General features: G+C 39.4%; 5 protein-coding genes across 5 annotated transcripts; all 5 read left to right on the top strand.

The window, feature by feature from the left end:
• Positions 1-1,847: 1,847 nt before the first annotated feature.
• On the top strand, positions 1,848-9,065 carry eif3m (eukaryotic translation initiation factor 3, subunit M). Its single transcript, XM_042503918.1, has 11 exons — positions 1,848-1,956; positions 3,051-3,183; positions 3,509-3,647; positions 4,569-4,692; positions 4,828-4,922; positions 5,082-5,165; positions 5,261-5,360; positions 6,195-6,276; positions 7,067-7,210; positions 8,017-8,077; positions 8,825-9,065. The coding sequence occupies exons 1-11, from the start codon at positions 1,915-1,917 to the stop codon at positions 8,946-8,948; spliced, it is 1,128 nt and encodes a 375-aa protein (XP_042359852.1). The 5' UTR covers positions 1,848-1,914; the 3' UTR covers positions 8,949-9,065.
• A 4,175-nt stretch (positions 9,066-13,240) lies between these two features.
• Positions 13,241-19,688, top strand: prrg4 (proline rich Gla (G-carboxyglutamic acid) 4 (transmembrane)). Its single transcript, XM_042487717.1, has 7 exons — positions 13,241-13,561; positions 13,692-13,799; positions 15,041-15,204; positions 15,302-15,329; positions 16,797-16,929; positions 18,361-18,555; positions 18,686-19,688. Exons 2-7 carry the CDS (start codon positions 13,706-13,708, stop codon positions 18,711-18,713), a joined length of 642 nt encoding a protein of 213 aa, XP_042343651.1. The 5' UTR covers positions 13,241-13,561; positions 13,692-13,705; the 3' UTR covers positions 18,714-19,688.
• A 1,177-nt stretch (positions 19,689-20,865) lies between these two features.
• On the top strand, positions 20,866-37,372 carry qser1 (glutamine and serine rich 1). The gene is made up of 13 exons (XM_042503804.1): positions 20,866-21,247; positions 24,400-24,509; positions 25,003-25,140; positions 26,340-29,660; positions 30,678-30,988; positions 31,155-31,271; positions 31,392-31,525; positions 31,610-31,797; positions 31,916-32,053; positions 32,763-32,860; positions 33,054-33,200; positions 34,123-34,218; positions 35,998-37,372. The coding sequence occupies exons 1-13, from the start codon at positions 21,138-21,140 to the stop codon at positions 36,136-36,138; spliced, it is 5,049 nt and encodes a 1,682-aa protein (XP_042359738.1). The 5' UTR covers positions 20,866-21,137; the 3' UTR covers positions 36,139-37,372.
• A 6,777-nt stretch (positions 37,373-44,149) lies between these two features.
• depdc7a (DEP domain containing 7, paralog a) lies at positions 44,150-54,996 on the top strand. The gene is made up of 9 exons (XM_042503689.1): positions 44,150-44,233; positions 47,803-48,265; positions 49,772-49,902; positions 50,024-50,216; positions 51,217-51,437; positions 51,612-51,754; positions 51,820-51,945; positions 52,259-52,337; positions 53,912-54,996. Exons 1-9 carry the CDS (start codon positions 44,218-44,220, stop codon positions 54,133-54,135), a joined length of 1,596 nt encoding a protein of 531 aa, XP_042359623.1. The 5' UTR covers positions 44,150-44,217; the 3' UTR covers positions 54,136-54,996.
• Positions 54,997-56,913: 1,917 nt separating this feature from the next.
• cstf3 (cleavage stimulation factor, 3' pre-RNA, subunit 3) lies at positions 56,914-70,186 on the top strand. Its single transcript, XM_042503571.1, has 20 exons — positions 56,914-57,111; positions 58,379-58,483; positions 58,633-58,728; positions 64,268-64,300; positions 65,151-65,248; positions 65,336-65,402; positions 65,486-65,520; positions 65,605-65,731; positions 65,847-65,924; positions 66,008-66,170; positions 66,442-66,551; positions 66,650-66,766; positions 66,862-67,080; positions 67,815-67,917; positions 68,154-68,223; positions 68,322-68,517; positions 68,620-68,770; positions 69,392-69,486; positions 69,578-69,638; positions 69,796-70,186. The coding sequence occupies exons 1-20, from the start codon at positions 57,085-57,087 to the stop codon at positions 69,993-69,995; spliced, it is 2,151 nt and encodes a 716-aa protein (XP_042359505.1). The 5' UTR covers positions 56,914-57,084; the 3' UTR covers positions 69,996-70,186.
• The last annotated feature ends 950 nt before the right edge of the window (positions 70,187-71,136 follow it).

Genomic DNA, 71,136 nt, shown 5'->3' with positions numbered 1-71,136 from the left:
AGGCACTTGACACCAGCTGTTAATCAGATAATGAAAGCCTCGCAGTTACACAAGCACACTTGTGGAGAAGCGGCTATAAATTCTTTGCCATGACAGCATACGAGGGCAGGGAGAGAGTGAGGGTGGGATTTGGTACCAGGCACTTTCCTTCCCAACAGAATGACGCATCGCATCAGACCAGCACTATGGTGAAACACACATCAGCCAATTTCCCTTTGCACACTAAGGTTTTTTATCCTGCAGAACGTAACAGAGTTTAGGCCTTTTACTGTAACTGCTACAAGAAATATTAAATATTAGAGTTTTAAGAAACTACGACATTACATGATGTGTCTCTGTAGTCTATAATTGTCCTAAAATCCACATTTTTGTGTGACAGATGAGGTGTGAGCTCCAGTGAAATGTAAAACCGTCCACAGCGTCCTCACCCTAGGACACAGCTTGCTCAACACCTCAGATGTTGGTAACCTTACTACATAGTTTTAGGGTGACCTCCTGCTCCACTTACCCTCTTCACCTCACTCACTTCAATCACCAAGTGACCTGCCATGGTAACAATACACAGAATCCCACTTGGCACAGAGGCCCATCAAGCGCACCCATGGGTCAGGGGGTGTATGGTGCTAGAGTTGCCCTTTGACACTGACAGTGTTTCCGGGTTGGGAAACTCTGGGGCAGGGCTGCCACGGTGGTCCACACAGATGGACCGCAATCAGATAACCTCTCCTGGGGATCAGGTTCACCTCTGTAACTCTCATCCAAAACATCCAGGGTTAATCTCCCACAGCGGAGATTGATATCTGGATAGGGAAGAATGAAAGCTTAGGATGTGGTGTTAGACGTCTTGGTGACAAAATTGATTTTATTTTCATTTATTTCTTGAACTCAAGACTAGGAGTCGAGCGATATTGTTTTTTTTTTTATGGCCAATACTGATAACCGATACAATACCAATTATTAGTCGTTTATGATACTGATGACCAATATCCGGAACCGATATGTGTTTACAATAAAAATGAAAATCTTTGAAATATAACAAACTCCAAGACAAAACTTTGTTGTAATAGCAAATGTTTAATCAAAACTGAAATGTTCAACATTACACCATGTTCCCATCAACTTTTTTATAAAGTAATGTGAAAATTTAAATTAAAAATGAATAAATACAAATAGCTCCCTGACGTTTTACAAATTAAAAGTTCCTCCCCTGGTGACACTTTCTTTGCACTTTTTAATTAATTAATTTTATTAGTCAATCATTTAAATAAAATGCGGATACAGATTGTCTGCAAAATGCCAGATATTGGCCCGGATAATTGGCCAGGCTGATAATACCTACTCAAGACACTATCAGATGGTATAGTGTATAGTATAGTATTACATACAAAAATAACAGAACAATGGCACACAGCACTGGTTAAAGTACAACTTATGTTACTTAAAGAAAGGACATTCTTCAAAGAAATACCTAGTCTACAAATAACTTTTGGGTTATTTGACTGTAATAACGAAATTAACTTAAACAAAGAGGCCCAGTTTAAATAATTCTTCAGCATAAACCTTTCCCTATAGTTCATTAAGTTTATATTCTGACATTCAAACAAAATATACTCATCTCCCTCACGATTGGCATTACAGAGGTTGCAGATCCTCTTAGAAGTGGCAACAGGGATTTTTACAGATATTCATTTAAGTCCAACAATTCATGTGCATAATTGTGGTACACAGCCTATTTACGAAATTACCGATAGTTTTCATTGTCGCAACACAGAGATTTGTGGGTCACTGTCGCTTTAAGAGCTTGACCCGGAAGAAAAAGAGTGTCACCGGCACTGTGGCCTTTTCTTTTCCGCTCAGGTCTCAGCGGTGGTGGGAGCGTGGATTATATCTCCAAGGCTCACAAAATCACTAAAAATGAGCGTCCCGGCATTTATCGATATCACTGAAGAAGACCAGGTACTACTCACGTCTATAAAAAACGTATTTTGTGTCGTCCCGCGTGCGGATGAATCGATAATTGAAACTGTCGAAACACATAACTTAGCATGCTAGCAGGCTAAACAGCTAACCGTCAGCTAGCAAACGAAACATGCTGATTATGTGACATATGTGTGAACACGTTGTTCGTAATTATTATATTACACCTATCGTTTAGATGGGATATGATTTGAAATAGTTGAGCACCATTTTCGTTTGGTTTGTAGCTCAGTGTATGTATTGCTGACACTGTCACAAATGCCCCCATTGTTATTACGTTGGAAAAGCTAACAGTGCTAGTTTAGACAACTAAATAAACATAGACGCAAAAAATTCAAGCCACCCTAAGCGTCCTGCTTGTCAGCGTTAGAAGAGAACTTCAATCAGTTTTCACCTTCTCCTACAGCTGACAGGAAAAATATTCTTGTGATCAAGACAAAAACACATGACAGTGTGTAAAAGCAAACATACCTTATGCTATATGATAATGCTCAATGTAATCTCATTACATTACTAACATATGTAGTAGAGCTGCAGTGATTAATCAATTGGTTGTCAACTATTAAATTAATCGCTAATGAAATTAATAATTGATTGATCAGTCCAAATAATTTTTAGGGGAATAAAGTTCAGATTCTTTGATTGTAGCCTCTTATGCAGTCATTTTTTTGGCCTTTTTGTTTCTCTTTGATAATAACCCAAATATTTGGGTGTTTTAGGCAATATAACCATCCAGATGAAGAGTGGCTGTGCTTTAAACGTCACCACCTTGTTGTAATAAATGAATGGACATTGGAGTCCAGCAGAGTGCAAGCAATTTATTTAATGTAATGTCTACTTAATATTGTCTCAGCACCTGCACTGCTGGTATGGATGTGCGTGCATTTGTGGACAAAAGAGGACATTTGAGAATGTTTGTCAACATTTTATAGACAAACATTTGTTCAATTGAGAGCGTAATTGACAATGAAAATGATCTGGAGTTGCAGCCCCAATATGTATCTTGGTACTGTTTGTGATTTTAGGTGCTAAGCAACCACTAATACTCCTTATTTTACTCTCTCACATTGCAGGCATCAGAGCTGAGGTCCTACATCAAGGCCAAAGGAGCTGATATATCAGAGGAGAACTCTGAGGGTGGACTTCATGTAGATCTGGCTCAGATCATCGAGGCATGTGATGTGTGCCTCAAGGATGATGATAAAGGTAGGTGATGATGAAGAACACCTCAGCTCTTTACTCAGTGAGTTATTCATAAAACACTTTTCTCAGGCAGATATTTTGACTTGCATTACCAGGAAAAGCGCAGTTGTAGGTGCCCCAGATCCAGCATGCACAATACCACGACCCTGGAACTGGCTCACCTAAGTGCAATGTAGCGATTATAGATGTCATTAATTACACCTGTTGTGCCATGCCAAATATGCCATGAATACAGTCTGTTTATGCTCCAGCTGATGCTGATACTACTGCTGAATGTGAAAAAAAATTCTCATCACTTATGAGCCTCTCTTGCTGAATCTCTCTGCAGATGTAGAGAGTGTGATGAACAGCATCGTGTCTCTGCTGTTGATCCTGGAGACAGAGAAGCAGGAGGCTCTCATTGAAAGTCTATGTGAGAAACTGGTGAAGTTCCGTGAAGGAGAGAGACCGTCCCTCAGGATGCAGCTGTAAGTCCTTTCACTTTTTGCCCTTTAATCTATGCACAGCATCTCCTCTAATTATTGTTGTCTGACCAAGTATATATTCCTCCTGTATGGATGTGAAGCTCTCCATTGTTTTGATGTTGATTTATATGAAGTTTTTGTCTTGTAATCATAACTTAGAGATACTGGGCCTCTGTGCCAACAGCATCAATAGACAGAAAAGTAGCTATCCTCTTTTCAAAACAAAAAGCATGTGAAAAAAATAGGGACCAGATAAAAAATAGATTCTCTGTTCAGGGTTTCCCCCAGAAAAGATGCAATGCTGGTTGGCAAGTATCTTCTAAAATTGGGCATGTGTGTATGGTCCTAGATGCATATGGAATATAGTGTGAATTTGTAAATGTTTGAAATAGAAGGGGCAAAACAAGAAAAAAAACAAGAAAGGGCCCCAAAAAGCTAGATATGGCCCTGCTAGCTGGTTAGTCTCAAGGACAAGGTGCAGCTGTCATGGGGAGAGAAGCAGCATGTTGCCAAGGACAAAATGCAATGGAGAGATCTCAGTGCAGCTTTACAGTATGTTTGATAGGAAGTAAGTAAGCAAGCCGGTAAAATTAGTAACATGATTTGAGCTATTGCTGACTTTTTTTACTCCTCAGTTAATATACCATCAACGTTAATGTTGAAACTGTAAATGCAAATGCCAGCTGCTGACTTCTTAGCTAGCATTAATTGCAACATTACCATTAACATTATAATAGCAGGCTATCATCATTGCCTTGGGTTGAATCCCCCATTGCAGCTGCATGTGTGTGCGTGCGTGCGTGCGTGCGCTCAATTAAATCTTTATCACAGTTCATTATAACTTCAGCAAGGTGTTTTCCTGTCTGTCTTAGCTACTGTTGTTTAAAAACACTTGACTATCTCTGTCATGTTTTCCTGTAACAGGTTGAGTAACCTGTTCCACGGCATGGATGAGAACACTCCAGTGAGGTACACTGTCTTCTGCAGCCTCATCAAGGTGGCTGCAACTTGTAATGCCATTGCCTTCATCCCCACTGACCTTGATCAGGTATGTATTTCTTAACTTAGAGCTGCAGAGACAGTTAAAAGGAAAAGAAGATGTCTGTTACATTTCTCAAATCTCCACGGGTTGCATTTTTTCCTTTGCAGTTGATTTATGATACCTATTTGTGCTGCTGCTCAGGTACGCAAGTGGATTATCGACTGGAACCTGAACACAGAGAAGAAGCACACACTCTTGAGGCTGGTGTATGAAGCATTGGTTGACTGCAAAAAAAGGTAATTACATATTGGGTCAGATGTGTAAAATTCATATTTTGGTATGCACAGACACAAAAATATGAATACACAGAATTTAAGAAACTGTGTAGTATTGTGCATTATCCCTGCAGCAAATTATCTCATCTGGGTGTTTTTAACAATCTGCTCATTTCACAGTGACGCCGCAGCAAAAGTGATGGTTGAGCTGCTGGGGAGTTACACAGAAGACAATGCTTCACAAGCACGTGTTGATGCCCACAGGTAGACTTGAAGATACTCTTTTAACATTTGTCATTAAACCTCTATATTATGTGCATCCCTTCATCCATCTGTCCATCTGTTCCCCTTATCTTTAGATGTATTGTCCGTGCTCTCAAAGACCCCAACACCTTTCTGATTGACCACCTGCTCACCCTGAAACCTGTTCGCTTCCTGGAGGGAGAACTCATCCACGACGTGAGTGGTGCTGTAGGATGTGCAACACTCTCTGGTGTTGCAAATATAAAAGACATTACTGACATTGTCAGATTACTGCCAGAAATATTTTATCTGACAGTCCCATCGGTTTTATTAAAGGGTCAGTTCACCCCAAAATCAGGAAACTCATATCCAGCCTGTACTGGTTATTTATCTCCAACACTCAACAACTCAAACCAAAACTATTAAAATTGATTAAAAGCGCCAAAGGTGAAATGCTTTTTGATTTTAGGATGAACTTTCCCTGAAATGAGAGTTATTTCTTGAAAAGTGTGACATTCTTCAGTGCCTTTCAAAGCCCCACAAGAAACACATGTAAAACTTTTTTTTCAGACACTGCAACAAACCTGTAAATCTTGTAGGAGTAGATTGCCCATTGTGTCATGTGACTAGTAGAATTATAACACACAGTGATGTGAAAGCCTTTTGACTGGTTGGTTGATATATATTCTCAATGACAGCGAAGACAAACACAATCCAATATTTAACGATGACCAGTTATAAAGGTTGAATATTCAGCAGGAGGAATGTTTGGAAATTACCAGCTTAAGAGGTTGAGACAATGAAAAAATATTTCTTAATAGGGCGTGTGCCATTTCTTTGAGCCTTTTCATGAGTCAGCAAAGGGCTAAACTATTAAAAGAAGTGCCAGTGTTCATCAGGGACCAACTTCTGCATTGCAGCCAGTGATCTGTCACATGTTCCTAATCTGGACACAGTTATCAGTACAATGTTAATCAATGTTATCATTGACCTGACTGTGTTTCTAAAGCCTTATAAAATTGTGTCTCCCTCTTCTGCTTCTCTTTTCAGCTATTAACCATCTTTGTGAGTGGAAAACTGGCAGCATATGTAAAGTTTTACCAGAGTAACAAAGACTTCATTGACTCTCTTGGTGAGTAGCCATGGATTGAAATATTAGTTGCATCAGTTCCACACAAACTCACATACTCACCATGTTTATCATGTTGAAAAAATACAGTATACAGGTTAATAAATGAGGACAATAGTAATATTTTTCTAAAACCTTTGTGTACATGTAGTTGGTAAGTGATTATTTATATATCAGCACTGACATATTCTAAGTGAAATAAAACTTAATGTGCTTCATACAAAACAAGTAATGCTGCCTTCTTTAAAGTGGTTCAGAGTATTTCTTTTTCTTTAGGAATTTCTTAGAACAGTTTCAAACTTTTCCCACCGTAAGGACAGCTTTATCGTGATAAATGTTGCTGTTGCTGTGACGCTGAATAATGTCAAAACCTCTGAGTGAAAATGAGCTTGAGGTTCAAACATAATGATAAATTTGATTCCTAAGCAAGTTAAGTTCAGATACCTCTGTGCAGTGCAAAAGTACATTTAATGGCCACCTGAAGCACCTTTTCCTACTTGAGACTCTTATGAATATAGAGCCAGTGCTCGGCGCGCTGTTGACACAGTGTAGGAATGTGTGTGTGTCAGCAGTGTGTCTCGTTCTCACTACTCAAGGCTTCGGTGTAATTACAAGCATGTGTAGGATGGACTCTCAAAACAGACAATGTGTGAGTGGTGTTTGTGTTAATGAGTAGATTCCCTGACTGCATGCTCCTAAATGTAGAAACAATTATCACAGGGAAACTCCCAGAGTCGAGAGTAATCGACTGTGACTGCTTTGTGCTTAATGATCCCTGCGTGTTGCTCTCCAGGCCTGTCTCACGAGCAAAACATGTCCAAGATGCGTCTGCTGACATTCATGGGCATGGCTGTGGAATTCAAGGAGATCTCCTTCGATACCATGCAACAGGAGCTGCAGATCGGAGCTGATGACGTTGAGGCTTTTGTCATTGACGGTACAAGCACTTCACCTCAAATTAATCCTCGCTGTCTCCCTTTGTTAAATATGCTGTTATTTTCGCACAGGCGACTAAATGGAGGGGGGGATATTGATTGGACAAGGTTACAAACAGACAGACATCCTTTTGACTTTCCCTCTCGTACTGAAGAATAATGTCCCCCTCCTTTAAAAAATGCAGAGGTGATCATATCAGTTATCAGTGTTTTTCATTGAAAAAAATGGCATAGAACCAAGAATAGCACTTTTACCATTTTGTGAATCAAAGTTTTTATCAGTTGTGTTTTTTAGTGGTGGAAAAAGTACTCAGATCTTTTATTTAAAGCAATACTTCAACCACAAAACACAGTTAGTTATACCCTGTTACTTGAATTTGTAATGAAAACTTAATTTGTGATTGGGGACCACATTTAGAAAACTATATCAGAACATCCATTTACAAACTCACACACAACTCATGCATTACAATCCAAGTCTCATTCATCCAGCCCAAACACATGCATTTTTGTTAAAACCTTAGTATTGAAGTCTGGTTTGAAGAGAACATAGATAAATGTCACTTTCAGTTCAGTTATAAGGTTTTAGCAAAAGTTTAGTCTGTAATAATGCATTATAATTCACAAGTTGATTTTTATTTTGTATTGATAATCTGATCTGCAAAGTTACTTGTATTTAAAGCTTTTAAATAAAGTACAGTACTTGTGTAAATTTACTTAATTACATTCCACTCCTACTGTTTTTATTGCTTTCTGTCAGAGCTTTTTGCTGCCCCTTAATTCCTTTCTGTCTGCTTTTTATTTGTAGCTGTTCGGACCAAGATGGTGTACTGCAAAATTGACCAGACACAGAGAAAAGTTGTTGTGAGGTAAGTAGAAAGTGTTTTCCACAAATCTAGATTTGATGGCTGACTGATGGCAGGGCGGGGATGTGAAAGGGGTCATTGATGATCTAGCAGACCTCAGCTGGTGAATGGGCTGAGGGCTGCGGGTCCTAGTGACATGAGGAGAGCCCAACATTGTTCATGTGTTCTCAGTGTGATGACACAGAGCTAGTTCAAAATCAGCAGTTTCCCACAAACTTGAACTTCAGAGTGTGCAAGAGAGAAAGCAGAGCAAGTTTGGGGCTGAAGGAAATTAGTGCAGCGTGCAGTGCACTCGAATTTACTTGGGTGGCCATTAATAAACCTGGACAGCCTGCCCAAGTAAATTCTGTGTGTGGGGAAACACTGATTTGAAGAAGTATGTGGATGAGTTTATATTCCTGAGTCTGGCTCATGCTGTCTGGTCTCAATAGTCAAGGGTCAAGGACGCTTTGAGTTTATTTGGTTCTGGTCTGCAGAAAAAAATGTCATCTGTGTAGAAACAAGATAAAATGTTATTGTTCATAGATTTCCAATGAGAAAATAGTTTCTGTTCTTTAAAATTCTCATGATTCTGCCTCCACATGGCTGTGATTTAAGATCATAATACAGGCAATGTCATGTCTTTTGTCACAGCACCATTTACTATAGCTCTTATTTTCTCAGAGGTGCAATAAGTGCAATAAGTGACCTTTGCCTGCATTTTTTTTTGTCAATTTAACATTCCTGCTTTTCTGTTTTCCACTCAATCAGCCACAGCACACACCGCACCTTTGGCAAGCAGCAGTGGCAGCAGCTGCACGACAGCCTCAGCTCCTGGAAGGCCAACCTCGCAGCCGTCAAGACCAGTCTGCAAGCCCTGTCACCTACTGCTTAATTCCACCTTAACTCAACTGTCTAGACTGCCTGGCCCTCTATTCTTTTCTGCTCTCCAAATCCCCAGACTGAATTGATCAGCTTTTATATTCATCCAATAAAAGAACAGTGGAGATCACCTGTGAATGCTCCTGACTTTTTTAATAATTAAAGATTGCCATAGTTATTTTTGAAGTAAACGTGGCAAGTTGTATAACAAACACGCAGCTTGATTTTGTGAAACAGCCAAAAGCTTTTCTGTACCATTAATGGATAATAAAACAGTATGTTATTAGTCTTTTAGACATCTACCCCACAAACTGCCTTATGATCTTTTCAGAGAGCCATACAGTGACGTTAATGGGGGCTCGTCCTCTAGCGGCTCTCAGCATCTGGTTCTGGTTAAAGGACGGCATGCCAGTATTAGATGAGCTGTGACTCAGGGTGACATATAGCCTGCAACAAGAGGGTCACTTGTCTGGGAACACATGAAAGGTGACAATAGTAACGTGAACTTAAGATGACCCTGTCTGCTGGGGTCAGAACTGCATTACTGTAGCATCAACGCTTCAAGCTTGTGGCTGATTCACTGCCGTTACAGATATGAAGCTGTCCACCGGGGTAAAAGATACTGTTCAGCTGTAGTCAGCATGACTCACTGTCTTTTGATGCGTCTGAAAAGTGGAAAAACAAGGACTTCTTAAATTCCTGTTTTAAGTTTACCTTTTCTTTTCCCATTGATGTAAAGTTAAGTGCCATTTATCCTGCACAGATCTGTTCTCAGGCACCGGTCCAAAGCATTAGGATGTGAACTCTAATGATATATGGCCCAGGCATTAGGTGTAAAAGGGGTCTGTTGGAGTTCTCTCCCTCTGGGGTCGTGATGAAATCAGCACAAACTGACAAAGTGCAGACTACTGACATTGCACTCTTTAAATCCCCTCCCCAAATACACGTAGTCTTTTCTTTTACTAATAAAGCAACAGCTCAACCTGTTTATTTTGTTTTTTAGTTGTGTGCCACTCCTCATAATCTGAACATTTCAACCCTAACACTAAATTATTTTCCCTCTGATGCAATGGTTATTAGAGGTACACATTTATGGCTGCAGTGTGTTCTTTTTCCTATCATACCAGAGGTCTGCAGAGGCTCACCGCTCACTTCTGTCCAGTTGTCCACAGGGAGCAAGCATCTCCGACTCTTATCAGCAAGAGTAAATCACAGAACACATTCTCAGGAGCGTAACCTCATCACAGCCACCTGCAAGGTGAAGCGAAAAGCAGATAGAAACGAATGTGACCAAGGCTTAACGCAATGTTTGTAAAGCCTTCTATCTTGGTTTCTATCGCTCAGCATGTGCTCCTTTTCTCTGCAACATACAGCTTGTCAGCTACTTTTCTCATTCTATAAAAGTGATCTCTCTCTGTCCTCTTGGCGGTAATTTGTCCCACTGGCTTTAAGTAACTGTTTTGTTGATGGTCCGTCATGTGAGATGTCCCAGATGTAAATACTGGGTGCGGTGGTTGGTTTATCTTGTGCAAGCCTCGTGACCTCTCCTTATCACAGTCAGATAGAGGTTTTTCTGCATTGTTAAGTGATGGAACAGCAAAAAATTGATGTTCGAGTTGGAAACTGAGCTGTTTTACCTCTTTTGCGCATGCAGCTCAGCTTATAGGCAGATGTGGAAAGTAACTAAGTACATTTACTTCAGTACCATATTTAAATTTTGAGTAACTTATTTTTTCATGAGTATTCCTATTTTCTTCTAATTTACAGTTTCACTCCAATACCTCTCAGAGGGATATATTGTGCTTTTTAATTTCATTTGTTTTACAGCTATGGAAAATGGTCACTTTTATGATTTAACTGGGGCCCCTTTTCCAATTTTAGATGACTGAGATGTTAGCAGGGTTTACATACTATTCAATTTACTGTGCATGAGAACAAACCTCCTCATGTAAACTAATGTAGCACCACATGGATTCCCAAGCAGTGAGACACTGTTAGTCATTATAACGGTGATACGGCAGTACGTGTTGTAAGGTGGCAACATCATCTGACATCATACACTAGATAAAGTCTGGAATGTCTCATTTTCGTCATGCATTTTCTTCGTAAAAACATTTGTCTGGATAAATCTAAGACCCTGATGGTATCCAGAGATGTAGCCAAGTACAAGCGATGGGCTCTCACTGCCCTTCAGTTAGCACCATCCAGTAGTCAGTCAGATAATGTTCAATAGCATCCTATCTCTGCTCTACATAAACAGCGACCAAAAGGCCCTGAGGCTCAGAGACAGATATGTGTATTTACATGGAGAGTGTGAAACATAAACACTGTTGCCGGGCAGAATGGGAAACTTTATCTTCACTGTGTTGCTGCATGTTTTGCTGTCTGTTGTGTCTCTAAAGTTGCTATAGTCACCATTCTTTGTGGTGGAAAATGTCAGACTAAGTGTGTTTTTAATTTAGATGGCTTTTTCTGTCAAAATGACTCAGGAGCCCATGACACAACATTGTCCCACACATGGCCTGCACATAGCGATGTATTCACCAGCTCCCAAGCTACTGAGAGATCTTGAGAGGAGGTTTATTGTTTTTAAACATCTTGATGCAAAGTTCCCAAAAGCTAGCATTGTGTTACAACAGTAATTTGCCCCTACCCCTTCACCTCTAGTAGTAAAGATACAACACTGATACTGAGACTGAATGACCCTTTAAGTTTTAAGTGTCATGAAAGTAAGATGTCTCTTTTAAACCTAATAAATCTTAGTCGGGAAGATCACCCCAAGGTTACATTATAAAACACAAGCCATAAAACCATCAAGACAGCCTCTAAAATAATAATTTAAGAAAAATGTAAGTATGTCACCTACATTTAATAGGGTGAAGGCCTACTACTATTCTTTATCTACTGCATGGTAGCCCCTTTTAAAATGAGTGTTTAAGTGTGTTAATTGTTTAGCATTTAGTACTATGCAATATGGAAAGAGAGAAAGTGTGTTTAATAAGCATTCAGTATAAGCAAGATTTCATATTACTTGTGTTATTACTGTTTGTTTTGTTGTGTTAGGAAAAAAGAAATATGTCTACATTTACATTTTAGATATGTAGCTGCTTTCCAAGAGCTTTTTTTTATTTCAACAGCTCAAAGGAATACTTCACCCAAAAAGTGACCATTTGTTTATCAATTAGTCATGCATGTTACATTGAATTTGTGGGAAAAAAAACATTGTTTTTGTCTCGTATGCCTCCAGGGAAAATGGAGAATATATTGATTATTGATTGGTTAGGGACTATGTGTAACAACAACATTTTATCAAGACATATTTTGCAGATGCATATGTTTGTAAAAATGCGTGTGAATACTGAGCCTACAACAGGACAAATGCAGCTTTGATTATACTGCACCAGTTGTATAAGAGTTTGAGCACTGATGTTTTGATATAGTTTTGCTGTTGTTAAACGTGGTCCCAAATCAGTCAAAAAAAAAAAAAAATCAATATCCTGTGTTCACAATTGTCTGAAGGAATGCAAGAAAACTAAAGTAACGTGGCATGACAACTTTATTTAAAAATGGTCATTTTGTGGGTGAAGAAAGTTTAATTTAAAGTTTGTTCAAAGTCAGTATGGTCGCACTACATTGAAGCAAATGTGTGTTTCAGTATATGGAGTCAAACTGGAATTCTCTAGATATGGACTTCAAATGAAGCTCAAATATTCAATTTAAAAGAAGGTAAAATGAACAAATAATGTGACACTCTGATTAACAATAATATTAAGATGACTGTAATTGGTTATTTCTATTGTTATTGCTAAATATATGGGGTTTTTTTTAAAGAAAGGTGAATAAAGAAAGGTTGGCCTTTTGTATCTGTATCTACAATAGCTACTGTTATTAGTAAGACAGGGACAGGTACTATATGTTTTTCTTCATCCTGCTACTGTTTGTTCAAGGATCGTGAAGAAGTATTGTGAGAAGAAAAGTGCATCATGGGTTTTTGTCATTGTATTGGAAAATACACACTGAAATGAGCAAATAAACAAAATATGAATATAAAAATACACAGCAAGGCATTGCGTGCTGCTCCTGAGGGCCTCACAATGCTTAGTCATTGGGAGGAGTGCAGTTGTGGCATTTGACTCAGAGTGTGAAGTCAGATGATGCATGTGAAATCCTATTTTATACTTTGGTGTGAAATACTTGCTGAAAGTACTTTCACTCTCGTGGTTTCAGCCGCCATCTAGCGGCCACTTTTTATTCACACAACTTATTATCCAGGTAAACGTGATCGATTGGTTGAGTCTGCGCAGGTACTTGAGGAGACGCTGAGGCAACATCTGTTGGGAGTAAACTAAACTTTTCTTCTTTTTTTTTTTAACCTACCGGAAGTTTCCTGGGCTTTTCAAGCACCACCACAGCTATAGTTTACTTTATTCCGCACATGAAGGATGAGCCGAGTTAAACTCTTTGAAAGAAGGTTGTTAAATTCAGCTGTTGTTTGTGACCACCGCTGATCGTTTCCTGATTCATCTTATCAGCGCCGGGCTGGGACACGTACCTACCACTCCTCGCTGTCTTTCACTGTGTTGTTGTTGAACTCTGCCCGTCAGTATGTGCCTGTTTTCATCATAGGTAAAGTACAATACAAGTAGAATCTGTCGCTGGTTGGTTACAGAAAGGTGTACATGAAGCTGGGTGTGTTGTGGATGGTACTCTGCCCTCTGTTCTGCCTATTAATGCCCCACCTGCTATCCGCGCGCAGGTGCATGTGAGACCATGTTGTTTCATCTGTGTTTACTCCTGCAACTCCTGTCATATGGAGATCTGGCCTGTATGAGGAGGTTACTGTCGACAGTTGAAGACCAAGAAGGTGAGATTACATTATATTACAGGGGAATTGCAAATCAATCCACTTTACTCTTAAGTGGTTTCTGTGTCCTGGGACATACAGTCATGTGACAGACAAATTCAAAATAAGATTAGAGGAATAAAATCAGCAGTAATCACTTACAGATATACTTATGTTTTTAAGCCTATTTTTTTACAGATGATTGATAATACAAGTGTGTGAAATATTGATTGTACTCATTAGGGGTCGATCAATATTGGTTTTTCAGCTGCTACCGATTCACACTATTAGTAGTTAATGAGACAGATAACTGATATTTTGAATTGATATGTATTTACAATAAAAATGGAAATCTTTCTGACAATATTTAGAAGTTGTAATATAACAAACTCCAATACAAACATTTTGTTTAAATGCCTTTATCAAATGTTAAATCAGCACTGAAATGTTCAACATCATATGCAGCAAGTTCCCAGCAACTTTTTTTTAAAGTCAAGTGAAATTTTTTTTTAAAAAATGAATAAATAAAAATAGCTCTCTGATGTTTTACAAAGTAAAAGTTCCTCCTATGCTGACACTTTCTCTGCACTTTTTAATGAATTTATTTTATTGAAGAATATAAAAAAAAACTCAGATACAGATAGTTGACAAAATACCATATATCAGCCTTAATAATCGCCCAGGCCGACCCATGTCAACCCCTACTATTTATTTTTTATTCTTACTGTTTTGCTACTTGATGGTTCATCAGATTTTGAGGCTGCTACATCAATTTGGGCCACTGCACATGATAAATTCTCCACTTCACCACAGTGAGGATAAAAACAGGAGATAAATGTTTTGTTGCTAAATGTTAATGGTTATTTATTCAAAGATTAGATTTGTTTCGAGCTATCAAGACAAACTGTATGTAAATAACAATTTGTATGCAAAACATGACAGAGAGTAGCTAATTCATTGCTTATAAAATGTTTCAAAAGTTGGCAAATGAATTATTCAATAAAGGGGAAAGTGCTGAATTTATACCCTAAATGGGCAATGTATCTCGGGAAATAGAAACTGTAATTTTGAAACTAAAGGTCATATTTTGAAAAAAAAAAAAAAAATCCTGAAATTCTATTATTTTAGCCTAGATACATTAGAAAATAGCAATTAACTAATTTTCCAATATATTTATATGTGCCTGTCTATTTAAGGGTAAAAACATTTAGATCTGTCAGTTATGTTGTAAATCATTTCAACTGTTTGGACACACATACCAGTGTTTGTAGATGAGGGGAACGCCAATTTGTTCCTGGGTCGCCATCTGCTGTTCAACCGGTTTGACTTTGAGATTTTCGTCCCTGGAAATCTGGAGCGGGAGTGCTATGAAGAAGTCTGCAATTATGAAGAAGCAAGGGAGGTCTTTGAAAACGTCCCGGCTACAGTTAAGTGGTCATGTTCAGTGGGATGATGTTCTCACTGAGGTCATTTCATGAGCATAATGACAGCAGAGTTCAGACTAACAATGCTTTGTTTTGCAGGATGATTTTTGGAAGAAATACAAAGCAGGTAAGAAAAACAGACAGATGCATACACCCATTTGTTCATCACGTCATTTTAATTTTTTGATATCAAATATAACATGCAAAATGGTGTAGGCCAGGGAATTCCCAACTTTTATACAAACCCCCCTTTTCTATTATTTTATAAAATGACAACCTCTGACTTAGTGACATATTTTATGGATATTTCTTATTATATTCAATTCGTAACAATAATAGTACAAAACAACTGAAAAACTGTGCAAGTAACCCAAAAAGTAGGCACAATAATTGCAGAAAGTTAGTGTAAAAGGAGCAATTTGGATGAATTTAGCAGACCATTTCTTGTGAATTTTGCATCAGAGATAAGTTTTCATTGCAGTTTTAGGAACTGCTTACACAGTTCTCTGTACTGTACTGTATTATATTTTAATTTTTAACAATCATACATAATGGCATTACTGTAAGTACTGAAAAAAACTTTAAATCAAAAATCTAATTGAGCCTTGACCTTAAAATCAAAAGTCCAATTGAACCATGGATTTAGATAATCATGTCCCTCAGTAGTATATTAAAAAATATACATGTACTTATATAAATATAATATATTTTATGAACACCCTACAGTAGAATAAGTCACTATAAACCTATATAAACGGGGGAAAAAATACTACACATACTGTGAAACTGCCAGAATCTTAAATAATACATACAGAATACATGATACAGTGTTTTTGTTATATAGCCCTGCACCATACACACTTAATAGGCATATTCTATTTACAAATTCAGTGTTATCTAAACCCCGACTCTTGGCTAATGTTCTATATATTGTACCTTTTTAAAAGCAAGATAAGACTTTAGCAGAGTAAAGGCTCTGTGATTACAGCGGCTGTTCAGGTCTTCATGGCACCCTTATCCTGTGAGATTTTTTAGAAAGTTTATTTCTTGAATAATAATCTAAACATTCAAAAATGTAGTTTTCTTTGCAGAAATGAATGAGATGTAAGCCCCCTCACATCCCTTAAACTAAAAAAAAAAAAGCCTCAGGACCCCCAGTGAAACTTTGGGAGCCCCCTAATGGTGTTGGGACCCCCAGGTTGGGACCCAGTGGTTTAGGCAATGTGTTTTTAAGGAACACTTGTGTCTTGCCTTTAGCAAATACAGTAATGTTCTAGTACTTTCAAAACCAGTTTCACTACTTGTCTCACTGAGCACAGTAGCTTTGAAATTATTGTTAGGTATGCGACCTGTTGCTCAAATTCCAATTGTGAGTCAACTCTGGTTTGTTTTGCATCAGTGATGTGGACTGAATCCTGAAAAGACGTGATAACTTTATGTCTGCTGCTATAAAATCTAACAATTCAACACTTTTGCATTCAAACCACAGAATCAGTATCAGCTGAACCAGAGCAACCACCCTGTGATATGTAGCTTGTTACTTAGTAGGACTCCTGCTGTCCAGTTACTCACTGTGGTCTATGATGATCCGCAGATAGAGACAAGCGCTCTCGGGTCGATGTGACGTCTCTCTTGGTGGGACTGATAGCTGGTGGAGTGGCCATCGTTATCGTCGGTCTCCTGGTCTGGTATTTCTGTCAAGGAAAATGCAAGGACGGCCATGCAAAGTAAGTGAGAGGGTCTGTATTTCTAACAAAGGTAGCTACATTATTCCTGCACGATTTCATCTCAATATTTTAGCTCAGTATCCCCGAGGCTTTAGACACTGGTACAAACTGTTTCCCCTATAAGCTCAGCTTACATTTTCAAATGAGGTTTGGGCATTTTTATATGCTGACAACTGCAACTCATAGTTTTGAAGTATAATTGCTCTAGTTTAGTATCTATTGTTCTTACCTGTTGAGGGCTGCAACTGTAGACTGTATGTTTATAATTAGTCTATGGCTACAACTAAGTATTAATTTCCTTACCAATCAAGTATTATTATTTTCTTTATTACTTGTTTTTCAATTAATTTAGTGGAAAATGTTTGGTATAATCGAATTGCTTGTTTTGTCTGACAAAACTCAAAGATACTCAGATTACTATTACACAAAGAAAAGCATCAGTACTCACATTACTGAGTATGGAGCCAGTCAGTGTTTAGTATTTTTGCTTGAAAATAGACATGAAATTATATTTTTTTAATGAATCGATTCATTATTTAAAGGTCCAGTGTGTAGGATTTAGGGGGATATCTTGACATAAATGGAATCTATTTTATTTACTATTTGTTCTTTGGTGTTGTTGTCTTTTTGTTAACTAAGAATTGCCATTTTATTACGTTTAATAAACAGTTTATATCTATATAGGGTGTGGGCCTTGTCTCTACATGTCGCCATGTTTCCACAGTAGCCCAGAAAGGACAAACCAAACACTGTTCTAGATAGGGACAGTCACTTTTTGGCATTGGCCGTTGTAGTTTGCAGACCCTCCTGGACAAAAGTGTTGGAAAAAAAAAAACACTGATTTTTTTTTTTTAAACATGAAATTGCTTTATTTGGTGTTTTCAACTGTCTGAATCACTGGGTCTGTTTGTTTTGGAGAGGAGGAGACCTCTGCAGATAATTCAGCTCCAAGTAAAAACCTCCTTAATATCTGGGTCTTAAGTTATCAGAGACAAAAAGCTAGCACATATTAGCATGTGTGAGGCTGGCGGCCCGTCTCCGATGAGCCAAACAGCTTTGGAGAAACACTGATTTGTAACAGGAAACTGCTTCATTCAGTGTTTAATCAGTTTAAATCACCGGAACTGTATATTTTGGAGAGCAAGAGACCTCTGTGGATAATTTGGCTCTTAGTAAAAACTTCCTGAACAATGAACACTGAAGGCAATCTAAGCAGAAGTTTTAGCTTGTTACAGTCTGTAATCCTCACTGCTGGATGCCACTAAACCCCTCTAACTCTTACACACTGTTCCTTTAAGCTCTTTTGAAACTATGTTACTGCGTCTTCTCAAATGCAATTTATTATATAAGACGAGTAAAGTTCCACCTTAAACTTAAAGGCATTAAGTTGGCCACATATGAATGACATGTATGTGTACACTCCTCCTGTAGCTCCATCCGGGTGCGACCAAGGAGGAGTAATGCTTCTCTAATAATGCGACGGCTCGAGGAGGTGTCCTTACAACCTGTGCACCCACCTGTACCCCCACCTTCCATGGAGGAAATAGACCCCCCCGGGCTGCCTTCCTATGAGCAGGCAATCGCAAAAAGTGGGCCGCATGACGCCCCACCTCCACCCTATCCAGGGTATGCCTCATATGCATTCACAGCTATGTCATAACTCACTTTTCAAGTTTTTCTTGCACACAGTTCATAATGTTGTCACAGGAAGCACACTCAAACATATTTGTATAACATCTCTTATTTTTGGTTTTAGCTCACGACCTGGAAGTATTCGGCGGTAGTATCATCAGGACATCACCTCTGCATGTCTGTGAACATTAAGCAGACACTTTACATTTACATTGTGCTGCTCTGCTTAGCGTTCATCATCACAAGATTCAAAACACTTTCTTTTGTCTTCAGTTTATTGCTCTGATTATCTTTCTCCACTAATACTAAACAAGTGCCTAAATGCAGTTTTGCGTAGCTTCTACTACTGTAACTGTTTTTCCCCTATGTGATTTTATGCTTTGTAACATAACCTCAAGCCTGTGCTGAATAAGCCTTTACACAGTTTGCTGCTTTTTGTCTTAATGAAAATGAAGAATCAATAATGTGTTGGAGCTGAGAGATTTAAATTGCTTGCATTATTAGGCTCCTGAGGAGAGTTGCTTTAGACACAGCATGTGTAGAAGGGCTGAGAATAAAATTATGATTACGTTTCATTACACAACAAGTATTAATTGAGGAGAGACAGACTGATTGTGTAGTCATACAGCTTCCTGTCCCCCCCCGTCAGAAGGAAAAATAATAACAGCAGAACTGATATCAATGGCACGATGGTATTATATATTGCCATACAGGTTATGCTTTCAAGGATAGTACAAGTGTTTTTTGGTGTACTGGTCTACCAGCTTGCTTTGTTAAGATTCACTTTATATTTTCATCTGTATATCATCATCTTTACCACCTTAAAATGTACAGGTTTTCTTGCTTCTGTGTCAGGAACAGTATGGTTGAGTCATCAAAAATGAGAATGCTTTTCTAATATGAAGTCATGTTTACGTTCAGTGTATTCATTGTGGTTAATTATTATATGTACTACAAATGGGTGGAGGCGGAAGCTCTTCAAAGGTAGATTTTCAGTACTTCACATTAACACAGCAGAACATTTTGAACTTCTACAAAACAAATTATAGCGGTGATTAATATGACAGCTTTGACATATTTCAACTGATGAGATGTAACTCAACAGTTTGTCCAACATGTCCAAAACAAAGAAAGCGAGCATTATACGAGGTTGTTGGATGCTGATGTTCCAGTCTAATGAGATGATGCAGAAATACAAGGGTTAAAAAGTTTTTAAGTCCCTGTAAATTGCCATTATAGTGTCATTGTGACATTATGAGAATTTGAGGAGTTGCTGTGTTTAAGCTGATCTGAAACATAACTACTTGAAAATCTTTTGTAGATGTTTTGAATAAAATAGATATTTTAATTATTTTGTCTCATCTTTCTTTTGTGTTATATTGTGTGCACGTGTTCAAGATAGCTCTGTACTTATTCACACTTTGAAACTTTGTGTAGATACTATCAGCTTTGATAGTAATAATCATAATAATTAATCTATATTCTTTAGAAACACAAACAGGAAGACTGCAGTTGAGTACAGTAAAGCATAAAGACTTGAGAACAAATCTATCATTACTGAGTGTCACTGTCAATCAGATTTTAACACATCTGTTGTACTTAATGTAAAGTTCTCATTCAAAGACCATAGACTAAATGAATTGGCTGCAGGCTGTTGTATTAAGGGCTCATTATGAGATACCTTTTGACAGAATGTTTCATAATAAGATTAGAAATACTGGTCTAATTTTCAAAGCATTTGGATTTTTACAAAACAAATAAAGTGCACTGTTTTACATCCTTTGTGAATACATTGAAGTTGGGCCCTATTGCCTGTATCCAAAAGGAAAGTTCTCCAATTTCTTTCATTTCACTGTCTTTTTTATTGTTTAAGAGCAAAACAACAGAACAGCATTTACAGTCAAATTATTTAGACCCCTTGTTTTGCTGTCCCAACATGACCACAAATACAAAACACAGACACATAATCACAACAGACCAAACACATCAACGTGGCAAAGACACACAAAGGGGGAGAATTTTCCAATTTCTTTTAACTTGCCTCAATTTATAAATAGTATTTAATTTACTAAGAATTAATTGAGGCAATTTTAGGAATTTCCACACATCATCCGAGAAGTGCCAGGGCTATCGCTTTGTATATGAATTTGAAGGTTCTGTGACTCTGTAGGGGAAAAAATGGCACGTTAAGTGATTTTCAGAGAAAAACGCAGACGGGTGGCTTGCAAGCGACATGTAGCTGAACTTTTGGGTGGAAGGAAGGAAAACTACAAAACTTCCAGCCAAAGTCTGCGGTGCATCCTGGGAAATCCACCAACATGGGTACGTGAAAACCATGCAGGGCTTACCCTCTCTCCGTGACGGGAGATGAACAAAAATCAGCGAAATCACTCAGAAGGCCAAAGGTAGACTTTTATCCAGGGCATAGCGCGGCTCCACGGCGGTTTTCAGGACTGAGCGGTGCTCTGACTGGACTGCCTACGCTGGTCGGTCGGTCGGTGGGTTGGACCCCGGGCTGCTACGATGTGTGTCCGCTGCTCCACGAAGCTCCGTCGGGGAAGTGAATCTTTCACCGGATGATGGACAGGAACTACCCGACCTCCAGCTTCGCGGACGCGCTGGCCCCACCAGCACAGACCGTAGCTTCTTGGGCCTATGACCGCAGCACAGCTAGTGTCAAGCCGAGGTAAAAGATGAAGGAGAGGGCACCTAACGAAGGAAATTTCGGTGATGGAGGGCCTAGCTTTGCTTGTGGAGGAAAGTGCAGAGGTCCTTGTTGTTGTCGGGAACACTGGAGGGTTTGGAGAAATATCGGAATTTGGTCGGAGTTGTTGAGTTGTCAGTGGTTCATTAGCCGTTTGTTACTGTCGCCCACCTTGCTAGTTTTCGCTAGCACACCGCCTCCTCAAAGCATGGACATTTACAGAGTTTGTGCTAACTAGACTCAACTTAACACCTATAAGAAGTTTGACAAGCTAGACCGCTTAAACTAGCATTATGTCGACCTGTTTTCTTCACCCACAGGTGCTCGCCAAAGCTCAAACAAGATAGGTAACTAGCCACCAATGCTAGTCATGTCAGTTATGGCACCTCAAATTAACGTTACATAGCTGTTGGTGTTGTTACCTAAAAGCTAAGAGGCGACACGTCTGAGTCTTTACATGTTTATGCCATTATTTTAGTTTTTCTTACCAGTCCATTGCTATTATTGACAACATCTTGACTATTACAACGTGCATTTTATAGAAATAGAGCAAAGGTAGCCGCAAAAACTACTAAAGTTTTAAACTTAGTCAAACTCAGCATTGTTGTATTATGTTTTACTCCATAGCGTAATCATGATAACTCATCATGCTAACTGACAAAACTGTGCTACAAATAAGTCAGGTTGTGTAAACAAGCAGCACAAAAAAATATCACTTGCACGAAAATCTCTCTAAAGCACAACTACAAAGGCTGGAAAAAAAATAATTTGACCTACTTTATTAGACTATTGAAATGATTACCTAATCTTTTTGTTGAATGACAAATAAACTTTTATGTTCCCCTCAGCAGTACAGATGAGTTATTAGAGGAAGTACTTGTGATTGATTGAGACAATATGGAAACTTAACTGATCAGCTGAAAGTCAATACAACAGAGCTGCTATTAAGCCCACCTTAACAATGACACTAATATTATGTTACTGCATTATAGTATTTGTGACACATTATAATGAGAGTTGTTAAGGGGATATTAACACATTTTAAAGTGGAAACAAACAATCTTTCAACTTTCCCCACCCCCTTAGCTTTTCCAAACGTAGTATTGTTGGTGTCACTGTCACAAAGACACATGAATTACTTACTATTTTCTTTAGAGCCCTGCAACTACCAACAACAGAGGACATACAGCATTTTTATTTTCCATAGTTAATTTTGTTTTTCCACCGTCTGCCATTTCTGCTGCTGGGGATAGTACATCACTGCAAAAAACATACAATGATTCTTTTTAGTAACTGGGATAGCTACTTGGTAAAACAAAAGTGCTATCATCTTTAGGGCTGCACAACATTTATTTAAAAAACAAACATTTTTTAATCATCATTATGATGTCAACATGCTGATAAAAATATTGCAAAAGACTGCGATATTGCACTCAGAGATTTGTTTGACTGAAATACAGAATCGAAAGAAAACGGAACATTAAAATGTAGCATTTATAGCATATTTTAATGGTGCATTTTGTGTTTGGTTCAGTTTGTTCGATGAAAGACTGTCAGAAGTAATTTCCTTAATTTAAAAAAAAATTCTCAAAGCAATTTGTTGTATTTTAGCAGCATACAGAGAGCAGCAAAAATGCAGAAAGGAGTAACACTTTAATTTCATATCACAAGTAATATCATTGTCGCAGTTTTCAACAATGTTTGCGCATATCGCCTATTTTCCTTGTATCACGCAATCCTCTTCCTGTTCTGATTGTGCAATGTTTAACACACTTTGTTTGTGCACTAAATAGGACCTTCATTTTTCCAGATCACACCCAGGGGTCGACAGAATTGCAGAGTCAAAGTGAGACTTATAAGGAATCAGTCTAAACGCACATGGAGTCATTGTATTATAGCCATTACATTTTGCAATAAACACATTAAAAGTGTTTATTTCCACTTTAATCACTTACTCCAGTACAACAACACCACTACAGCCTCAGGAAGAAACATTTTTTCATTAACACCTCTCAGTCAGTGTGAACAAAAACAGAACGTTATAATCTTCAAAAATGTAAATATGTGGCAGATCTGTTATGTTGGATTCCATTAATTGGACGTAACTATATGTTCCTTTATAATCAAATAGCAGAGAATAGTTCAATAACAGAAGATCGCTGAAGGGTCCGCAGAAATAGGCTGATGACTCCCCTTCAGCTCTGTGTTCCTCCGCAGATGTTTACCTTCCGGCAAAAAGGGAACACTTCAGATCAGGCTGGCTGCATTTGATTATCTCTGATTTTACTTTAGTTTCCTATGAGTTTTCCCCCAAGAGAATATAAAGTCATGTGTCACACATTAAACTTTTTTTCCTAATTTCCTCATTATCAGATCAGAGTTTCTCATACCTATTCTGGCAATTGTTTTTTATCTTTTGACATCAACAACAGTGACAGGGGAATTCTACAATTCATCTTGAAAAGTGCTTTATAAATTAAATGTATTATCATTATTATTATTATTATTATTAGTAGTAGTAGTAGTAGTAGTAGTAGTAGTATTATAAACCACTTTTAAAGTCCTCAGTCATTCAGATTTATAGTAGGAGCTCTGAACTTTTCACGTAACTTCTATGAACTAATATGCCTGTGAGGCTGTTAGTTATTTTCAGTCAGAATAATATTGCAAAATGTGTTTCTAGATTATCTTTTTTCTGTTTATAGAATTTGTTTATAGATTTTTATCTTTTAGATTTTTTATCTTTTCTGCTTATAGAGTTTGTTTATATATTCTTAACTTTTTTCTCTAACATCAAGAGGGAAACTGGTTCTCTCCTGGAAAAAACAGTGTCCTGTTTTTATAGGTGTTTTAAAGGTGTGCTATGTTGTGTATAAATAATGTACCTTTCATGACTGACTTACTTCTGTTACCAATAGTAGCATGTATTTAGCACATTTTTTTAAAGCTTGCTTCACTGAGCTGTCTTTGCATTTTCTGCAAGTATGGTGTTTGTCCCTCAGTAAAGACTTCACAGAATGAATACTTGAAGATAAGCATGCTGTGTGTCAAGAGAAGTCATTTACTAATCTGGATGCCTCACTGCTGCTCGTGAAGATGAGAGCTTTCATGTGTGTGTTTGTGTGTTGATGCAGTTCCAGTTATGGTGCAGCACACCTTGATGCTGAGCTCCTCCAGAGGCAAAGCTACACTTCCACCCACCAGCTTCCCACCTACACTACATCACACCTTCCTGCTGCAGCAGGTGAGATATGAATGCTATTCACAATGTTTTTAAAAGGTTTGCTCACCCAAATTACAACGAACATACTCTGTCACTTACCCTTAGGGGCATCTAGTCATGCAAATGTCTTTGGTTTATATGCTCTGGTATATCTAGGTCTGACCTTGTGATGTGTGCCTCTAATCAAAGTGGCGGATGTAAATTTCATTTTCAAAACACTGAAAAATTACACTCATTGTTTCTGGATAATGCACAGGTCTTGCTGTGGACCGTTTTAACTGGGGTAATTCAATTTGTTCAGTTACAAACAACATTTTTAGATTGTTTCAAACCAATACATCAACCTGACCAGTTCATTGTTAAGAATCTTGTTGATATCACAAGGAGCAAGTGAGAAATGTTTTTTTTTTTGCAATTTGGGTTAACTAACCCTTTAAATAGCTCTTATTTACCTGGCACATTCAGTGTGATGTGTTACCTGTGGTCATTATTCTTTTTCTCATTTGACCGTTAGGAGCACTTGACTCGAGCAGTGTTACTTCTGAGACCTCAATCATGAGCTTCCTGTCAGCCATGGAATCTAGAAGCCTTCAGGCTGGTCCTGTTAGTGCCTCTCTGCTTCCTCCTTTTCGACCCCCATCGTGGCCTGCTGGTGAGAACACATCCAGTCACTCAGATAAATTAATGATTAAATATTAAGTAATAAATAACAGGAATCATGATTTAAAAAAAAAAAAAAGTTCCCCCTGCAAACTGTATTGAAAAAATTATTCAAATTGTTTAAATAATAAGTCAAACTTGATAGTTAAGGACACATTTCCAAATACCAAATTCATTTAAAATGTTAGCAGACCACCTCAGAGTGTCACTCGGATAAAATCAGGACACTCTGATGTGGAATTTTAAAATTAAAGCCCTATAAAAGAGATTTGCTCCCATTCAGTTGAGTTCAGTTCACCAGAATGATCACATTAGTATGACGACTTGAAAATATATTTTATTTTATTTTATTTATAAGGGCAACACTCATTAATCAATATCTCTGTAAATGCGCCAGTGTTAGCCATCAGGCTAGTCCTTTGGCAAGATGTTTTGAAACCTGTAAAATGATAAAATTCACATAACAACGGCAGCAGGACACCACAAAGATAGCAACAGCTACAGCAAACAGGAACTCCAAAAACAGAACACAAGCCATGTGAATCACCAAAAAAACAGCAGAACAACGGTACACAACTATAGCACAGCAACAACATATATAATTTTAGCACAAAATAGCAATGCATGCAACATGAAGCAACAGCATCCAACTTTATAGAGCAAATACTCGTGCGCACAGCATGAAGCAACTACTCACACTAAGCATAACATGCAGACATGCAGAGCAGCAATAGCAACGAAAACAGCAATAGACAGAAGCAGAGATAAAATACAAGAGTCATAACGTAGAGTCTAGACCCTCACTAAAATGTATACAGATGCAGTTACAGGTTAACAGTATGTACGTATGCAGTAAAACACAGGCATGCCATGCAACACAAAGTTAGGCAGGTTGTCAATAAAATAGATATTTCATACACAAAGTTTTTTTATTTTAGAGAAAGTACTCAAACATCGAGATAAATATCATTCAATGCAGCATAGCACCAAAATGTTGAGATAGTATCTACAAGCCACATCACCCAGCCCTAGCATTGCTCCCAAAAGTACTTAGAGAATCTCCGATGTCAGTATTTACAGATTTTTGGTGAACAAAAGTTTTATCTATATTGTACACATGCTTCATTTATTACGCTGGACTACAAACCATCATGTTTCCTGTGCTGATAATATCTGCTCTGTGTTGTGCAGGTACTAACTCCTCCACCACAGAGCTGTATTTGACTGGTGCCCTGCCTTCTACTGCCACTTTCCCCTCTCCTGCTGCTCTGTCGTCCTATCAGCACACCGGTGCCTACCCTCCCAGGAGTTATTCCACCAACCCATCCTTGGCTCTCCAGGATCCTGCCTTCAGCACTTCCACCAACGGCCTGTTTTCTCACCATGACCCCCTCCTCCATCTCAAATCAAGCCAGACTGTGCTTCCCACCGCACTGGCCTTCAATCATCTCTCTGCCCCCGCTTTGGGCTCGGCTCTGCCTGTCCAGTCCTCCACCTACCGATCAGCCCAGGAGTCGGCCCCCCACCTCCTACAACCCCAGTTCAGCCTGCTACCCTCTGCCCTGCCTGCCCCTCATGGTGCTCCACAACCCTACGGGGCCACAGTTTTCTCAGGCTCTATTGAAAGAGCTCTTCAGCGTGAATGTAGTGTGATCAAACACCACCAGAGGCCTTCCAGCAGCCACGCGGCCTCAGAGCAATTGCCCAATTCAGAGCACTCCTTACAGGGGTACTTTGGCTCCGGCAGTGACGCGGATGTGTCCTACCAGCAGGACCCATCCCGTCAGACCCCAGTGTCCTGCAGCCCTTCCACAGGAGCAGATTCTTCCCAAGGGGTCAATCGGGCTCCACAACCCAAAACAGCCTCAGTAACTCAAGCTTATTCGTCCACTTCCGTGCCCAAGGCTAAAGACTGCTCTTCCAAATTAGCTCCACACCCCTCTGGGGGTGAAGAGAGTCACGAACACTCTCAGAACCTGACAGGAGGGTCTCCTGACCGTTACTCCTCCCCGGGACAGAAGCAAAGCTCAGTGATTGCTAATCAGCAGTCAGTCCAGCTGTCCAGCCTTATGTCAAGTAGTCTGTCTCAAACCTACATCACCACCCACACCCAGTCTCAGCCCTCCCATTCCACCTCAGACAAACTCTCCCCCCTTTACAAGACTCTGCCTTCCCTCTCCAGCCAGTCTGACAGCGTGGCATCTGTTAGTCAGACTCTTGTTTACTCCTCCAGTCCTGGGCTGAGCCAGGAGCAGGAGATCCAGTACGGAGCCCAGGTCCAAGGCTTGTGTCAGGGAAATCTCTCTGAGAGCTACCCCACACCGCACTCTCAGGGTGCCCCGAATGTGACTTTTACATCTCAGTCACAGGGGCAAGCTTCAGTGACTCAGAGCTACGCCACAGGACAATCCCTCAATCTTAACTCCTCCTACCCAACCACATGTGTGCGGAGTCTGCCTTCATCAAATTCTTCACAGGACTACACTCTCATGCAGGCCTCAGTGGGAGTTAAAGCACATGACGCACTGTCCCAGCAGCAGACACAGCCCCATAAATATGTTTTGTCTGCACCGTTGCCTACCTACTCTTCGAATGCTCAAGCCTTACAGAATAATATCAGATCCTCAGTACAGGACATAAAGCCAACATACGGCAAACAGAAACTCGGAGAGCTTCCTATCCAGGACATAAATGCTCTACAGCAGGCATCGATGGAAGCCTCTGCTTCAGCGAGCAATATGTCTGCTCACAACAATGTCATCTATGTTGTTTCAAAAATGGATGATCACCACAAAACACAAAGCGTTATCCGAAGCAATTCACGGTCTGATGACCAGCTCATGGGGCTAAGTCATACAAACACAGCACAGGTAAAGGACGAAAGGATGGGTTCTCTGAGCCAACAGCACATTCATCTAAGCAGTGCCAATGGTCAGGAAACTGCCAAAACTACAAACTCCAGTATTATATCTTCACATGTACCCCTAAGCTCAGAGCAGGTCAAGCAGCACCCTCTCCAACTCAAGTCTCCACAGCCACATCACCAAAACCACCAGAATCATACTCAGTCTCAAAGCCAGACCCCGGCAGCCCACACCCAATATATCACCGTCCCCAGCACTCAGGTTCTCCTTGAGCCCAACCAGATGATTCTGCTCCAGCAGCCTTCAGTTCACCCTGGTCAAAACACATCAAAGTTGGTATCAGTTCAAGGTATCCAACCAGCCCAAGATTTGGGCCCAGTTCATGTCCAGTATCTTCAGATGGGCAGAGAACTGCTGGGTCCCAGTGTCCCCGAAACCCAGAGACAGCAGAGCACAGTTGTGTCAGAACAGAGCTCAGGATGCCCCGATTCCTCTAAACACCACTACAGCCAGTCGGCAAATCAGCAGCCAAATGATGCCAAGAACCACTTTGCTCTCAACTCCATTTGCTTCCCCGACTCCATGCTACTTGCAGATGACAGAAGCATTTTGTCAAATGTCGATGACATCCTAGCTGCCACAGTGGCAGCCTGTGGCGTCACACCACAAGACTTTGTCAAAGCTACATCCTCTGCTGAGGCTGAAATGGCAGTGATGGCGAGCCCTGTTGATTCTAAAGGTCACTTCCAGACTGTGGATATAAGGCACATGTCACCTAGTTTCTCTTCAGCACAGCAGCCAATCATGACCAACACTAACACACACAACATGACCATGACACTGAACGGAGCTCAGATGGCCTCAGACTGCCCGCCTGTTCAAAACAACGGGTCCGAGCTTGACACAAATGGAGATGGAGGGAGTTCAGAGAACGACTATCACTTAGCGGGGCAGGTGTATGACCCCACAGGTCTCCAGAACAGGGTCAGAGGGAATGCAAAGTGTGTTAAATCAGAGGATGGCCTCGTGGAAAGCCCAGGCGGGGAAGACTTTTCCAAAAAGAAAGTTCGCTCGAAGTCGTTGACCAAACCAGGTGGTCCCGAGGAAGATAATGGACAGGCCAGACAAGCCAAGCGCAGTGGGCAGGCCAAACGGCAAAACTCTCGGGGTAGTGACGTCGGCTCGCCATCTGCCCCACAAGCTGTATACGATGTTTGTCCACAGCAGGAGAGAATCAGACAGAAGATTCGTGAAGTAGAAGAGAAACAGCCAGAGGTCAAAACTGGCTTCATCGGCTCCTTCCTCGACTTCATCAAATCTGGGCCCAAACAGCAATACTCTCCGAGTCCTACACGAACTATCAGTCGCCCGAGAAAGCCCTGTACCTCATCCAAACCGCCACCGTGCACTCTGCCTTCTCTGCCTCCCAAACTGCAGACTCTGCCCGGGCCGTTGATTCCCCAGGAGAGCCAAGGAGTGAGCTCCCAGCAGAAACGTCTGGATGAAGATTTGCAAAAGAATTTGGAGACTCTGCCATCGTTCAGCTCAGACGAGGAGGAAAACACAGGGAAGAACCAGGCCTTGAGGAACAGCATCAGCTCAGCGCTGTCAGCTCTGGATGAGTCTTCAGATCGGAAAACCAGGGCAGGTAATAAAACCCTGCTTAAGCTTGTCAAGAGCTGCACATATTTTTATTACAACATCAACCTACAGTCTTTTATATTATTGTTCATCTACTACCTGTTTTTTCAAGTATAATGCGTTTGACAAATATAACAAATCCACACAAGGTACTGGAGTCCAGACTCTGTCCAAGAGTCATAACCCGAGATGTGTAAATAAAATAAATTTACAATAATATAAAAGATAATAATTTATATTTTTTGCATTGCAGTAACCAGCATAGGTCAGGTACTTTAACTGATAAATGGCCTAAATATTATTGGTTATCAAAAATATGGCTGGCACTAATCTTTGTTACATGTTGTCTCTCCCATCATTGATGTTCCCTCTGAGATTTCATGCAAATATGTAAAACAAAGTCAACAGTATTCTCTTTGCTGTGCTGTTTTTTAACCCTTTGAAACCTTGATCGACATCAGATTTCTTGTGCTGCTTTCAGACGCCCTTCTCAAGCTATTTGACCCTCTGAAACTGAGCAAATTGGTTTGATTTCTTTAAAAAAGAAAAAAGGCAATGTCCAAATTGGCAAGAAATGCTCCACAAATTGTAATACATAAATAAAAGATGCAAAGAAAATAAAAATAAAAAAAATAGTTTTAAAAATGACGGGAGTATTATCAGAAAATTCTTTTTTTTAAAAATTAGGTTCAAAATTATGTTACAGAAAAAAATCTAATATATAAAATAGATAAATAAAACTTTTCCAGTTCTTTTCTTAAGGTCGTTTTCCTAATTTTTTTCACTTTCAAAGTTTCTGTAAGAAATCCAACTAATTTGCTCAGGCATCAAAGAGCTCAACTTTATAATACATGAGACAACAATATTACCCTTAACTTGTTAGTTCTTTTGGTAATATCCTGTGATAAGCGCAGTATTTTACATATTGCACATATCAGGAGTCTTAGTAGAGTTGTCATTTCCATGTTTCTGAAAATGATTTTCCTCAACACGTTCATGTTGTATATTTGCAACTCTTCTCCAGATAATCAACTCACCAGTTCAATGATGAAGCAAGACCAAGTTCACACCATGCACCACACAGCTCAGGTCGCAGAGACCTGTCTGTCGCGGGTAGCCACTCCCACACAGACAACAAACGCCGCCTCATTAGTGACTGTGTTTGCAGCCAAAGAGGAGTCTAAAGAAAGCACACCAGGCCAGCTGGCTGTGCAGTTGACGAGTGTTGCCATCGAGGGACTGACTGACGAGGAGCTGTCAGACAGCGGAGGGGAGGGCATGTACAGGGAGAGAGACGAATTTGTCGTCAGGAATGAGGAAATCGAAAATTTAAAGGTACAGCCTTAAAAACTGTGTATGGAAAATGAGCACTTGTGGACACAGGTTATGGTGTTCAGCTAAATCTAGGATCGCCATATCAGATCTTGTGTAAACTTGTAGTTGAACATTCATTGTTTGATTTTCTTTTCTGTTCTGCATGATGTCTTGTGCATGTGTCCAGGTGACAATGAAAGCAGGTAGTGAGCCTCCAGCCATCTGGAAAGTCCAGAAGGCTCTACTGCAGAAGTTTGTGCCTGAGCTGAGAGATGGAAAGAGAGTCTTCTCAGCCACCAACAGTGTAAGTTTAAGTGGATATACGTACCAGCGTCCATGTTTGCATGTAGGAGTGTTCCATCATTCAGATATTTTTTTTCTTGATTCTGCAGTGGATAACATGTTGTTTTCTTTGTGTGCGTAGTATCTTGGATACTTTGGTGATGCCAAGTCCATGTACCACAGGGTATATGTGAAGTTCTTGGACACAGTGAACAAAAGGGAGTATGTACGAGTTTGTAGTCGGAAGCCCCGCTGCAAGCCTATGAACTCGCTAAGGTATGCTCAGAGTTTTCACTGATGTCATTTTTTTTTTTAAACATGACTCTTCATCTGTGTAACTGTCTTTGTTCTGCCACTCAGGGGTGTTCAGGTAAAAACTTTGCTGGGCTTGACAGCCACCCCTTCCTCAGTCTCCCAAAGCCAAAAGCCTCGACCCAAACAACTCAAGCCCAGAGCAGAGCCCCCACCTAAGAAGAGGAAGAAATGGAAGGAGGAGTTTTCACCCACTGCCTCGGGATCATCTGCAGAAGAAGGTGGAGAAGACGACGGTGAAGAAGCCTTTTGACTTTTTCATTAAATTGAGTTTGGATGAAAGTTGATATAATTGTAGTCTAAATCTCTTCCCTCCTGCCCTTCATATCTTTAATCTCTCACACACACTCTTAGAGTTAAACCCTCCAGTTCCGTTTGCTTCACGGTTACTCAACACTCGAACCATGAAAGAGACATTCAGGAGCTTTGTGGAACTGCTCATCAGCATTGTCTTGGACGAAGATGTGATGACAGCCCTTGAGCGTGCTAAAGGTGAGTGAATTGATTTTCTTGAACCTGGTCCACATTTCTCCTTAGTCATTATTTCAAGGTCTGCACATTATAAATGACTACATATTCAATTTATTTCACGAGTCAATTGCGGTCCATTTAGAATAGAGCTGTGACCCACTTTTGCAGTGCGACGCACTGGTTGGGAACCACTGATTTAAGACTGAGCTGGAAATGCATGCATACAGATCTCAACACGGAGGCGACTGAGCTGGCAGCTAATGGGACTAAAAACAGCAACAGTGCTGACAAAGTTAACCTTAATAACATGGGGGGGGGCTGCAGTGTGAGCACTATGCTTCCACAATAACGCCGTCTCAATTTCAGCAGTAACTGCCAAAAGTGTGCAGTTCAAAGTGTCTTCAGATAAGCTAGTTAGTGGGATACACACACAGGGACTCAAATGCACTAGCATGCATGCACAGCTGGATGCTAGACCATCAACCACAACAAATAACAGAGAAACTCCAATTAAAACAAACACGGAGGGAGTGTGGCTTCATTATTTGTCAGGATAACTCCTCCTAATCTTAACATCAATTAGTTGTTGCTGATATATGAATGCTCTGAATGCTGTATTCAGGACCTTTTTAGAAGGAAAACAAATTCATGGAACAAAATATGAAAGCAAGTGTCAAGTGAGTCAGGTTGTATATTTAAGCTATGTTGACTTGTTAACTTGTCTTTTCAGATGAGTTGCTGCTGCCACATATGAAAAGAGTGGATGGGCTGATCACTGACAACAGGAAACGCCTGCTTCACAAACTGCACATAGGGCAGGTTCTTAAGGTGGGTGTGACTGTTTTCATTTTGTTCCTCTGGGCGTTTTCAGTTCAGTGTGTTTGTTAGCTGGCTTTAGAGTCTTTTGGACTTAAAAGCCAAGCTAAACTGTACCTGTTCTGATGAGAAAGAGAAAAGCAAAGGTTCAGGGCCATAGATGCTGTTTGTGAACCCAAATAACTCCCCTGTTCAATGTCTTCAGACGGCTCTAGACAGCTTCCCAGAGATCTCAGTGGTAACCGAACTGAAGAAGGATGGGGAAACCCCGGCCTTTAAGGTGCGTCTCAGTGGGAAGGCCTACAACAAGAAAACCTTGAAGCCTTACAAGATGCCTAACAAAGTGCCACAGGTAAGACAAGATCCTCTGTGCTTTCCAGTACCATACTACCATACTGATGTATATAGTGTGTGTCAGAAAAATATTTAGTGTTTCCTTATACCTAGTATGTACGACTACATCTGGTCAGATTTTGCAGTATGCAGGCCAGCATGCTTTTCTGGCTATTCTGACCCACAGTCCTCTATGCCACATCAACTAAGCTGCCAACAGATGACAGTTGATTGACAGCTGCATTAAAGTGACTGATGATGAAGAGTCAAATAATAATATAATTGTATTATGTTTTAATTGTTTAAGTGAATGAAATAATCATTAAAGATTTCCAACAAAGAAAAAAGATGAACAAAACAGTCTAATAATAATAATTTGTATTATTATTATTATTATTATTTTAGAGAAAATCATATCCAGGCTAATTTAAGTAATATAAAATGTCTGATTCCACAATGTAAGCAATGAACTTAAGGGTTAAACAACATACATTGCCGCGTAACAACAGCAGAGCTCTTCTGGGAAGATCTGTCTCTGAAGAGATCTGCAAATAGTGTTGTCTCTGATCTCCATGGTAACAGACATGAGCATGAGGGTCAAAGTTATGAAGAAGTAGTATGTGTCATCGTGTGCATACTACATGTAACAGTACACACAATGTAAGTGCAGTAAAGTAAAAACAGAAAAAGTAAAAACAATTAGTATGCAATTCAGAGCGCACCACATGTTTTGGTAAAATTTATTGTGCTGTCAATATATGTCCAGCAGAGGGCAGACTGTCACTATTTTGTTTCTCGGTCATTCCCTCTAATGTGCTTAGCACTGAAGCGACTGTTCCTGTTTCCTCTCATGCAGTTTCTTCTTGGACTAATATCTGGAAAAAAAATAGTTTTTAAATGTCCCTGAAATGCAGTTGTTTTGCCTTTTTTGTCCTTTCTAGGAGTATACAGTAGACCAGCAGAAAACTCAGTGGTTCTCTCTGTACCACTCTTTGCAGCATTACAAGTACCACACATACCTCATGTGTAAGGACGAGGTGAGTCGTGTGCTTACTGTTCAAGCTTGTGTTAAATTTAATGAGCTGTTTTCTGTACAGGTGCTAGGTCGGTGTCGATTTTACTCTCAGACAAGTGACATTTAGAAGGTTTAGCTTCCATGCTAATTATTCTGGTGAATATTTTTTAACATTATTGCCATGAACAGCAATGAACAGGCAATAAATATGTAGAAAAAATCTTCGTTTTGCCTGACATAAAGGAAGATTCACCATAAAACATTAGTAGACAGACAGCTACTCATGTATACCCTTCCGTGAACGTTATTAGACGCATCCATCCATACAAACATTACCCAAATGCATCCATACATACATACACTATATGGACAAAAGTATTGGGCCACCTACACATTAAACCTACAGGAGCTTTTATAACATCCCATTCTAAATCCATAGGCATTAATATGGAGTTGGTCCCCACTTTACAGCTATAACAGCTTCCACTCTTCTGGGAAGGCTTTCTACAAGATTTTGGAGTGTGTCTGTGGGAATTTTTGCCCATTAATCCAGAAGAGCATTTGTGAGGTCAGACACCGATGTTGGACGAGAGGGCCTGGCTCACATCTCCGTTCTAGTTCATCCCAAAGGTGTTTAATAGGGTTGAGGTCGGGGCTTTGTGCGGGCCAGTCAAGTTTTTCCACAACAAACTCATCCAACCATGCCTTTATGGACCTTGCTTTGTGCACTCGGGCACAGTCATGCTGGAACAGGAAAGGGCCTTCCCCAAAATGTTCCCACAAAGTTGGAAGCATAGAATTGCTGAAGCATTAAGATTTCCCTTGAGTGGAAGTAAGGGGCCGAGGCCAACCCCTGAGAGACCACCATATAGCATTATCCCTCCTCCACCAAACCTTACAGTCGGCACAATGCAGTCAGGCAGATAACGCTCTCCTGGCATTCGCAAAACCTAGACTCATCCATCAGACTGCCAGATAGAGAAGCATGATTCGTCACTCCACAGAACACATTTCCACTGCTCCAGAGTCCAGTGGCTGCTCGGCCACGGAAACCCATGCCATAAAGCTCTTGGCACACAGTTTTTGAAGTTAATGCCAAAGGAGGTTTGGAACTCTGCAGTTACTGAGTCAGCAGTGCGTTGGCGACTTTTACGCACTGTGTGCCTCAGCACTTGGCGACCCAGCTCTGTAACTTTACATGGCCTGCCACTTCATGGCTGAGTCGCTGTGGTTCTTAAACGCTTCCACTTTGCAATAATACCACTTACAGTTGATTGTGGAATATCTAGGAGGGAAGAAATTTCACAAACTGACTTTTTGCAATGGTGGCGTCTAATTACAGTATCATGCTCGAATTCAGTGAGCTCTTTTGAACGATCCATTCTTACACAAACGTTTTGGGCTGAATGAAACACCTGAATTCAGTGATTGAGAGGTGTTGCCTACTTTTGTCTATATAGTGTATCATAGCCATGCCAACATACATGTACACATACATATACGTGTGTGTGTGTGTGTGTTTACAAAGAATTAAACCTCAAAATGATAATAATAAAAAGGTTTCTAACAAAGGTAGTCAATGATTGATGCTCATCTCCCTTTAAAAATGTGGAGTTTCAGTTGTAGCTCAGCTGTCATGCGCTCCATCGTGTAAACTTGTTTGAGTCTTCGCAACCATTCAGAAAATGTGGGAGGGTTACGCTTCATACAGTTAATAGTAATAGTTGTTCTTGCAGTCATATCGTTGCTGTATTAAGCTCTTTTTGAGAAAACAATATCTGTTTGTGGTTCTGCCCTCTAGATCGCGTCTTTGCGGGTGCAGACGGGGGACCTGGGGCAGGAGGAGACGGTACAAAAGTGTCTGCAGAACGGAGCTTGGGTAGAGGGGCTCTTTGATCGTTTCGGAGAGCTAATCAATCAAGTGCAGCAGGTCTGCCGATGATCTAGCTTGACATACCTGGTTTTAAAAAACAACAATCTTGAAACAAAGTTCAACACCTAAAAGACACGAGGATGCCTCCAGCTGGAAATGGCAGCAGAGAGGGATGGAGTGAATCTCTCCTTGAATCAGGGACCTGTCAGCTGACTTGTCTGAAGGACGTTCTGGGGGTCTGTGGCCTAAAAGTGGCAGCAGGTGAACAGCGGGAAGGCAGAAAAGTTAAAAGTCTGCATCACTGCATCCCAGCAGACAGAAGTAACTTGATCAACAGAGGAGAAGGACTTTTGTTTTGGCAGCATTTTTGGAAGATTTCCACATAATGCTTCTCCTAGTCTTTGTAGAATTTTGTAGTTACGAGCCCACTTTTTATGGGCCTTTTCATAGATTTATAAAAAAATATATATATTTTTTTTTAGTTTAATGCCAGATTATAAACAGTGAGTATGCACTAGATAGAAAGCAATCGGCATAGGAAGTAGAGCACAGCAAATAATACAAATTCAGAAATCTGATTGCCTACAGTTATAACAAGCTTTCATCAATCATTTGGTAAGTAGGCTCACATCCCAAGAAGTTGATTTATTGTTTAAAAACAAAATCTATATATAATATGTATAACCGTAGCTATATACTGTTTGTAAAACATCCATTTTGTAATGGAGCGCCAGCTTATATATAATGTACATTTTGTATAAAAGAACAGGGAGATGGGAACTGCAGCGATTCTCTTAAGGAGGAATTTAGTAACTATATACTGTATCTATATTGTGGTTCAACTTTCGCGCTTCAGACACCCATTTGCTTATCAAATGCAAATCAGTGCCGTTCCAGTACTGCTTTTTATGAATTTTGTTTATCAAATATAATGACCTTGACTTACCTGAGGGTAAAATAAAAGAAATAAAAGCTGTCTTTATACTCCTTTACAGACATAGCCCACATTTTATGACAAATAGATATATATATTTTTCACAGAGGTAAATATTGTTATGTTCTCATTACAGTTTCTAAGACACTTTTTCATTGTTTTTTCACAATTTTCAAAAGTTGACTCTTTATAAGTCAGTTATCAGTTTTGTGCTATCAAACACAATCTTGTTCTTTACAGATGCAGTTTGTAAATAAAGTGTAGCATGTATTAGATGTTTGCTTTGGTATGTTTTGTCTGAGGCGGTCAACATTTTACAGATTATCGCGCCACCTTTTGAAGATGCTGTTCTGGCATAAAAGTTTTTGCTCAAGGGTTTGCCCGTGATCTAATTACATGTAGAGCTACAACACTCTAAAGGTCCAGATTTGCTCAATTTCATGTCCATACTTGTATTTGGGTTTTTCTACCATATTTAGATGCTTTAATGAAAATTAATTCTTTTTCTCATACTGTCTCCTTGAATATACCTTTTTCCACCCTCTGTCTGACACGCTCTGCCTCAGAGCTCGCCTTTTTAAGGTGTTAGAGTTTCAGAGTACTAAGGTTGTTTGGTGCACAAAATTCACTCTGTTACACAGGATATGATGTCCCTGGTTTTATTTCACAGGCTATGTTGACAGCTGTCTTATGAGATGTTTGAGGGAGGAAGAGTGGGTGCACACTTGCAGACCCTTCCGAGTTTCCCCGGTAGACTCCCGTTTTTGAGTGTCCTCCCGGTGCCACATTTTTCCCATATTTCTCACGATTTAGAGCCCCTGAACCATACGTGTAATCTCCACGAGGGACCGGGGATCACTTTCGCCCCAAATTTGACCCTCCCAAAAAATGGTCACTCTGTGTGTGTCCTGTGTTTTACTGAACACCCAACATGCAACAGCGGGTTGGAGAGATAATACTGAAATGTACAGAAATAGTTACTGTTTATTTTTAATGAAACATGCCTGAATACAGATTGTGCACCAGGTGTGTGAGCATTTGGATACTAGAGTTCAGACACTCCTGTCTGAACCAAAATAACTGAGACAAAGAGATTAATTTTACTATTTCAAACCACTAACAAAAACAATGAAAACAAATAACACACCTGGCTGATCACACAGCTCATCCATAGGTCGCAGCAGATTGACAGCGCAGTGACAGAGACAGACAAACAGCAGAGATCCCAGCATCGAAGTGCTTGAACAGTAAAATGTTTAGTGGTGGTAGGAATTCTTTATAAATACAACAACGCATCACTCAGTCTTTTATCCAGCTGCCCTTATCTGCTTCATTGTTATCAGGGGCAGATTTAGTGATTTGGGGGCCTGGTGCCCCAGCCCATCTCCGTCGCTTTGATTTCAGCCATTCTCTCACTGGGAATGGTGGTGAGCGTTTGCAGCTGTAGGAGAAACTACTGTTCTCGACCTCCTCAGTGTAACTTTTATAAGCTAGTGCAGGTGATGAAGAATTGCAGGAAATTTGTTTTAAATTATTTTTTTCTGGGGAGAATATATATGTATCTTGTTATAATTATTCTGCATGTTGTCGAGAATCCTCCCTTATTTTTAGGTCTCAAGGTTGGCACGTAGAGGCAGGTGCAGAGTGAGATTCTCCTCTTTCATCCTTCTGTTATTGTGTCAGTGACAAAAGCCTTAACAGTGGCGTCTCAGGAAAGTCCAATAAGCCCCGATCAGAGATGTGTTTTCCTGGGTTGCCTCGTATACTGACCAATACTAAATACAGCTTTACTTTGCCACCTCAAAAATAATGTGTCCACAGCTCACAGAGGTCAGTTAGTGTTAAAAGTCATCTGCTTGTTGCAGTGTGCAGTTAATATTGGCTAATATTCGCGAGGGGGGAGAACTTTGTCGTGATGCTCGCCCACTATGCTCTCATGACCAAACTATTCACTGTGAATGGGCGGCTGACTTTGTGTCGTCTGAGAGGGTCTTGAGCCCTTTGAATAAAATAGGATTGTCCTGCCAGTCCAGCCACAATGCGAAATTACTGGCAACCCCCAAACAACAAAAGTGTCTCTGTGCTGCAGCGACAGCTCTGTGAGGAAAACCACTGTCCTCTGTCCTTTGGAGTTGCGGAGGACGGCCAGTCAGGCAAGCGTTTGAGATTCCAGCACGGGCACAACTGGTAGAGACAGATACTGAATGTCTGCTCTCCAGATGAAAAGCATATGAATTTTAATGTACTGCATTGTTCCATATGTGGGAGACAGACTGAGAGGACCCTTGAGGCAGCGTGAGAATGTGAAGGCACAGTGTTGGGTAAGACTGCAAAACACTGACAATTGGTTTTGGAAATGCCCTGTGGTGAAACCTAATGTCCTGATGTGGTGACCGTGTAGTTTTAAAGCTGTGCTAGCCAGTCACGTACACAATCCTATTTAACTTCAATTAAAAGGAAAATATTGTGCTTTTCACCCCACTACATTGATTTAGCTGGTTACCAGTTACTAAAACGTTTGATATTTCATTACTTTTACATAAACAAACACACTGTTTGATAAGCTTAAACATTATACCATTAAGTTTTGAACTTTTTGGCTCATGATTCCCACAAAAAAGCTGTGTCTAGTTGGAGCCTCCCACGTTTCAGATGTCTACAAGTTTTTTCCCCTGCTGAACTTCTCAGATGGTTTCATTAAAAAGAATTGTTTGAGGCCAAAAGAGGTAAAACTGTAAAATGTTTTTCAGAAAAGCAAATATGAGAATATTTAAGCAAGGAATAGAGAGTTATATCTGAAAAACACGTTCCTTTATTCCCCCCTTTATCTCTTTTTTCTCAAAACCCTTCGCATGGCGCCTGAGTTGGGTTCCAGTGGGCTAAACTGTCCAGCTGTATGAAGTAGTTAAGTCGTTTTTGTCAAAGTGACTCAAGCTCTTTCACATGCAAGTCCACATTTCTTATGTTGCAAATTTTGAAACCCACCACTGAACCTAAAACTCTTTTGATACTATGTACTCGCCCTAATCTGCTAGCAAAATGTAGATTAATCTAGCTCACTCTAATAACCACATTACTACAGAAAACCTGCCTCTGCAGAGGGACACATTTATACTACTTAATATTATACTCACTTGCAATTCTGCAATGAGAAAAAGATGATTTGTCCAAAAAAAGTCTTAAATTTGGTTAAAAATTACCGGCGGGGTGCCTGGTGGCTCAGTGGCTAAAATGGGTGCCCCACGTACAGAGGCTGCTGCAGTAAGGACACAGCCTGTCACCCCCACATCTCCCCCTCACACTTGTGCTGTCCTATCAATGAAAGGCAAAAATGCCCCTAAAAAAATTTTTTAAAAAAAATTTTTTTTTTTAATTACCATCAACAGGTCTTAAAATGTGTTAAATTTAAAAGCTGGATAACTGTAGACATCCTGTCACACTGCGATGCATTAATATTGTCTAATTATGTACATACATTGTACCAGTCACAGGGGTCAGTTTTCTGCATAACAAGTACTTTTACTTTGATCCTTTATTTAACTCATTTAAGATTTTAAATACAGGACCTTTACTTGTTATAGAGTAATTGTACATTGAACTGTTGGTGTTTTTACATAATTGAAGGATCAGAGTACTTCCTCAGTCACTGCCATTTAAGATATTTCCTGCATGTTACACTGGACCTCTAAAGAATACTTGGTATACACTAGAAAGTACCTGGTATTTTTTAGTGGTCAATCCTGGAGAAAAAAAGCTTTGTGATCATCATAACTGTAAACAAACTACGACGTGACTAACATTGCATGACCGATAAGTATCAAGGGGAAAGAATAAATATGCAGGACTTTCCGGCACATGGAGAGAAGCAGGAGAGTAAACATTACCCTGACCTTGTGGACTAGAATTTCACATTCTGTTAACCAGAGGGCTCTCTCTCTCTCTACAAAACACCAGCACACCAGTCTGCAATCAATTCATTTGAAGAGTTGTAGAACCAGTTTGGCCCTCGACCAAATCCCTCTAGGCGCAGAGTTACCTTTCATTTAAGGTGTGTTTTGTCCTTTTATTTCCTTTGCTTGGACATGGTGGCTGTATGAATACAAAAACATCTCTTCATCTTCTAAATCAACAGAAAAGATGAGTTCACATATCCTGTCAAAGTATCCCGAACTTGTGTGAATTCAGAGACTGCCTGATGCCAGAAACTGACGTGATTATGAGTCATAAAGGTGGTATGTCAAGTGTCAATGTCAAGTGTTATTGTTACAGGAATAGAGTGGGGTTTACTTTTGTGACTGAATGCATACAAGATAAAAACATTAAGATGTGATGTCATGCCAGTTTTATGTCAGTGAAATGGAGTTTTACTTGAGCAGCATTAAAACCAGGGTATTTTTATGGTCCTACTGATGGGTTGTTGGTTTTGGATCAGTGTTGTGACATTTCATCGTTCTTGTTTCTGTGAGTAGCTATTCATGTAAATGATTCTGATTAATGATAACTGATCTTTTTCAACTCTGCTCTGCTTTCTTGATTTTTTACTTTCCAGGGCATTTCTTTTTTCTGTCTTTGATTTTCATCATTAGACAGCACAGGGAGAGTGATGCAACAAAGGTCACCAGCCAGACTCAAACCAGGTATGTTGCAATTGATGGTCAGCATCTTAAAGGGATACTTCACCCTCTAAATGATCATTTATATATCAATTATTCACCCTACGTGAAGTTCAATGTGTGAAGAAAACTTTATTTTTCTTGCATGCCTCCAAAGAGAACAAATAATCCAAAAAGGGAGAAATTTCTGAATGAATTAGTGTGAAGGGGGGGGACCACATCTAACAACAGCAAAACTATGTCAAAAAAATCAGTTTACAAACTCTCACGCAATTATACCGTATAATCCCAGTCTCTTTCATCCAGTCTTATGCTCAGTACTTCTCAACCACATGCATTTTCACTAAACCTTATATTTAAAGGTCCAGTGTGTTGAATTTAGTGGTGTCTAGCAGTGAGGTTGTAGAAGCACGTAGGAGAACTACCATGGCAGATGTGCAAATGTGAATGGCGCTATCTAGAGCCAGTGTTTGGTTTGTCCATTCTAGGCCACTGTAGAGACAACATGGTGGTCTCCATGGAAGAGGATCCACTCTATATGTACATATATACTGTATGGCTCATTCTATGATAAATAAATTCAATAATAATGATAATAATTTTCAGGTGATTGAAAACTAATGAGGTACCATTTCTGCCAGTAGATGCCTCTAAATCCCACGCACTTGACTTTTAAACATTTCCGCATAAAAAAAATGTTTATATCTATGGAGCGGGTCATCTATTATGGAGTCTGCGATGTTTTTACGGTAGCCAAGATAGGACAAACAAACCACTTGCTCTAGACAGGACGATTTGCGTTTTCACATCACTTCACAGAGGTTTTCCTGCACACTCGGCTCACAGAAGAAGTGTCAGTTCTGCAACCTTGCTGCCAGATGCCACTAAATCCTACTCACTGGACCTTTATATGGTCCGGTTTTGGTGAAAATGCACGTTTGAGAAGTACTGACCATGCATCTGAATGAAAGAGACATGGATTATACTGCACAAGTGGTATGAGAGTTTGTAAGCAAATGTTTTGATATAGTTTGGATGTTGTTAAATGTGCCGCTCAAGAATTTTCTCTGTATTTGATTCTTGGTTCTCAGTGGAAGATAGCGAAAAAAAACGTTTTCTTCATGAATTCAACACAACACTGGGTGAGTAATCGATAAACAAATCGTCATTTAGAGGGTGAAGTATTCCTTTAACTCCTATACACCATGTGGGCTACCCCACTTTATTTTCTTGAAGGGGCACTTGAGCAATTTAGTTCTGCACTTCCATGAAGCTGATGGACACGCAAGTGACAGATTAATGTCCTAATGTTCATTTCCTAATGTGGCTCAAGCTCCAAAAACACTGGAGTGCAGCTCAATGGTATGTGGGAAAAAAATGTCTTTCTTTGTTTGTCTGGGAAAGCAAACTAGTGACCTTCTGCTCACAGCTCTCCCTCTCTAATCAAATGAAATCTCTTCCTCTTTCTTTCCTGTGCATGGGTTCTCACTTCACCTGGTGTAAAACTGCATTTTTCTGTGTGAAAGAGGTGAAGAGGACTGTAATCAAACCGGTTTGCACGCCTTACCCTGTTGCACCATACTTGTTGTGTCTCATGATGACAGTAGCTGTCTTCCTTTCAGCAAGTGACCAGCGTTGGCTTTACAGTGTCAGATTACCACTTTTCCACTGTCAGATTACACCTGAAGAAAGAAGGCACCAGGTTAGAGCCTCACCTAATGATATCTGTCCCTACTACTGCACCTGTGTTTACCCTGGCATGTGCACATGTGTTTATGATGACAGCATTGAGGATTTAAGTTCTGTTGTATAAATGATCCCAAACATGGTGGAATCGCATCAGGGCAGCTTTGACACCTGAGGCACCTGCAGTCACATGTTTCAAGACTGTGTCACTCACGAGCAGTCTTGTTTTGACTGATGAACAAAAGAAACTGTTTTCTTAAAACATCCCCTCTGTAACTTTGGGTCTTTTATCCTTTATATCCCAAATCATTCAAATGGCCTCTATTTCTCAGCGTCACACAGTGGCTGCTGTTCAGCACTGTAGGTCTTTATCTGATCAGATTTAATTTTAGTGTGGGCTTTAAGGGTGTGACTTTGTGAGTGAAAGGTTATGTGAAAACTTCCTGGACTGTTAGCATTTCCTTTTAAATTGAAAGTCTGTGATTTGGTGGGAAATGCATTCAGTTCTGCACATTATCTTTACTTACTCAGCACTGTATTCTAATGACTAAAACTTTCACGTGATAAAAGAACATAATTTAAACCACCTGTGAAGACAAAACCTCTCACTGGAGGAGCTTTGGTTTCGCGTGTTATGCCTGACCATTCACTTTCTTATTAAGGCTACAGCTTCGACTCAGAAGAGTGGGTTAAGAATAAGCGTGCCTTTTATTAAACTTGAAAGAAACAGCGCGTCCTCATTATCACGTTAAAGCGCAGGCAGGGCGGTGATTAGCTCATGAATATTGTATCTCAGTGGGAGGGGTCGGTTTCGGGGTTGACTGTAGTTAGTTGCGTGCGTCACGTTGAGAATTGAAGACCAAGGAAAGGACATGATCTGAATGGCTCTCTTTACAATCACTGGAGGAAGCTGTCATGCACAAAACACCAGGTAAAAGAAATTTAATCACTTTAAGTAGATAAAGAAAAAAAAAAATACTGTCGATTTTGAATCAATGTTGTAACCCACAGAGTTTGGTTTATTTAGTTCTGTAGCCTGCTGTGTTGACATGGGTTGTTTGAAGAAATTATATTTCCATGTATTGCCTGCTGCTTATTCGGATTTGACAGAAACTAATGGTCTCTCAGTAGACATTTAATGTGCCATACTTTTATAATGTTCACTTACACTGTGTGTTTGGTAGCGTTTGTGCTACTTTTTTTCCCTAATGGGACAAGCGGTCTAATTTTAAACGCAATATTTCTACTAAAGACTATATTTCATTCTAAAATAAGCTCACAATATTTATGTCACTTTTGTTTGGACATTCTTATGATTAAATCGCTAAATTAAGGAATTAAGTCGCTAAATATATTGTAAAGTAGCTTTTATGAGAACAAAAATATTTTAACAAAAGATTATAATGTGTATTATATTATATTATTGGCATTATAGATGTATACAATCAATTAATGCATTTTAAAAATTAGTTATTAGAGTTGAACAAGAACATGGTTTGTGTTCATTGACATTTGCGCTCAGTGTGGACTCAGCAGACTGCAGTGTTTGTGTTAAAACACAGAGAGAACAGGGTATTTGCGCGCCAGTGTCTGGGCCACCATACTCTTTATATCACACAGGATACGAGGGTTCAAATTCATACGGGGCCAATAGCCCTTTTTGTCTCAGTTTGTGCCCCGAGGCTTGATCAGTTAATCTTGCTAGTCTCAGCATGTTGGAGGAATGAAGGTATCTGCCACAGGCTATTAACAACCTGCTGCTCTGAGGGTGCCACGGCGCATTTTCATCAGCTGAAATCATTAGTCCAGAGCTGAGTGTAGGTCCCGGAAACAGAGCTTGAAAATGAACTCATTTGCTGGAGGTGATAATACAGCTCAGCAGGTTATGAGAGAGGTGTTGCACAGTGCGCTCTCAGGGGAAGCAGGATCCCCGTGTGTTGCCTGCGCTGCTCCCTCCGCGGTTATTTACCTCCACTGATGTGTGCAAACACACGGTGCTCTGTTGTCTTTGTGGGTCAGCCCCCTCTTTTCATCGCCCCGCAGTCTATCAGCGGGTTTTTGCTTTTATAAAAAAGCACCAAAGTCACAGGGAAGAAGTCTGGCGTCAGCTGTGCAAACTGGGCTCAAATCTCAGCCTGGCTCATGCAACAAGAGGTGACAGAGCTCAGCCGGGTTCCCAGGATCGTTCTGACCCACACCTGACCCCTAACTTTTTTTCCTCCTTTTTAACAAGCATTAATGGATATTGATAAGATCCGGATTTATTGTGTGACTGGTAATCCAGGGACCCCTGATGGGATTCTCCAGATGGTCCTGCCCTGACTCCTACACAGGGATTTCATCCTGATAGTGAAGCATCTTTCTGTTGATTGTCCTGACCAAGAAGTGTATTATTACTGTGTTATTCTGCATTTTATTGTGAAATATTTATTATGTAGAACGTTTATTGAACTATATGGTCATTATGCAATCACAACATTAATTGCAACTGTGCAAACCCCAGTGGTGCATATGGGTAGAAGAAAATAAAAACTTAACATAAATTTAAATTAAGACCCAAATGTCAGTAATGATAAATACTGAACATTAAGATCTAAAATCATATGTGCAAAAATGCAAGCGCCCATACTCTGCATAATTTAAGCATAATTTAAGCGTAATTCTTCAAATTTGATTGTTTGAAAGCAATGCAAGAAATACTGGAAATGCTTCGTCAGCCTATTATAATTCTCATTATTTCTATTATGCATCAAACTGTTGAGAGGTGTTCTTCCCTGAACGACTGCTGCAGCCCCAGTTGCTCTTCCCTGATATGCAAATCCCCAGTTCAGGACAGTTCCTTCCCCCCAAGAGGGAGACGCAGTTTGGCATAGATGTATCTCATTAATCAGCAGATCAACGTGATATCTTCCACACACCCTCCTCGGCTCTGTTTGAGTTTGGGGTTTTTTTTATAAGAGTGGGCGAAACATTTGCATGCTGCTGTTCTGTTTCTCGGTGTTTTCCACTTTTACAGATGGATCAGTAATAGTATTTGTCATGTTGTCTTGTAATAACATGGAGCCTGGTGTGCTGCTGACGGCGCCTGATTTATGTCCCCTGGCCTCTCAGATCCTCCCCTAAAATTTGCTCAACAGGCCTTAAATGTTTCCTGTTGTGAGATGAAAGCGGCACTGATGTCCCACTAAGGCCAGCTCTGTTTTCTCTCATTGGTCTGACTTGCGGTGGAAGTCCTTTTCTCTCAACAAAGAGCTGTCAAACATAGACGAGATATGCTAAGAAATTACATGATGGAGGGATGAAGGTGACAGTGTTTGATTGCATGAATCGTCTGCTGATTTTTGGCAATGCAGTCCTTCCAGTGGAAAATGCAACAGGAACATATGAGGATATCTCTTGTGAGAGAAGGTTCACAATATGATCATTGTCTCTGTTTCCTTGTGGGTGTGGGACTGAGTATAGCGTGTCTAGAAAGATTGCATCTGAAGACTGATATGGTAAGAAAATCAGGCACAGGTGATGTTGTTTTTCTTCATGTCTTTAACATACACAGCCTGACTAGAGCATTTGATTCTTAGGTGTTAAACATCTGTTAAGTGAATCAGAATGAGGCTCTTGAGAGATGCACCCCTGTGAGGTGCATTGATCCTGACCATGTGCTGTTACACCCACATGCAGTAACTTGAAATCTGCTTCTGTGACATTACACAGAGGAGAGGGAGTGTGTTTTTGGTGAAGACACAAAGCACAATTTCCTGTTTTTTGTGAGAAAGAGTTCGGACAATAGACAAAGATGAGAATGTCAGTTGTGGAAACAATTGGATCACCCAAAATACTTTTGCTTCGGAAAGCTGAGTAAAAAGCATACAGGTTTTACAGTATATGCATGTATAAAAGTTAATTTACATCATGGTTTTTCTTGCTGCTTTTCTTAATTAATTGGTTAATTTTACCTGGCCAACCAGCCAAAACCCAAAAATATTAAATTCACCACGATGAAAACCACAGCAAAGCAGCAAATCCTCGCATCTGAGGATCTTCCAACTAGCTCAAGCCATAAACTGCTTAAATTTTAAAAAAAGATACATTTTCTGTTGATTTGGCATTTGATTAAAAATAAATAAATAAAACCATTAATAATTATTATAATAGCAATTCTAAATATAGTTTTATGAACATTTTCCTCTATTTCTTATTATTCTAATAATCTCTCTCTCTAAACAAATTTTTGGGTCATTTTCTTTTCCCTAATTTCTTGCACTTTGCGGGACATTTCTTGCCAAGTTTCTCATTACCTTCCTAGTACATTTTCAGGAGAAAACAATCCAGTTTGCTCAGGTCTCAGAGGCTCAAATGCCTGTGAAAGGCTTGTGAACACGGCACGAGAAAATTGATGTTGTTCCAGATTTCAAAGGGTTAATCAGTTCATTCTTATTCCTTAGCCTCTGATTTTCTTTCCAAATGTCCGTCCATTCACTCTCTCCTGTCTTCCTCCATCAGAACCCGGCATGGCTGGGAAACCTTTCCGGGCCACCTACATCTGGAGCAGCATCATCTCAAATCTCCACACTCATGTGGAGGTCAAGCGCCGGCGCCATAACCTCAAGTCCTACCATGACTGTTTCCTGGGCTCAGAGGCCGTGGACGTGGTGCTGGCACACATCACCCTAAACCGTTTCTTTGGTGATGAGGCAGTACCCCGCTACAAGGCCGTCCGTCTCTGTCAGGCCCTGATGGACTCAAGAGTATTTGAGCCAGTGGGCATTAAAGTATTTGGGAAGGAAAAGAAGCGAGCCACTTTTGAGGACAGTAGTTGTAGTTTATACCGGTTCCTGAACTCTACAACTGTTTCCTCATCATCACTGACCAACACCAAGTCTCACTCCACCAGCACCATCGAGAGCGGCTACGACTCACCGAGCATAAACAGGAACAAGAACGGCTACAGTCCGTCACGTGAAAGGTACAGACTTATGTCATAACATCTTCAGATCTCATTTTTGATTTGCTTTGTTCTCCTCCCTCCAGAACTAATCCCCAGTCCAGTATAGCTTTAGACTGAGTGCCTCTGAAAAATAGTGAGGCAGTGACCCAAGGCTCTTGAAGTCCCATCATGCAGTAATGTCTTGATACTTTTAAATTCCAGTAACCCGCTAATTACCTGTGTGGCAATTAAGATAACTGGCTACAGCGTTGGGGAGAGGGCCCTATTCTTTTCTATGAAAGCTGCTCAGTAGCGCATGAAGCCAAAAAAAGTTCGACACCCAGTGTATATATGTTTAAATTGCCTTATCTTCGTCATCTTTGGGCCCACAGAGCAAGCACATTCACGAGTGAGCAGCTAACTTCTGGCTTAGTCTGCCATTAACTTGAATGGGGATAAAAATGGTTCAGTTGTGTTTCTCTTCTAGAATCTCCAATTGCTATCAGACCAAAACGATCAAATCCTGATAGTGAAACGCGTCATTTTGCAGGGATTGTGGCACTCATAATACATAATAATAGATAAGAGAATTTCACATTTTGTTCACAACATAAAACACGTCAGCAAATAAAACCACCTGCAAACTTTGAAGCTTTTATGTGTCATAAAAACAGCAGTTGCTAACAGGTGGCTAAAAAAGATAACAGAACGTCATCACACCAAGCCGCGCTGAACGTGGCTGTACATTGTAGTGGTAGCGGCGTTACCGTAGTGCAGTTCGTTTCAGCGTAACGTTTGCTTTTTACTCCTGGAGATTGCGTTAGGCTTAAAAATTTTGAATGTGGTGTTCATTGTGGAGAATATCTTGCAGAACAAATCGTTTAAGTATCATAAACGTTTGTGTACAATCCAAAATCCAGTGGAAAAATCCTATAGGCTTTTTCAGGAGGGAACCAGGGCGACATTAGTTTCTGGGTTGGCCTACAGAACGACATCATCCTCGGGCACTCTTTTTCCTTAAATGTCAAACTTTAAACTCTCCTGTACTTTGAGGCTGCAGAACTAAATTCTAGGGAGGCTGTCAAACATGTAGCAAAGACAGACAGGATGCGTTACTTGTGAGGTGCAAACACATGGCGTCAGCACTTTGTGTTGCTGTGAGAGACCAGATCAGAGAACAGGCCTCACTAATAATGGGAGATGAAAGATTCAGAGAATCCATGTGCCTTACGTATCAAATGAGGCTTCTGTTATTTGCAACATGGGGCAAATAAATCTTCATGCGAATAATGTACGAAAAGAAAAAAGGCTTCACATGTCCTATTTAATGTTCGGCAGAAATTGTTCAAAGCTGGAAATTGAGCATTTATTGTGTCTCTTTGATATGAAATGACCAGAATCAAAACAGCACTAAATTGTGATTGAGTCACAGCCACTAGAAAACATTTCAACTAGCATTGCAGCCGTCAAATTTGTTCTTGTAATAAGTATGTTTTTTTCCCCCCAATCATTTCCACTGATTGCTGTTATTATGTGACTGCTTAGACAAAGTGCGCTGAGTTACTCCACCCACTCCCCTGCAAAAGCAGACAAATCAGTGGAGGACGTGCTGGGAAACCTCAACCTGAGCTCCACCATCACCCCTCAGATGATCAACCTCGGCCTCTCACAAGAGCGTAAGTGGTCTTCTGTCTGGAAAGATTGACGTAAATCGGGCAACGTGCCTTTACTCACACGGCGTGTTTGTGTGTCCGTGTGCCTATCGCCCTCATGGCTTTTAACTCTGTGTTTTCACAGTTGTGGATGAGGTGTGGCATCAGCAGGCTGTGTTCAGGCTGTTGCAGCTGATAGAGCTCCCCCTGTTGGAGAAGCTGTTGGAGGGTAAAGACACACCCCGGCACCCCCTGAGTGGCATGGACAGTGACCCCGACCTGTTGTATACATCAAGCTACCTAGATCGAGAGGTCCTCAAGGCCTTTAGTGAAGCACAGTAAGTCCTCTTGCCATGCTCCTTAACTAATGGGAAAACACTAGCCTATTTAGCATTGATGTCCCTGTTGAATTTTCTGTTGAATTTAAATGAAGTGTGTTTTATGATGGCAAAATTGCTGTTCATTCAAATGCTGTCTAGTAGGTTTGGTAATGGCAATTTTGAGGCTGTTTCTGGTTGAACAACTAGGATCTTACTCTTTAACAAAAGGTCTGACTCTGCAGGGATCTTTTCCATAATGCTGTCAGACACTATAATAATTTGAGCCTGTCAGTGGCAAAACAAGCACATTTAGTGGACATACATTGACAGTGCCAAATGCACTTAGTGGTTACATTGCAACCTGTTTCTCAGCTGCTGGCTGCAGCACACTCTCGATATTGGACCAGTTAAAAAATGTTGTTCCTATTTGTCACTTGGACATAAAACATGTGAAAACCAGCTTCAGGTTGGAAAATATTGAAGTTACCCTTAAAATGCAATTTTGAGGTACTTGAACTTCCAGGTTACTACTTACAGTGAAGAGTTTATCTACCAAACACATCCGTGTATAAAATCCGTTTATAAAATTTGATGCATTTTTACAAAATACACTAAACTAACTGGCACTATAGCAGGCAGTTTAAATCTGCTTCCTAATTAAACATTAAGCTACTACCTACATGTTAATTACCAGTAATAAAACACTGACAGGAGCCATTCCGTATAATCAGTGATTTTACTTTAGACACTTTTTCAAGACAATACCTCTATACTATAACTTTGTTATTTGTAATGAAGTGGTTATATATTGTGTGTTGCTACTTCTATTTATGTAAATTTTCATGATGAAATGTTTCGCTACTGGTGAGAAAAAAAAATGTAATCCGATTTTGTATTCTCTAAATCGCTGAAAGTCAAGAGCTCATCATGACCTCTCTGTGTCTTTGTCGCCCTGTTGCTTCACCACCATCAGTCTGTCAGCTGTGTTTACAATCATTACACTTCCCTCTTTCCTCAGGGCAGATGAGTGGATGTTAGGGGCAGTGGACTGTCTAGAGTTTCTGCCTGATGAGCTGGTGGTGGAGGTCAGTCGGGGTTTAGCCGGTTGTGCTGATGACCTGCTCCGGTGTAAGAGTCTGCTCTATGAGGTCCTGGCTCAGCATTACGGAAACACACAACAGCCGCCTCTGCTCAACAACCACATTTTTGACATCCACTCTGGCATCTCGGAGCTCCTCGGTGAGTGCAGATCTCTTTGGCGTCCTGATTTTTCACAAGGATTGATGAAGCTTTTCTGCAAATGCATAAAGTCAGATTTCATATATATTGCCGCTTGTGCCAGTTTTAAAACAGGGAATGCTTTTCTCAGATCTCAGCATATTAATCCTGGTATTTTCTGTGTTCTGTTTTCAGTAAACGGCAAGCAAGAGCAAGCTCTAGAGTCTCTGCAGCTGAGCCTAAAGCTGCAGGACTCTCGCAGCAGGGAGGAGCTTCGCAGGCTCCTGAGATTCATGGCTGTCGCAGCTAAACCACAGGAGGTCAAACTGCACAAAGAGGTGAGCGCTTGTGTGAATCAGCATGTTTTTATGTTTGATCTTTATTGACTTTATATTGTTTTCAGATTGAGAACAGAATGGCAGTGAAAAGGTCTTTTGCAAGTGCCATCGTCTACAGCAGAAGGCTCTCCAAAGGGAAGGTGGACCTGATGGTTCTGTTCATGATGGATAACCACTGCGATCTGTTCAAAGTGAGTGTTTCTAATTCATTGCTTTGGGTGTGTGACGTGTGTCCGGTGTTGTAGGAGGGATGTAACAATCAACATCTCATTGAGAGCACTTAGTCACTGGGATGATAAAATGCTGCGTACACAAGCTGTTTCGAAGCAGGATTTCAGACCTCACATTAGATATAACTCCAAATCAGAGGACTGACACACAGACAGTACAACAAAACAACAACATAATAATTCTACATATCATGACTGTATTCATATTAATATTTGATCTTCAAGTCAAGAAAAGTAGAAACTTTATGTCTTAATTTGTGCTCTTTTCCACCAGATTCCTGTTTCATTGCACAAAATGGTCAGTGACAGAATAACGAATATTGTGAAGGGGAAGGATCCAGATGTGATAACAGGTTTGCAGATTTTCCTTATATATTCACCAATCAGCCACAACATGAAAACCACCGACAGAAACTGAGAAGACATCCCCATGCTTATTCTTACCCATAGCCCGTGGGTAATTTAACCATTTAAGTTAAGGCTGGAAGACAGCAGCCTTACAGTAAAATTGATATCGTTACAAGACAATTCTCTGCTGGGAAACCTTGGGTCCTTTTATTCTTATGGATGCCGCTTGAAAAGCATATACCCAAACACTGTTGCGGATCAAGTGCACTCCATCATGGCAACAGCACTCCCCGATGACTCCAGCAGGACAATGCTCCATGTCACAACTCAAAAACTGCTCAAGACTGACCCAAGGCATGTGACAAAAAACTCAACGTGTCAACCTTGCCTCCAAATTCCATAAATCTTGATTTTAATCAAACATCTGTGGGACTTGCTGATTAGGACTGCTCCTTGAAAGTCAGAGATTTGACTCATCAGACCCTCAGACCACTGAGACTGCTTTGAGTCATGTAGTCTTATTTTTTACTCTGCACAATGTACTTCAGGGATATTTCTGTCCCCAGATTTTGCTTTGGCGTGAGTGCTCTTGACTTTTACGCGACTCAACAATAAGCTGTGGACATGCAGGCAGCGGCACAAAGGGGGAGAGACCTTCTGCTTGGAATTGGTGAATTTACAGCTCACAGCTGCTTAATGCAATATAGTCTCTGACTTTTGTTTTCTATCTAATGTTGTCAAAAATGTTGTTGCACATTTATGATTCAGCATTCATGCTGATAGCTTGTTAAGTATACTACATGAATGCCGCTGTCAGACTGAATATCCCGTGGAGCCTGTTCAAACTTCAAAACTTTGCATTGAAAACAAAATGAATCATCTAATATTCGTATTGAACAGCCAAATCCGATTCAACTGACATAATTCTGAGTCAGGCAGAGCTGATAATCCACCTTGAAACCCACAGTGTTACGCCCCATACTTAGGCAGCCTCATAGGTCGAAAGGATCTACCACCAACACCTGGCGCCAGACACCACAGGACACCCCCAGAGGTCCTGTATCCATGCTTCAACAGGTCAGAGTCAAGTCTGATCCACAGTGGGGCGTCTGATTTGTCGGGGCATGGACACAGGACCTCTAGGGTACTGGTGCATCCCATGGATGCTCAATCGGTTGGGATCTTGGGAATTTGGAGGCCAGGTCGAAGCCTTTAGTTCTTCGTTTCATTCCTCGGGCCATTCCTGAGAAGTTTTTGCTGTGTGGCATTGTACTTTGTCCTACGGGGGGTCGCTACTGTCATGGAGGAGTGTCGTCAGTCTCTTAACAGTGTTTGGGTGGGTGGTGCATGTCAAGGGCATCCACATGAATGCCACAATCCAAGGTTTCCCAGCAGAACATTGCTTTACAACAAGATTATTATTATTATTATATAACAATATTATTCACTTCACCTGTTAGTGGTCTCCATGTTTTGGCTGATTAGTGTTTTGATCTGATACAATAATTTATTAATAATTGACTAAAGACAAATTTTTCCCCACTTAGTTTCTGTTTTCTCCATTTTCTCTTCACTGCAGGATCAACATACTGCGAGAGAGTGAGCTCTAAGGCCTACTCAGAAAACGCACAAAAAACCACTAAAGAGGAACTTTGGACGTTACTCCGGACAGTACACGAGAACCCTAAGCTCTCCACTAAGGAAAAGAGACGGCTGCTGGGACAGTTTTACAAGGGCCACCCAGAGATTTTTGTTCAGTACTTTGGAAATAGATTGTCCACCGTCAACATGTTGCTACAGTGATATATATCAGTTTATCTATTTATGTATTATAATGTAAAAAGAGGTAGATCTAAGAACAAAGGTAATGTGATGTAAATGATGTGAAGATGTGAAGTGTAGTACGTGAGTTTTATTTGCTTGTATGTAAATAGTATAGACTACTAAACAAGAATGTGAATTTGAATTGTGGAGACTTGTAATAAGCTGCGATATTTAAGGACTTTTCATTTCTTAGATATTTTCTTTGGTGCAGGACACTAATATGAAATGTTCTTGTCAGTTGTATAAGAGACTGTTACTTTCCCAGAATGACAAAATGAACCTTTTTTTTTTTTTTTTTTTACATTTTCACACTGCAACGCGTCTTGACAGCATTCAGACAAGTCTGCATAAATCACTTTTCAATGGATGTATTCTTTGTGCTTGTGCAATAGGAACAGTGTTAGCAATAAAAATGTGTCTGTTCATGTGGTTTCTCGTGGACGATGTGATGCACAGTAGAGCTATGTCTCGAGGAACCCTCAAACGGAAATTTGAACCTGGAAATTTGAAAGTCTGATGTTGTGCTGTAAAACAGTCAGAAGCATTCATGAGAATCAGCCCTCTGGGTTTTTGTGTTTGTTGCAACATATCAGCAAAACAGATGTTTGTAGTTTGTTGTTTTTGTTTTTTTTGTTTTTTTTTTTTACTTAAAAAAAGCCACGTTTTAGTGGTATCTTCAGGGTTCTGTTTTAAATAAGGCTCATGTACTCAATAATCAGCCAAGGAAATCACTTCCACATTTCCAGGTGATAAAAACATCCCCAGACTAAGTTAAAACCACTTACATGTTGTTTGTATTTGGCAAATCTTAATAAATTTCAACTGGAATTGTCTAACGTTCATACGTAAACATCTCCCCTTTTCATTGCCGACACAAACTGTGTGTATTATGATGAAAAGAGAACAAATGATATGTGGTATGTCAAGAAATTTATCCATATAACCTTGGACAGACAGTGGGCCCCTGGGCACAGATATGCAAAGGGCCCCACTACATAAGAGCAAAACACAGACTTTTACCTTTTGTATGTTGTTTTGCGTCGGTTTGTCATCATTATAATTTTTTTTTGTGCTTTTGTGTCTCTTTGTAGTCGTGTTTCTTTAGTGTCATTTTGGTTTTTATTGTTGTTTTGGTTTTTTTTTTTTATCTCATTTTGTGTCTCCTTGTGGTTATTGTGCACCTTTTTGTAGTTATTCTGTGTCTCTTTACAGTTCCTCGTTGTCCTTTGTGGTCTGTTGTATCTCCTTGTATTGTAATGTTGTGTTCACTTTTTATATAAGGCCAGTGCTGTTTGTCATATTCTGTTATTGTTCACAGTCAAAAAACTTTGATCAGTATCTCATGGGTCCAGTTTAAAATGCAAATGGTGGAGCATCAATTCAAATAAGAAAGTGAGCAGTGCTTTCCTTTCTAAGACCTTTTTTCAGTTTTCTTTTTGCTAGCTGACATTAACAAAACCACTAAATCCTTCATGTACTTTGCCCACTCTCTTGCTGTAATTGGTGACTCGAAATACGCAACTAACCTGACAATGAGAGAGGGAAAACAGGAAAATGGCCTTGCTTGATAGGCACTTTCGGTGGGGAGCTCTACTGTAACACTTTCAGGAAACAAATTAGTTTGTAATTCAGAGGCTATTATATACAAACATTCACAAAGCAGACTTTTCTGTATTATTGTAGTTGAAGAGCAATTGTGTTTAAAAAAACGGCATAATTTTCAAAGTAGCCTTCAGACTTCATTATATGGCAGCAGAGTGGTGTTCTGCATAATGCCACAGCGTTACCTGTGAATAGGCTCAGAGTGGAGATAGGCTGCCACATACTCAGAACAAAGGCTGTGCTGGGCAGACAAATAATGATGTAATCAGGCCAATGTGAAAACAAGCAGCTGTCCAGCACTGGAAAATGTTCCCTGTGTAAATTCTCTTTTTTAGTTGTTTAATCAAGTGGAGTTTGTCACTACTAAGAAATTGCCTTGATGGGCGGTTAAGATTGTTTAAATTAATGAGTTAATATTTTATTTTGTATTTTCACACTTCCAAAAAAAGGAAACAAACTTTGTGTTTGTCCCAAAATAACTACTAAACATATTAAGTGCAGATAGAATAAATACAAGTCTATGAAAACCTGCTTTCAGAGACTCTGAATATTTGAAGAGAGGACGCTGCCCCCTAGCGGCTATGATAAGGTCTGGCCTAGCCGTGTACATTCAGTAGTCAAACAAACATTTACAAATGAAAACAATGAGACGAATAGGTACAAACTAGACGGACAAAATTGAAATGAAATAATATAGACACGAGTATGAACACACACAGGGGTTTACCTAATTAGAAATAAAGATGTAATATTTGCATATATTAACAGTTTTGGTTAATTTTTATTACACATTTTTAAAATGCGATTTTTTTATATATATATATCTAGATCAGGCTTTTTGAAAGTGACATATGAGGGCATTTTTTTTTGTTTTTTATGTTATTTTATGAATGTAAAATTCATTTAGAATAATGAATAATAATTTAAAATAATTAGAATAATGAGCAAATTAACTGTTCCCTTGGAGAACTTCAGATTTTTTTTAATATAAATTTTTGCCAAAATTAATTTGGAGATCCACCTGAAAATCAGCCCAGAAGATTACATGCACACACTATTTTCGTTTAGTTTTGTGCAAATAAATGTTTTATTTTGAAGGTCTCGCGCCGGAAGTGCTATTGTTGTTGCTGCTGGCGGAGCGGAAGTGAAGTTTCACGCCATTTTGAGATCGGCCAGGCGTTGAGCAGCTAGTTGCTTGAGGGCAATGTGATCGACCCTTTTGAAGCTATGCCGTTTACTTAGTCGTTTTACAAAACTGCCATCACGTTATTATTTGAGCGTTTATCCAACTGATATAACATTTGTAACCCAGGTTACTCTTCAGCCATGTCCACCGAGGGAGCCGCCGACCAGGTAACGTTAGCTAACCTTACATGTAGCTCTGCTAAGCTAAACCTTACTTAGCATCATTTAGCTAGTGTGTTACTCTTGGATAACGAAAACATGTAAACTCTGCTACAATACACATAAGATAATATGTTTAGACGTCACTATTAGCTTATATTGCAGAAGTACGGCGATGATTTGTCCGCGGGTTTGTCGCAAAGTGGCTAAAACTTTTAACTTGTCGTTGGCTAACTGTAGCGATGTTGCTACAGTTTTCCAACGGCTACGCGTTGAGCTAACTTAAAAATCACCTGCATGTGAACTTTATATACTCTTGTAGTTACTTTAATGTCGTTGTTGCTACTGATTCTTAATGCGGGATGTTTCTCTGTGGTGCCAAGATTTCATTTAACTAGGTAGTGGGGGAGGGGGACACGCTTCTTTATCTTAAACATGATTTGCCTCATATATAGTTGCAGAGTTTATAGTTTTGTCACACACTGCAATAGCGTGGCCAAGAATTTAGGTCCTCATTAATTAATACTTCATCCATCGCATCATTTTATATTATTTCCTCTTCATACCTTTCCTCTTGTTCTGTAAAAACCTGTAGATGTTTCCATGTAGTTAAATATGGTCTGTATACTCTATAGTTTAGATATAATGTCTACATTAAACAACAACACAAATGTGTTTACGTATAGCTATATATGGTCTGTATAGTTTATTTATAATGTTTACATAAAACAATAATGTAAGTAGGTTTTTAACCAAAAAAAAAGAGTTGAATGATGCCATCAGCAGCAACATCACCAAACAGCCGTATGTAATCTTCATAGTAGCTGCTGATTTTAATCAACTCAACCTTCAACTCCTAAGATGTAGCAGGATCAAGGATAATTGTAATTGTAAAAAAAATCTAACATCTACCATCTAAATATAGTTATATGTGGCCTGTATAGTTTAGAATTTATATATAGTTTGAACATTTTAAAAAAATCAATTTATTTAAAAACGGAAGGGAGTCAATTATTTTTCAATAACTGAGAGAAGGGACGGGATTTAATAAGTTTGCACTTCTTCCCACTCCTTTGTGGACATGTATCAATGTTTGTGTATATTTATATGTTCATTCTTTTTTTTTTCCCCACATGTTCAAAATAAATGACGATTTCAATCCCTGTATAGTAAGCCTGTATTTAGCGTTATTTTGCCCCTAAAGCGTCATGGCGTACTGCAAATTTATTCATTAGCATAACTATGTTCCCCCCTGTGTTTTTGTGTTGACTTGCAGGCAGCAGCAGAGTATATCCCAGAGAAGGTGAAGAAGGCAGAGAAGAAGTTGGAAGAAAACCCATATGACCTTGACGCATGGAGCATTCTGATTCGAGAAGCACAGGTTTAGTGACACAGAGTTGTATTCCTGGGGTTAAGCAAACTGAGAATACGGGTGGGGGGTTAGGAGTAATACACTGTTAAAATACAAAACACTTCATCTTTTCTCTCTTATGATTGCTTTTGGAATGTAAACACGTTTTCCTTCTTTAGAACCAACCCATAGATAAAGCAAGGAAGACATATGAGCGACTTGTCGCCCAGTTCCCAAGTTCTGGCAGATTCTGGAAACTATTCATTGAAGCTGAGGTTAATACTTTTTCTTTTCTCTAGTGTGCATGGCTGGGGATTTTTCTAACATGATCAACAATGTGATTTTCACACAAACAAAATGTCTTATTAATTAATGAAGTTTAAAGTCACAATTCTTGTTTCAAGTTATTAGGCCTGACTACTTTTTTTTTTCCTTGCAGTTATCACGTTTATTATTTATGGTCAGGAGTAATGAATAACGGCATTTTGGCAGTTGAAAGCATCTACCTGAATAAGAATATCCTACACTGATGGATCTGTAATGAACATAGATGTAGGATGATGTTAAACATTTTTATTTGTCAGGCTCTAAGCTACACATTTAAGAATTGTGCCTCTAAACAAAGACAAAGGGGAAGTAAACTATAACCGTTTCTTTTACAGAAAATCCTTATGTTCCCAGGGTTAAAAAAAAAAAAAAAACATATTCTCTGCGTCATATTTAAAATGGGGTAAAATGCATTTGTTGCATGTTTGGTCTGCAACAGTATTAAAACTATTTTAATGGTATCGGAGTGCATTAGCCTTTTATTCACTTGTTGTGTCTATTTATTGCCTCCTGTGTCATTTCTTTCGGGTAATTTTATAAACAAATATATTGATTGTGTGGCCCTTTCTTTCCTTGAGACATTTCTCCCCACTGCTCCCGAATATACAACCAGTGACCTACTTCCCTCAACAGGCTTTGTTGTTATGTAGTAAGCTACTGATGGGATGACTCATTCTCGCTAACCGGGAGAAATTTATTTTCTGGTGCCCTCGACCTCTGCAGATGACTACTGCAATTGGTGTTAAACACATTGCACAGATATTCTCAGTATTATAAAGCATTAAGATTCAGCTTCTAGCTTAGTCCAGTGTGCATCTCTGGATAATGATTGCCTCTATGCTGTGAGTTGAATGTTGCTGTATGTTGAGGCTGTAGTGGTTGTGATTTGTTGTTGTGGGGTTGCTCCCCTGGGTGAAGCTATCCCTCTCCCCCATAATGTTCCCCCAAGTCTTTATCCACTTGAAGTACTCAGGCCTGTACTTTTATTGAAATGGATTTAGAGAGATATGTTCTAAAAGAAAGACAAACACACAGCTGCCTTTTCCAGATAGTCTCTAGGCTTCTCAGGAACAGCCTTTTTTTTTCTAGTCTGCAGATGGCACTAACTGTAACTGTGCCAGTAAAGCTTCAGTGTCACTCCACACTGCTAACACATTAGGCCCTGTTACAGAGCTGACAGCCAGCAGCAGAATTAAAAAGCCAGAGCAGTTACTACAGCTAGTAGGGATGTTTGATTTGTGGATTTAAAAGACTATGCAGGGAGAGAGAGAGAGAGAGAGAGAGAAGAAGAAATTAGAGTAGATTAAAACATCCTGACACACCCCAGCTTTAATTTTGTGGCAGGCATGTACATTTTTCTCATTCAGGAAGATATTTAATATTTAGATTGGGTTGAAACAAACCCATTGTTATCCAATGTGTTTGGCTTTTTGTAAGTAAAATATGCAATATCTGTAGGAAGAGGAACTAAATTTTCAAATGAAATGCTCAAAATCTCACAGAGTTCCAATTTTGGACTATGATTGTGGGCGGGAGGGTAATTACCTCAAGTATCTGTGAAGTATGGGGAAAGATGACTGATGAGTGCATCTATAGCAGATCACATTGGCACCCAGTTTTTGAAGTGACTTAAAATGTCATGTTAATGTTAACATTTTTTTAACAAAAATAAAGAAAATAAGAATAAGCTTTTTTTTCATTTTTTCTTCTGAAGTGATTAGGGTAGTGTATCAGAGTGGAATTTTTACATTCTTACCAAATAGAAATTCTCAGGATACAATTTTAACAATATAAAAAGTGCACAGGAAAAAATGAGGAGCCAACTACACTGCAAATAGACCAGTCACCTAAAATAAAGAAAAATATAGCTTTGTTTATTTATTTAGTTATTTTTTAGCCTCTGCCTCTCCCCACCAAACTCCAATTCAGCCCAAAACACAACTTAAGTTACTAATATGGTGACACACATGCATAGCAGACAGATATTAGCACCCATTGGTTGGTGTAATTATAATGTCATATCAATGTTAACATTTGAAACAAGGACTAAAGAAATCTAAATAAAGAAAAATAGTGAAAGTATGATTATGCTTTTCAGTTTTTTTATTGAGTTTTTTAGATTCCTACAAAATCAAAATACTTAGATTACACTTTTAGTTAAGGAGAAGGAGAAATAAGGAGCCAATTATACTGCAAATAAACAGTCTATTATAATACAGAGAAAAGTTGCATAACTTCTCTTCAGCTATTTCTTATCTAGCTGTCACCTCTCCATATTAAACTTTAAACCATAATTCAACCCAAAAGACAACCTGAGATACTAATATGACATTTTAACAGACAGTTACATCCATAGTAGACATATTTTAGCATTCAGCTGTTGCAGTAAATTATGTCATGTCAATTATATTTGCAACAAAAATTAGGAAAATGTAATTATTATGCTTTTTTAATTTTGTCAAGTATCTAAATTGGGGTATTTGAGGATTTCAGAATACATGTAGTAGTTAGTATTATTATTATAACAAGTATATTTATGCTGATAACATCAATAATGCAAAGTGAAATACAGAGATGCAATTATATTTGCAACTAAAAATTAGGAAAATGTAATTATTATGTTTTTTTAATATTATGAGTTATAGTATCTAAAATTTGGGGTTACTCTTTGAAGGGCGAATTTCAGAATACATGGTGTAGTCAATTTATAAGAAAAATGTTTGGGTTGCCATGTTTCTATAATGATAGCATAATAGTAGTAGTAGTTATAATAATAATAATAATAATAATAATAATAATAATGCAAAGTGAAGGGGAAAGTAGGCAGAAAAGAAGTAGTTAATTAAAGTGCAAATAGGCAAGTCCCATAAAATACAAATATTTTAAAAAGGTAGTTTTTTATTAAGTTAGAAGTTATGTTCTTAGTATTTAGCCATTACCCCTTTCCATAAAACTCTAAACCACAATTCAACCAAAAACACAACCCCAAGATACTAATTTGTCAAATTCACATTTAGGATTTTCGTTGCTAGTATTAGAGACTGGACATTTAAATGAGCTTAAAATTATTTAATAATTTATTTTTTAGATTCGGAGATTTTAGTGCCGACTCATGTGTTGGCAGTACATTTTAATAGCTTGCAGCTCATTTGCAACTCATAGTAAAAAGACATTCCCTTATTTGGTAAGTATGTAAATTAGCTCTTATTCCCCCCTCCATTACAACTACCTGTATGTTAAAACTATTAACTAAGTTATTCATGTTGGAAACCCTCAAAGCATCACAAAACCTGTGATATACTCTGCACTTTTTATTCAACGGAGTATAAAGCAGTTTCCCCAAAGAGTGCAGTGTAGCTTCGTGTTTGTGTGAGAGTCTGCTTCACTTGACTTTACAGACCTCATTTGTAAAAGGTGCACACCAGTCAAATTGTAATTGAGTCTTTCGTTGCTTCCATCTTTTAGAGAGTCCAGCTCAATCAGGACTACTTCACACATTACATTCACTGAAACACCAAGTGGAGAAAATGTGCCAGCACATGTTGTTTGACACAATGCTAAAATTTATAATGAAATTATTACACCCCTCCCCCCACAGTGATGTTTAAAATGATGTCTGTCTCATGCAGTGTGTGAGAGGAGCGTACTGAGGCCAACTTCTTAGTCCGTCAGTCTTTTTAGACTGTGTCAGTATACGTTTTGTCATGCTTCTTATTTTTCTTTCATTTTTTTTAAAGGATTATAGCATGGTCAGTGTTTTCTGTGACAACTGCAACTAATATGTGCTCAACTCGACTCATTTATTTTCTCAGAAAGTAAATAAGATACTTTTATTGACTGCATTTGCAATTTTGTGATGCTTTTATTTTGGAGTTAGTGCACATTTTCTCTCTTGTTAAATGTAGAATGACACAAATATCAACCAGTACTGTGTATTAACAAGCAGTCTGACCTGAGATAAATACATCACTGTTACATTTAGTTCATATTTTCATTCGTGAGCTTTCTTTTCTCGTAAAGTAAGCTGATAGTGTGTTCAGAGGATTACATGGGTGGGTTGTAGGTTTTTTTTCTGGCAGTAATCTTTTTTTTTGGGTTTGTGCTTAAGGAGGCTGTTGACTAACAGGATACTTGACTCCCCCTTGAAGCAGGCCTGAGAGGTTTAGTAGTGTTTCCCTCCAGGAGCAGCATCTAGAAAGATCTGTAACCATTTCATCCAAATATTAAACCATCATTGCAGCCTAACTGCTGTGCATTATGTAGCTGATCTATTTCGAGGTGACACATGGAGGATTTGCAGTTGGTTATCCTAGGAAACCTTAATTAAAATTGTATATATACATTTGTATGAGGCAGTACATTAGATTTTGCAGGTGCATTAACTGATTTCGAGGATAAAGAGAAAGGCAGTAGACCTCTTGTCTCTCTTATTACTAGCAGAGATTCACATTTGCCTTGTCTGTGTTTTTTAATGAAGGTGAAAGCTAAATGAGTCAGATGTGTTGTTGCAGTGCCTGAAATGAGTAATGTAGGTCATTCTTATTTTGGGAAGGGACCCTAAAGGCATCCTACACTGCAGTTGCCGTTTATTGCTTAGTTTTACAAAAATCCAACTCTTAGCATTTTTTTTCTAAGAAAATACACTTGTGTAGAGGTGGCACCAAATTTGAATGTTTTTCCCCCATATTGTGATAGATAATATTCAAATATTATAACTGTAAGTCACTCCACTAATCCAACAGGGTGGAAGTCAGTTGATAATATTATGTGAATATTATTGGCAGAGTTCTGTTACCTTTATTGTGTAGGCATGTTTTAAAGTTTTGCCTGCAATGTAATATTGTGTGTAATATCACTGTAACAAAACAGGCATCTTGCTGCTGTACACAGAACTTTCTCAGTGCCTCTCATGTAAACTATTACTTAATGTAATCTCCGGGCTGGTTTAGTTAATCCTTTTGACTTTAATAAGCATTTTAATGTAAACACAATGGGATGGGATAGGTCTACCCACAGAAACAACAGCCACTCCTGTCTGCACAAGAAGGTGCTGTGAGACTGTTGCTTCAACTCATCGACAGTAGCCTGTATGAACTCCATTGCTACAACAGTGTTACCATGGGAACCCGTCTAAGGCACACACACACACACACCCATATCTATATAGCATTTTTCAGTATTGTTCTTCAAATTAATCTTGAAAACCTGCATTTTGAAATTTTCTCCTTTTTTTGTAACACGTAGGCACTGGTGTTTTTCTGGGTCATGTGGCGCAATCTACAAAGAAAATAAACCCCTTTTTTAAAAAGTAAATTGTCATTCTTGTGTGAATTTCACTTTGTTGATCTTCAAAGCACAGTCAGTGGGTGTGTGTGTGTGTGTGTGTGTGTGTGTGTGAGAATGGTCACATTTGCATGAATGCATGTTTCCTGCAAGTGATTAAAGCAGACTTTTGAATTAACATTGCATTTACACTCTTATTTGCAGATCAAGGCTAAAAACTATGACAAGGTAGAAAAGGTAAGTGTCCATCACACTCCAGGAAACTGACGGGTGTGTGACTTTGATGATTGGGAACAGTTGCCTGACTGTAATTAGTCTAGTTCTTCAATAGTGTTGTTCTTTTTGTTTGTTTGTTTTTTATTTGAATACAAATACACACTATTTAAATGTCCATTAAAGTCATTCTTGTATGACAAGACAATTAAAAACACATCTTTACCGTGCACAATTTTGGGTCCAACAAGCCTATAAATCGTGCAGATTAGAGAAAGTGTCTTTGGGTTAAAACTGTGAATTGATTCCCCTGCATAATTACTTGCAACCATTGCTTTAAACACCTTTTTATATATTACTTTTAATTTAAATTCAAATTTATTCAACTGATGAAACTTTAATCCTCTACATTAGTTTGGAATGGATTTGTTTGTGAATGGTTTTCCACGTTAAATCATAGGAGTACGTCCTGTTCAGCTTCTGCCTGAATGTCAAACAAAAAACATACCAAGATGACAAGCTTCGAACTGCCGTGTATTCATCTGAGTTTAGAGGAGCTTGCTGAAATGTAGGGCACATCTGAGGCCTGTCTAATGAAGCAGAATAACGAAAATGCACTGCACAACTGTGCCGAGTAATACCTGGAACCTTCCCCCAAATCTGGCATATGGGCTGAAATAAAAACCGCTTTTCTGGTAATCCTCCTACATGGGATAGGCCACTAATGACTGGCATGCTGGTTTTGAGCGTGGGTATGTAAAGCCAAATGAATGAAACCCTGAAGATAGCCAGTTTTCAATTACAACATATAAATGTAAAATGTGTGTTTGTGTCTATATTCTGGTTATTTTATCTCGTATTCTTGCCCCTTTAGTTGTTCCAGAGATGCCTAATGAAAGTGTTGCACATCGACCTGTGGAAATGTTACCTCTCATATGTCAGAGAGACCAAAGGGAAGCTGCCCAGTTACAAGTAAGAGAATACGCTGCACGGTGGAGTTAAATACATTAGCATACTGCTGCACTGTAAAATACACATACTTCATGTTCTCGCCCACAGAGAGAAGATGGCCCAAGCATATGACTTCGCCCTGGATAAAATTGGCATGGAAATAATGTCTTATCAGGTACACAGAACTGTTTATTTGTACCTGTGTACACAAGTTTCTGTGAACTGACTGTCACCTAACTAATTATTTCCTCCCATCAGATTTGGGTGGACTACATCAACTTCCTCAAAGGAGTGTAAGTGTTTTTCCTGTAATATTGCGAGATGTTACAAGCTGTGTAAGCCAGATCCCTAATGTTTTTGTTTCTGTGTCCCTTCAGCGAGGCTGTCGGCTCGTATGCAGAGAACCAACGGATCACTGCAGTCCGAAGGGTGTACCAGAGAGGCTGCGTGAACCCCATGATCAACATCGAGCAGCTCTGGAGAGATTACAGTAAATATGAGGAGGTGAGGGACCCACACCAGGCCTCTGTCTATCTACATGTTTGCTTATATGATGAGCTTTAGCTGCTGGATTGTGACAGAGAGATGGAGTGCTGCACTGACTTGTCTTCATGAACAGGGAATCAATGTGCACTTGGCCAAAAAGATGATAGAGGACCGAAGTAGAGACTACATGAATGCCAGGAGAGTGGCAAAGGTGAGACAAAAGTGTCACAGATATGCACAGACACGTTTTGACTCCCTGTGCTGCCCTAAACTAATGCAGATTGTGTAATTCAGGAGTATGAGACTGTGATGAAGGGGTTGGACAGGAACGCACCCTCAGTACCGCCCCAGAACTCCCCTCAGGAAGCACAGCAAGTGGAAATGTGGAAAAAGTACATCCAGTGGGAAAAAAGCAACCCATTGCGCACAGAAGACCAGACTCTCATCACAAAGAGAGGTGACTATATTTGTGGTCAGGAGGGATCTATTATATTTGAATTAGTACATTCTGCAATATATGCCCCCAAAAGGCCTGCGATCCCAGTAATTACTCTGGTATGCAATTTTAATCATGTTTTGAGCATCAGGTCAAGAGAGATGCATAATATATGTGGCTTTATCTACTGTAGTAGTGCAGCCACTAGAGGGCATAGGTTGACACTTTCTCCTCTTTCATGCCTAAAATATATTTATCCTGTATTAAGTTTCTGTTGTGCTCTGTGTTGCAGTGATGTTTGCTTATGAGCAGTGCCTGCTGGTACTGGGCCATCATCCTGACATATGGTATGAGGCAGCACAGTACTTGGAGCAGTCCAGCAAACTGCTGGCAGAGAAAGGGGTAAAAAAAAAAATTAGACTTGAATTTTTATGTGAAATTGTCAAAGCCTGCATTTTTCAGATGAGTCAAAGCTCAAAATGCTCCTATAATTCTTTCAGGATATGAATAACTCCAAGCTGTTCAGTGACGAGGCAGCTAACATCTATGAACGTGCCATCGGGACTCTCCTGAAGAAGAACATGCTGCTCTACTTTTCATTCGCCGACTATGAAGAAGTGAGCGTCTAGTTGCTTACTCAGCGCAAATTGTAATCAACATTACAAGTAATACAGGGACTCATCAGCATTCATATCTTCTGCTTTCCTCACAGAGTCGCATGAAATACGAGAAGGTCCACAGCATCTATAACAAACTGCTGGCCATCGAGGACATTGACCCCACGCTGGTCTACATTCAGTACATGAAGTTTGCCAGGAGGGCGGAGGGCATCAAGTCCGGTCGCACCATCTTCAAAAAGGCCAGAGAAGATCTACGCACACGTCACCATGTGTACGTGACAGCAGCGCTGATGGAGTACTACTGCAGCAAGGTACGTACACACAGTCACATAAAACTGAAGATAACCCATGCACAGCTGTGCCTCTCCCCTGGGTGCCAGCCGGCGCAGGATAAACCACAGTGAAACAAAAGAAAATCAAATTTCCAGCACACACCTGGATAAACTGGGTGGATTATGTTTAAGAAAGAAGTGAACTACAAATTTCCACGTGTTTCTTTTTCAGATTTGTTCTGTGCTAATTGCTATCAGGTGTGTTTTTTTAATCAATTACATGCTGATCAGGCGCACTACAAAATATTCATTAAAAAGGCAATAGCAACTATAAGTCTACCATTTAAAACTAATTTCAATTTTTAGAAAAAATTACATTTTATGAGATAATGATATACAATTAATGTAAGAGTGCATTAATTGTACTTGTAGTAAGAGAGGATGAGTACATCCAGGCTGCATACATTTCCATAAAGATACCATAAATATAAAGTACAAAATACATGAATATTGTCATAAGATATAACAGTAGAAAAAATGAAAACATTTTTGAAAAAAATGTATACAGAAGACAAAGGCACATTATACCTTATAACATTATATACCATGATACATAGGTTAGACATACAACTACGAGTGAAAGACATGGACTCAAATCCAAAGCCTCACTCAGCCCATTACATGTTAAATTTGTGTACAGTGTGACTAAAATAAAAATTAAATGTCTACTATAATTTATTTTATTTTTGTAATCTCTTCATCTTTCCCCACAGGATAAATCGGTGGCCTTTAAGATTTTTGAGCTTGGTTTGAAGAAGTACGGTGACATTCCCGAGTACATACTGGCATACATCGATTACCTCTCTCACCTTAATGGTAGGTTATGTGTAATAAACTGCAGAGCTAATAGACAAAGTGTAGGGAAAATGGTCTTTACTATTAATCCATTTATCTAAAAGAAGCTTCTTAGAAGAACGATTTGACACTGAGGTAGCAGTCATGTCCCAGTATCAACTGATGCTGAAATGAAAGATTTCTCCACTGTTATTGTCACAGTAACAGAAAATAAATATGTAACTCTGTTTTTTTTTGTTTCTTGTTTCTTCTTCCAGAGGATAACAACACCAGGGTTCTGTTTGAACGTGTCCTCACCTCAGGAAGTCTGTCACCAGATAAGTCAGGGTAATGTCAAGTATAGATCAAGTTGTGTGCACGTATGTAAGTGGTGTAGTAAACAATATCTGACGACTTTTGCTGACTTGTTTTCTTTCATCTTACAGCGAGATCTGGGCTCGCTTCCTGGCTTTTGAGAGCAACATAGGAGACCTGGCCAGTATCCTGAAAGTGGAGCGCAGGCGATTCACAGCCTTCAAGGACGAATACGAGGGCAAAGAAACGGCCTTGCTTGTAGATAGATACAAGTTCATGGACCTGTATCCCTGCTCTGCTAGTGAACTCAAGGCCCTCGGTTACAAGGTGTGTATTCACCCTTAACAGATGACACACCATAGCCACAGCAGTAATACAGATCAAACTTTCTCTCAACTTATATTTAAACCTTTTCTGCTGTGTTTGTAGGACGTGTCTCGTGCCAAACTGGCAGCTCTGCTCCCAGAGACCGTGGTGGCGCCCTCTGCGCCTTCACTTAAGGATGAAGCTGACCGTAAACCCGAGTACCCCAAACCTGACACTAATCAGATGATCCCCTTCCAGCCACGTCACCTTGCCCGTATGTAGCTCGTAGCTGCCCATTGTCTTCTCTCAGCTATGCTGGATGTTGTAACAATGCAGTGAAACTCTTAAGGATTATGTTGCTGCTATGCATCTGCACTGTTGTGTCTCCAAATCATTAAAAGGACACGTCTTTGATCTGGGTTCCTGCAGATCCTTAGAAAGGCCTAAAAGGCAATAAATTAATCAATTTAGAAATAAGGCCTTAATTGGTATTAAAAGGTCTTAAAGCAATCTTTCAAATCTCTTTAAAATGCTAAGAACTTGGTGAAGATTTTTTTTCTGATGTTGCATTTTAAAATTTCAAAAAAAGTAATGACTTTTTTTTTTTTTTTTAATTTACCCCATTTTTAAATTCCAGTTGTGGATATTGTAAAATTTAAGTCAGAAATTTTTGATGGTGATTTTTTTTCTGAAGTTGAATGTAAAATCTCTAAATAAGTGGTAACATTTTTTTTTTTTTTTAAACAATTTACCCCTTTTTTTTTTCTTCCAATTGTTGTTATTGTAAAATTGAACTTAAATTTAATTATAAGTGGCATTTAAAAAGTCTCAAATCCATCTTGCCTTAAGCTGTAGGATCTCTGTTTGATGTAGCCTCTCGTGGTCCTCCTCACAGCTCCGGGTTTACACCCTGTTCCTGGTGGAGTTTTCCCAGTCCCCCCAGCTGCTGTTGTCCTAATGAAGCTGCTCCCTCCACCTACGTGCTTCACGGTGAGTAGCAGCAGCTTAATACTATCAGCACATATTTACTGGTAATGCAGTAAAACAGGAAAGGGACTGTGATTTGTTTTTCCTGCTGCAGGGTCCCTTTGTTCAAGTGGATGAGCTCATGGAAACATTCAGGAGATGCACACTTCCTGAGAGTAAGTTGCTTTTGTTGGCATTTTGGACGAATCCAGACTCTTTCTTATTGTAGCCACACAGGCTCTGGTGATGAAGATTTGCATACATGTGTGTCAGAATGTTGTTCTGCCTCATATTCAACATGTCACTGATGTGTTGCATGCACTGTCTCCGTAGCTGTTGATGCTGCTGTAGAGCTGATCACTGGTAAACAGTCCGATGCAGGAGGGGAGGGCAATGGATCCATGGAGAACCATGCCGTTGCCAAATCACTCAAGAGGCCTAATGCTGACTCTGATGAGGAAGATGACAAAGGAGCCGTGGCTCCACCCATACACGACATCTACCGTGCACGCCAACAGAAGAGGATTCGATAAACCAACTAAAACACACCCTCAGCCTAACGAGAATGTAATTTTAACAGGTGGTTACATGGGGTAAATGTACATGTTCATATTTCTGAGTGAGTCTGACAGATTATACATCCGTTTATCTCTGTACAGAAGACAAGCATACATACACACACACGGCAGAGTGTTCTTGTGGCTTTTTTTGTTAACAGTTTTTATTTTTAAAGACTGTCCATTATACTGTACAAAATTTTTAATCACCCATTGATTTTGGCACACAGTTCAGTTTTGGCCTTGTGATGTTCCAGTGATGGCAAAGTGGAAACAAACTTCTTTTTTTTTTTTTTTTTAGATAACTGGAGGAAACAGTTCCTTTCAATAAAAATGGAAAATAATTCAACCAGACTTGTCTTTTTATTTGACTTAATAATCAGTGACATATTGATTAGTAACTGTAATTTAATTACATTTTTTTCTCAGTGACTGTAACTGATCACAATTTTATTTATTTTGTAATGTAACTAGTTGCTCCCAACACAGGATAAAATATCCTCACATATTTTTAATGGGAATCAAATAGGAAAGTTTTATAGATGGTATGAGCTGACACCTAAACTGCAGCATTCACCTGATATGGACTTTCACTGTCTTTTATACATAATGGTGCATCATTTCAGTAGCCTCAAATAGGATTTTTCAAATAATTTAAATTGGGAGCAGGATATACTCTTTTTTTAAGGGTGCACCCTCTATATCATATCATCTGTCACATGTGCAGCAGTCCTTTGCTTTATGTTCAATCAAGTATTTACTCTAAAACACAAAGACATGTTGCAAAAAATAATGGTACCGTGTTAAAACGTTAGATAATAATAGTGCTTTTCAAGAAACTCCCACTTTAAAGAAATAAAAAATATATAAAATAGAATACAATAAAGTACATCATAAAATATACTCAACATTAGAATTCATAACGTTCATCAATTATGATTTTACTAAAGTACATGTACATGTTTATGCATGACAAGCACGTGCATTCAGGTGACTCATATGAAACTGAAAACCAAGTTTCTAAATTTGGCCGATAGGCGGCCTCTCGCAGTGGCAGACACTGTATAAATACAGATCTTTGTATTTTATCTCCCCTCTAACCTGGTGAGATTTCTAA

This window comes from Plectropomus leopardus, chromosome 1 (assembly GCF_008729295.1).
Source record: "Plectropomus leopardus isolate mb chromosome 1, YSFRI_Pleo_2.0, whole genome shotgun sequence".
Classification (NCBI taxonomy): domain Eukaryota; kingdom Metazoa; phylum Chordata; class Actinopteri; order Perciformes; family Serranidae; genus Plectropomus; species Plectropomus leopardus.
The sequence above is the reverse complement of the archived record's forward strand: the minus strand, read 5'-3'. Positions and strand labels throughout refer to the sequence as shown.

Coding starts and splice junctions, on each gene's coding strand:
- eif3m (XM_042503918.1), top strand. CDS start 1,915: ATGAGCGTCCCGGCATTTATCGATATCACTGAAGAAGACCAG. Junction 1,957..3,050: donor ATATCACTGAAGAAGACCAG/GTACTACTCACG, acceptor CTCACATTGCAG/GCATCAGAGCTGAGGTCCTA. Junction 6,277..7,066: donor AGACTTCATTGACTCTCTTG/GTGAGTAGCCAT, acceptor GTTGCTCTCCAG/GCCTGTCTCACGAGCAAAAC.
- prrg4 (XM_042487717.1), top strand. CDS start 13,706: ATGTTGTTTCATCTGTGTTTACTCCTGCAACTCCTGTCATATGGAGAT. Junction 13,800..15,040: donor GACAGTTGAAGACCAAGAAG/GTGAGATTACAT, acceptor CACACATACCAG/TGTTTGTAGATGAGGGGAAC. Junction 16,930..18,360: donor TGCAAGGACGGCCATGCAAA/GTAAGTGAGAGG, acceptor CTCCTCCTGTAG/CTCCATCCGGGTGCGACCAA.
- qser1 (XM_042503804.1), top strand. CDS start 21,138: ATGATGGACAGGAACTACCCGACCTCCAGCTTCGCGGACGCGCTGGCC. Junction 25,141..26,339: donor ACCCCCATCGTGGCCTGCTG/GTGAGAACACAT, acceptor TGTGTTGTGCAG/GTACTAACTCCTCCACCACA. Junction 31,798..31,915: donor AGAAGGTGGAGAAGACGACG/GTGAAGAAGCCT, acceptor ACACACTCTTAG/AGTTAAACCCTCCAGTTCCG.
- depdc7a (XM_042503689.1), top strand. Junction 51,438..51,611: donor TGGCATCTCGGAGCTCCTCG/GTGAGTGCAGAT, acceptor TTCTGTTTTCAG/TAAACGGCAAGCAAGAGCAA. Junction 52,338..53,911: donor GGATCCAGATGTGATAACAG/GTTTGCAGATTT, acceptor TCTTCACTGCAG/GATCAACATACTGCGAGAGA.
- cstf3 (XM_042503571.1), top strand. CDS start 57,085: ATGTCCACCGAGGGAGCCGCCGACCAG. Junction 58,484..58,632: donor TTCTGATTCGAGAAGCACAG/GTTTAGTGACAC, acceptor TTCCTTCTTTAG/AACCAACCCATAGATAAAGC. Junction 65,403..65,485: donor TGGAAATAATGTCTTATCAG/GTACACAGAACT, acceptor TCCTCCCATCAG/ATTTGGGTGGACTACATCAA.